Genomic DNA, 60,948 nt, shown 5'->3' on the forward strand with positions numbered 1-60,948 from the left:
AATGAGACACTTAAAGTAGTAAAGGAGTTTTGCTATTTAGGGAGTAAAATAACTGATGATGGTCGAAGTAGAGAGGATATAAAATGTAGACTGGCAATGGCAAGGAAAGCGTTACTGAAGAAGAGAAATTTGTTAACATCGAGTATAGATTTAAGTGTCAGGAAGTCGTTTCTGAAAGTATTTGTATGGAGTGTAGCCATGTATGGAAGTGAAACATGGACGACAAATAGTTTGGACAAGAAGAGAATAGAAGCTTTCGAAATGTGGTGCTACAGACGAATGCTGAAGATTAGATGGGTAGATCACATAATTAATGAGGAGGTATTGAATAGAATTGGGAGAAGAGGGGTTTGTGGCACAACTTGACTAGAAGAAGGGATCGGATGGTAGGACATGTTCTGAGGCATTAAGGGATCACCAATTTAGTACCGGAGGGCAGCGTGGAGGGTAAAAATCGTAGAGGGAGACCAAGAGAGGAATACACCAAGCAGATTCAGAAAGATGTAGGTTGCAGTACGTACTGGGAGATGAAGATTCTTGCACAGGATAGAGTAGCATGAAGAGCTGCATCAAACCAGTCTCAGGACTGAAGACCACAACAACAATTCTCGGTTCTCCAAAAGTACAGTTAATGTCCGTACATACAAAACAGTTTTGCCTTCACCATTTACATTTCTTCAGATCGTCACCTGGTCTTGCAGGTTTGGGTTCTTGAATCTATTTACTCCAGTTCTGGGATGGTTCCTTCGAAAAGGACGCATACAAATTTCCTGCCTTAACCATTCCTATTCTAGTTTGCGGTCCATCTCTTTGATGTAATACACTAAGAAAAAAATGATGCATCATGAAAGAACTATCCGAATGTGACGGAAATTGTAGATATGATGTACGTGTACAGACAAACCGTGATTACAGTTTCAGAAAAATCGTGGATGATTTATTTAAGAAAAAGAGCTACACAAATTGAGCAAGTCAGTAACGCGTTGGTCCACCTCTGGCGCTCATGCAAGCGGTTACTGCGGTTAGCATTAATTCACAGAGTTGTTGGATGCCCTCCTGACAGATATCGTGCCAAATTCTGTTTAGTTGGTGCGTTCGTCAAAGTCCCGATAGCAGGACCACTTTGGTTGCCATCCCCGGTCAGACTGGTATCCCACCGCTGTCCAGGGCGTCTCTAGACACATCTTCGGCCTAGAATCTCATTGGCTGGAGTAAAACTGTCTTCAGTGATGGGTTCTGCTTCATACTGAGCCCTGGTGACTAGCGAAGAAGTTTTTGGAGACGCCGCCTACAGCAGTGGGACACCAACGTGATTGTCGCCCGCCATATGGCCCGACAGTCAGGAGTAATGTGGTCTGGTGTGTCATTTATTTTCATGGCAGGACCCCTTTGGTTGTCATCCCCAGCTCTTACGGTACAACGGTACGTCGACGATATTCTGTGACCTGTTTTGTTACCCATCATGACGAGCCATACTGGGCTTACATTTCAGCAAGATAATGCGCATCCGCGCACGGGAGAGTTTCCACTGCTTGTAGTTGTGCTTGCTTAGCCCTAACTTAGCCATCAAGGTTGCTGCGTCTCGCCCCAGTTGGAGCATTATGGGCAGGGCCCTCCACCATCTCTGGATTTTGACGATCTTTCTCGCCAATTGGACAGGATTCGGCACGACGTCCTTCAGGAGGACTTCCAGCAATTCTATGAATCAGTGCCAAGCCCAATAATTGCTTGCATGACGCCAGAAGTGACCCAAAGTTTACTGACTTGTTCGATTTATGAAACTATTTCTGTAGAATAAATCATCCATTTTTCTGACTTTTTTGGTTTTAGAGTGTATATTTATGCAGCTTGTTGTATATCTTTTTTACGCTTGGAGTTACTGTGTATTTTATCCGTCGCATTTCCTATTGGTTTCGTTTTTGACTAGTCTGTACTGATGCGTTCTGTAGTTACACGGAGTTTTCTTATGTTTCTTCAGCTTTGTGTATGTTTGATTATCTTATAGTTTATAGTTAGCTTTCTTTTCATCATGACTACCCTCTATGTGTTTGCTTAAGACAGGTATCACAGCCGCGTAATTCTTTAATTGTCTGTCGAAATTCAATTTGGGTATCATCTAATTCTCTTTTATGCATTCCTCCGTAGATGTTTACGGTACAAAGCTTAAGTGGGACAGAGTATAAGTTGCTGTTTGCTATAGACGTTTTCCTGTGAACATTAACGTATTACAGTTTTCAGAAATGTCATTACGTGTCTCACATTTTATTAAGTTTCCCGGTACTAGCGATTTGTCTTTGGGGAAACGTTATACGCCACTCGACCGTCCTAGAGCAACACGCTTCTTTTCAAATACGTGCGTTATCTCGACAGGTGGTCCGATAGAGAGCCACGTCGTTAGTTTACTGTGTAAGTGGTTCCCCTCTTCCCGTAACGGTGGAAACCAAAATATCAGTGGTGGGGACAAGAAGAGCATCAAAGGAATGGCAGGCAGTTGCTAGGCAGACACTGTTCGGGACCACCCTTAACACCAGACATGAAGGTCGCAGCAGCACTAGCTACCACTCTCCTGCTCGTCTCGACAGCAACGAGGGCGCTAGCGGATGGAGGTAAGTCTTGTAGTTTTCCTTCTCTAAGAAACTTGCAATCACTATATTTTACGGTTTTCTGCCTAGTAGCTGTTCTTCTATACGCTGTTTCGATTGCTCCATACGTATCTTGCGGGGACGCATATTAGTTTATTGTTGAATAGCACAGTAATTTTGAGGTTTCATGACAAGTGGTTGTGAGTAAACTTCCTACATGGGTACTACCACTATCTGTCACATGCTACGCCCTTCTTCAAAACGATACTGTCGCTATTGACGTGGGTAATCTTCACTAGACGCTTTTTCCCCACCCAGCACAAGTAACGCTGTAAATTCCGACAGACTTTGAGGTTTTTTCCCACTAAAACGTGTATTATCAAACAGAGCCATTTTCCAAAGCTTACTGATTCACATCCAGTGAGGATTAGTGAGGATGTTCTCCCCACCACCATAGTAGGTGGGCTTCGTATGTGCTCTTGACGCTCCCTTTTACACCTGTGGGGCAAATGTTTGTATAGGCTGTACTTAGCTGATATATCCAGTGACTACTTACAATGTTTTCAACAAACTAAAATCAGGAGAAAATCATTTATGCTGATAATTTAAATCAAAAGATCTGCAATTTTTAAAATATCATCTTCTGTTTTTCTGAATGGTAACGATAGAGATTTTTCATTACTAAAATGAGAAATGTACAAGACATTTACCAAGCTGCTACAACAGAAATTACAGTGGATAAGTAGAGTTCTGTACTTATGTCAGTGTACACACAGTTCGTTTCACTATGTACTGTATACCACATTTTACCGAAAATGGTGCCAAGATACTTTACCTAGACACTCACGAGTGTTGGATCTCAGATTGATTGCTGGAAGCGGGTAGTAAAGTATAATATTCTTCCTTCCACGATCAAGAATTCAAGATCTTGTTTCACAGGTCATCGGTCTGAATCCCAGCACTTTGCAACCGTTTTCAGCAAGTGAGGAGTGTCTTAGGACGGCTGCTTGAAAGTGTGCTCTAGCCCGCATCAAGCTAATACTCATTTACGATACGTAAATTTGAAGACCTTCTCTCTCTTTCCACTATTTGATGGACACTCGGTGGTTGACAATGTTCCTCCTTAACTTGTGCTGCCACCCTCTGGCTATCGATGGATGTGTGTCGCAACTAGCTGAGAAAGGACTCGAGTCTGTGAAGTGTTCCTAGAAATCCCCTCGATGGTCACAAGATACAAGATGAGATTTTAAACATGGCTGAAACAGCAACTGTTGAAATTCTTCACGGTAAATGATAACAGTCAAACAGTTGCAGGATTAAAATCCTTGACCACGGTTTCGGTATTTCTAAATATACCTTCATCAGAAGTAAAATACACTAAAATCACGTCCTGCAGTGGAGATACATAAAACAATTGTGCTGTGTTCGCATCAGCCCTCTGTCCATAATTACGTTGTATAAATGGAGATGACGACGCCCTTGGCACAATTGTTTTATGTATCTCCACTGCAGGATGTGATTTTAGTGTATTTTACTTCTGATGAAGGCCGTGCGGTTCTAGGCGCTGCAGTCCGGAACCGCGGGACTGCTACGGTCGCAGGTTCGAATCCTGCCTTGGGCATGGATGTGTGTGATGTCCTTAGGTTAGTTAGGTTTAAGTAGTTCTAAGTTCTAGATATAGTTGGCCTTTGGCTGTGCTGCGGTGAGGACGCGCTGTTTGTGTTCCTGCCGCGGAGCGAGCGCTTGTGTTGTTTACATCGTACTCGGCCGTTTCGGGCGTGCCGTACTCAGCATATAGATCACCATGGCGCACCAATACAGAAAATCGACGCTCAAATTTACATTCCGCAACGAATTTGCACGGCCCAAAGCACTCGAAGTCGAACGATTTCTACGAGAAGAAGTTAAAATCCCGGCGACCGACATTCTCGGCATTCACTTGTCCATTGTGAGTAGTATCGTATATGTCAAGATCATCAACGACGCAACATGTGAACGGATCCTTCGGGACACGAAACAGGGCCTCCGTTTCTGCCATGCTGATGGCAATGTGGGGACTGTACACGTCGATTATTCTGGCATGGGACTTCGCACGATCAGAATTTTCGAACTTCCTTTCGAATTACCGGCGGAGGACGTCGTGACAGCGCTGCGCCCCTACGGCACGGTCCATGATCATATTGCGGAAAAATGGACGCAATTCCAGACATATCCTGTGCTGAATGGAGTCCGCCAGGTCCGAATAGAACTTAAAAGACATGTACCTTCATATCTGACTATCGGTGGCTGCCGTGCCATCGTCATCCACGATGGGCAACCAAAGACCTGCTCTGGTTGTGGGAAGGAGGGACACCTTAGATCTGAATGTCTCCAACGTCGAATCACGCAACTGCCACCGGCTGACGCAGACCCGCCATCGCAGCCGACGCTGCTTCCCGTTACTTATGCAGCAGCCCTCACGACAGCTACCACTTCACCACGACAGTCGACATCCACTGTTGGGTCGCGGCTCCATCCTCCAATACAGGACGATGACGACACACCCGTTCCACAAGCTACGGATTCAATTCCGATGCCGCCGCCCCCGTCGACGGATAACAACATACATGACGATAGCATGGCCGTAGACTCGCTTATTGTGCCTACAGCTGCCTTTGTGCCGGAACGTCGGGAATCTTTGCCGTCGTCTGACACAGAAGGACACTCCAGGAAGCAACGCTCCCCGAAGCGACGGAAGCGGAGGCGTAGAGCAACTTCCGAACGGGATGCGACGCAGCCTCCAGAGGACGAAGACTCCACCTTCAATGACGACGCTACCACAGAGGCAGCCGCCATTTGCTGCAGTGTGGCACCACCGAACGGAACTGAGGACAAACCACATATACCTACAGTGGCAACATCGGATGCCGATATGCAGGACAGATGCTGCACACCACCTTCTGGAGTGCAAGCACCCATGCCGAGTCCTGAGGACGCTAGGGAAGCAGATCTTGCATTGAGTTCCCCGACGTGGGCGGATGACCGCGACGACGACGGAACCATGCAAGTTACGCCAACAGGGCCCACGCCATTGGCGCCGGCTCTCTAGAAAGGACGGCAGGTTAGGTTTGTGGGGATGCGGAGGTGTCAATAGAGTCAGAAGCGCCATAGGCAATTCCAGTCTTAATGGATAACTTAACACCTGCGGTTCGGCAACAAGCATATCGTATCGCCACGCTTAACCTCAACACGATACGAACGGCAGTGAAGATCCAGTTGCTGCGTGAGATGCTTCGTTCTTCGGATGTTGATATTGCCCTGTTGCAAGAAGTGTATATAGCGGCCCTCCCCGTTTTCTACGGTTACGTGACACATATGTCACCGGCGGACCGGAATGGCAGCGGTACGGCAATACTAGTGCGCGACGGAATTGCCATCGAAGAAGTGACTTACCTTCCGTCAGGAAGGGGGCTGGCGATCACAGCACTGGGCACACGCATCATTAACATCTACGCTCCATCAGGAACTGACCAACGCCGCGAACGATCGCTGTTCTACTCGGAGGATATCGCCCCTCTCTTCATCAGCCGCTACGATCAATATATCTTCGGCGGCGACTTTAACTGTGTGCTCCACCCCAAAGACCAAGTCCCACACTTCTCGACTTGTCAAGAACTTCGGCTCCTGGTTCGTGATCTGCTTCTCACTGACACGTGGGAGACAGTGCACGGTGACCGTCCCGGGCCGACATACCTTACTAGTCACTCGGCCAGTCGCCTAGACCGCATTTATGTCTCACGAGCTCTAGCGCCGGGAGTATTGGACGCCGAACGTTGGCCGCTTGCCTTCTCCGATCATAGCGCTTTTATATGCATACTCACTCTACAACAGCAGCGAATATGGCGCAGCCGAGGACCCTGGAAGCTGAATGTGGCACATCTTCAAGACCCGGAATGCCGTCGAATTATCGCCAACACATGGCTGGATTGCGAACGTCGTCTTCCCCGATATCCTTCGACTCTAGCATGATGGGTGGACTGTGCAAAACCAGCGTTTCGGCGTGTGCTAACTCAATTCGGTAAATATATCGCAGCTTGGCATCGTCACACATTGGACTTTTATTACACGATGCTTCGCGAACTCGACGGCCAACCACCATCTCCAAACCGACAAATGGAAAGCCGCCGAATTAAAGGTCAAATATTGTCTCTTACGAGGAAACGTTTGGAGGGGGTCGTCGTGCGATCGCGACGTCACGACCGAGCGGAAGGTGAAAACCCGTCTATGCATCACATCGTGCTCGACAGCCGCCGACGCCGACAGCAGCTGATCACGGACCTCGTATTGCCAGGTGGTAGGGTCGTACTGACTCAGGCCGCGGTTACAGAAGCCTTTGCAGATCACTATCGCCAGTTTTACGACGAGGTGAATACAGCGGAAGAGGAAGCGGACGATCACGACATACTGCAGCACGTGTCGCACACCCTCGACAATGCAGCAGCGGCGACGCTGTTAGGTGGAATTACACGGGACGACATCGAGGATGCGCTTAACAAGGGAGCACTCAACAAATCTCCCGGGCCAGACGGACTGCCGCTCAAGTTTTATCGGACTTTCCGCTATCTAATGATGCCCCGATGGATCAGCATGTACCAAGAACTGATGACCCCCGGTTCCCACGTGCCACCTGCATTCGTGGAAGGTCTCCTTATACCGATACACAAGCCTTCCAGAGGTCGGACGGTCGAGGACTACAGGCCCATTACAATGCTCAACTCGGACTATAAAATCTTCGCCCGACTACTCGCCAGCCGCATAAAGCAGGTTCTGCCCCTACTCCTCTCAATGGAGCAAACGACACAGGGCGGAGTGACCAACATGCAAACGGCAACCAGCGAATGCAGGGATTTAATAGCCATCGCCACATGCTGTCGCCTTCGAGCTGCTCTGATCTCCATTGATTTCGACCACGCCTTCGACAGAGTTCATCACAAGTTCCTTCTGTCCGTTATGGCCCGCATGGGCTTCCCGCCTGACTTTCTCGACATCTTTCAGCGCCTTTTCCGTGGAGCAGCATCCCGTGTACTGGTGAATGGACGGATTGCGGGTCCCTTTCCGATCCGACGGTCAGTTCGCCAAGGATGCCCACTCTCCATGATCCTTTACGCGATCGCATTCGAACCACTTGTCGGAGGGTTGAAAAACAGGCTCTCGGTAATGTCATTGAGGGATCACACCTTTCACTGCAGGATATATGCCGATGACCTTCTATTACTTGTCCGATCTGGTGACGAGGTACGATCGGTGATTCAATGGATCAATCGCTATGGATTGGCAGCGGGCAGCCTCATGAATGTGGCCAAGTCGGCAGAGATGCCGATTGGGAGAGGTCTACAGGAGGACGCGTTAGCCCCACTACCACTAGTTAACAAGATCCGGTTCTTGGGCATAACATTTACACAGGATGTGCGCCGCACGGCTGCAATGAACTATGCTCGATTACTACAGGCCATACGCACGTAAGTTCGCCGGAACTTACTTCGGCGGATGGACCTCCTACAGCGTGTGGAATACCTCAACCTTCACGTGGCGACTAAGATGATCCACATGGCCCAGGTCCTACCGATATCGACAGCGATGGCACACAGATTGCAAGCAGCGTTTGGATATTACCTTATCGCCGGACACCTATTCAAAGTCCGCTACGAAACACTCACCCTCCCTCCGCGTGATGGCGGACTGGGACTTATAAATGTACGAGCAAGATCTACAGCGTTATACTTGTGCACAATGATGAAATTGTGGACCCACAAAGATGCTTCCCTTACGGGACGTCTGTTAGAGGAATTGCTGCCGGCGTCTCTTCTGCCACCTGTCACGGTTGCGCACATTACACCTTCACTCTCGCACCTCTCGGCATTTATTCTTGAATATAGTTACGTGCACCCAGACCTTCCCAACACTCGCACTCCCAAGGCGAGAGACGTTTACAGACTGCTGCTAAGGTCCATACCTCGGAATGTGATTGAGAGGAAGAGCCCTACGACCCTATGGCCAGCAGTGTGGAGAGCGGTCCAGAAGCCGTTCCTCCCCACGCGGGTACGAGCCGCGTGGTACCAGGTAGTGAACGGGAAGGTTGTAACACGACAACGGCTGCACGCTATTGGGATGACGGATTCCCCCCTTTGCCCACGTTGCCACCTCGTGGATACTGACGAACACCGTTTAACATGTGGATCGGCGTTAGAGGTATGGCTGCTAGTGCAGAAGATCCTCGTCTGCTACCTACGTATCGCGCCTCGCACAATTGCGCCACGGCTCCTCCTTTGTCCAGAGGATACTTATTTCCCACCTGCGAAGACACACGCTCTCACATGGTTTAAAGACATGTCCATATACTACCTCTTTCGCGATGATGAGAAGATGGTGCTTGATTACTGGCAATTTCTCCAGGACAGTCATAGCACACTTGAGTGTACACCCCGATACCGACAGCTATTTGCGAACTATTTGCGCAGTGTCTTCGACAACCCCCCTCACAGTTGGGGAGTACCGGGCAGAGGATGACCGCCGACATGGGGCTCCACACGCCGCGAAATGTTGTAACAATTTGGAACATGGAATCTGTACGCCGATGGGCCATGCACATGCGTGCGGGATTTGGTTACCTTTTTCTTTCGTTATTATCTATCATCACACTATTAGTTTCAATTTCTTTTCATAGTTTAGAAGGAACTCTTGTTCTGTTGTTGCAACGGCTGTAATTTTCTAATTTTGTTTGTTGTACCTGAAAGACGCCTTTTATATATATATATATATATATATATATATATATATATATATATATATATATATATATATATATATATATAAAGGTTGGCAGCGGAAAAAAAACAAGTTGGTAGAGCACTTACAAAAAAAAATAAAAAATAAAAAAAAGGTGTTTAGGGCTCGGATTCTTACACCAGAGGTCTCGTGTTCGATTCCTCCTCTAGCACTTTTTTTTCTTCTGTTTCATTTTCTTTGGTTATTCCACCAATTATTCAGAAAGTTAAAAAAAAACAAAAAAAAACAAAAAAATAAAAAAAAATGGTCAGCGTGACAGAATGTCAATCCTAAGGGCCCGTGTTCGATTCCCGGCTGGGTCAGAGATAAAAAAAAGGGGTAGCGTCTTTGATTCATAATCAAAACGTCTTCGGTCCCGGGTTCGATCCCCGCCACTGCCTAAATTTTGATAAATAATCAGCATTGGCGGCCGATGACTTCCGGCATAAGAAGTCAGCCTCATTCTCCCAACGGCTTTGTCAAAGAGGGCGGAGGAGCGGATAGAGGTTCAGGGCCCTCTCTTGTCCTAGGGGTGGGAAATTGCCCCTAAAGGCGGAAGAATCAGCAATGATCAACGACATGAGGATGCAGAAGGCAATGGAAACCACTGCATTAAAGACACGTAACGTGTATCCACAGGACATGTGGCCTGTAATTGAAGAAGTGTCATGATGATCTCTCCATTGGCAAAAGATTCCGGAATAGTCCCCCATTAGGATCTCCGGGAGGGGACTGCCAAGGGGGACGTTACCATGAGAAAAAGATTGAATAATCAACGAAAGGATAACGTTCTACGAGTCCGGGTGTGGAATGTCAGAAGCTTGAACGTGGGAGGGAAACTAGAAAATCTGAAAAGGGAAATGCAAAGGCTCAATCTAGATATAATAGGGGTCAGTGAAGTGAAGTGGAAGGAAGACAAGGATTTCTGGTCAGATGAGTATCAGGTAATATCAATAGCAGCAGAAAATGGTATAACAGGTGTAGGATTCGTTATGAATAGGAAGGTAGGGCAGAGGGTGTGTTACTGTGAACAGTTCAGTGACCGGGTTGTTCTAATCAGAATCGACAGCAGACCAACACCGACAACGATAGTTCAGGTATACATGCCGACGTCGCAAGCTGAAGATGAACGGATAGAGAAAGTGTGTGAGGATATTGAAAGGGTAATGCAGTATGTAAAGGGGGACGAAAATCTAATAGTCATGGGCGACTGGAATGCAGTTGTAGGGGAAGGAGTAGAAGAAAAGGTTACAGGAGAATATGGGCTTCGGACTAGGAATGAAAGAGGAGAAAGACTAATTGAGTTCTGTAACAAGTTTCAGCTAGTAATAGCGAATACCCTGTTCAAGAATCACAAGAGGAGGAGGTATACTTGGAAAAGGCCGGGAGATACGGGAAGATTCCAACTAGATTACATCATGGTCAGATAGAGATTCCGAAATCAGATACTGGATTGTAAGGTGTACCCAGGAGCAGATATAGACTCAGATCACAATATAGTAGTGATGAAGAGTAGGCTGAAGTTCAAGACATTAGTCAGTAAGAATCAATACGCAAAGAAGTGGGATACGGAAGTACTAAGGAATGACGAGATACGTTTGAAGTTCTCTAACGCTATAGATACAGCAATTAGGAATAGCGCAGCAGGCAGTACAGTTGAAGAGGAATGGACATCTCTAAAAAGGGCCATCACAGAAGTTGGGAAGGAAAACATAGGTACAAAGAAGGTAGCTGCGAAGAAACCATGGGTAACAGAAGAAATACTTCAGTTGATTGATGAAAGGAGGAAGTACAAACATGTTCCGGGAAAATCAGGAATACAGATATACAAGTCGCTGAGGAATGAAATAAATAGGAAGTGCAGGGAAGCTAAGACGAAATGGCTGCAGAAAAAATGTGAAGACATCGAAAAAGATATGATTGTCGGAAGGACAGACTCAGCATACAGGAAAGTCAAAACAACCTTTGGTGACATTAAAAGCAACGGTGGTAACATTAAGAGTGCAACGGGAATTCCACTGTTAAATGCAGAGGAGAGAGCAGATAGGTGGAAAGAATACATTGAAAGCCTCTATGAAGGTGAAGATTTGTCTGATGTGATAGAAGAAGAAACAGGAGTCGATTTAGAAGAGATAGGGGATCCAGTATTAGAATCGGAATTTAAAAGAGCTTTGGAGGACTTACGGTCAAATAAGGCAGACGGGATAGATAACATTCCATCAGAATTTCTAAAATCATTGGGGGAAGTGGCAACAAAACGACTATTCACGTTGGTGTGTAGAATATATGAGTCTGGCGATATACCATCTGACTTTCGGAAAAGCATCATCCACACAATTCGAAAGACGGCAAGAGCTGACAAGTGCGAGAATTATCGCACAATCAGCTTAACAGTTCATGCATCGAAGCTGCTTACAGGAATAATATACAGAAGAATGGAAAAGAAAATTGAGAATGCGCTAGGTGACGATCAGTTTGGCTTTAGGAAAAGAAAAGGGACGAGAGAGGCAATTCTGACGTTACGGCTAATAATGGAAGCAAGGCTAAAGAAAAATCAAGACACTTTCATAGGATTTGTCTACCTGGAAAAAGCGTTCGACAATATAAAATGGTGCAAGCTGTTCGAGATTCTGAAAAAAGTAGGGGTAAGCTATAGGGAGAGACGGGTCATATACAATATGTACAACAACCAAGAGGGAATAATAAGAGTGGACGATCAAGAACGAAGTGCTCGTATTAAGAAGGGTGTAAGACAAGGCTGTAGCCTTTCGCCCTACTCTTCAATCTGTACATCGGGGAAGCAATGATGGAAATTAAAGAAAGGTTCAGGAGTGTAATTAAAATACAAGGTGAAAGGATATCAATGATACGATTCGCTGATGACATTGCTATCCTGAGTGAAAGTGAAGAAGAATTAAATGATCTGCTGAACGGAATGAACAGCCTAATGAGTACACAGTATGGTTTGAGAGTAAATCGGAGGAAGACGAAGGTAATGAGAAGTAGTAGAAATGAGAACAGCGAGAAACTTAACATCAGGATTGATGGTCACGAAGTCAATGAAGTTAACGAATTCTGCTACCTAGGCAGTAAAATAACCAATGACGGACGGAGCAAGGAGGACATCAAAAGCAGACTCGCCATGGCAAAAAAGGCATTTCTGGCCAAGAGAAGTCTACTAATATCAAATACCGGCCTTAATTTGAGGAAGAAATTTCTGAGGATGTACGTCTGGAGTACAGCATTGTATGGTAGTGAAACATGGACTGTGGGAAAACCGGAACAGAAGAGAATCGAAGGATTTGAGATGTGGTGCTATAGACGAATGTTGAAAATCAGGTGGACTGATAAGGTAAGGAATGAGGAGGTTCTACGCAGAATCGGAGAGGAAAGGAATATGTGGAAAACACTGATAAGGAGAAGGGACAGGATGATAGGACATCTGCTAAGATATGAGGGAATGACTTCCATGGTACTAGAGGGAGCTGTAGAGGGCAAAAACTGTAGAGGAAGACAGAGATTGGAATACGTCAAGCAAATAATTGAGGACGTAGGTTGCAAGTGCTACTCTGAGATGAAGAGGTTAGCACAGGAAAGGAATTCGTGGCGGGCCGCATCAAACCAGTCAGTAGACTGATGACCAAAAAAAAAAGTTCTAGGGGACGTCTGATGAAGGTATATTTAGATATACCGAAACCGTGGTCACGAATTTTAATAAATCTATGTCCTGCAACTGTTTGGTTGTTATCATTTACCATGAACACAAGATGAGATTCCAGAATAGACCCCCATGGGGATTTCCGAAAGGCGACTGTCAGGAAGTGACAATGAGAAAAAAACTGAATAACAAACGAAAAGATAATCTTCTACGAGTCGATGCGTAGAATGTCAGAAGCTTGAACGTAGTAGGGAAGGGGTCAGTGAAGTGAAATTGAAAGAAGATAAGCATTTCTGGTCAGATGAGTATAGGTAATATCAACAGCAGCCGAAAATTATAAAACAGGAGTGGTATTCGTTATGAATAGCAATGTAGGGCAGAAAGTGTGTTACTGTGAACTCTTCAGTAACAGGGTTGACCTTATCAGAATCGACAGCAGATCAACAGCGATAACTATTGTTCAGGTATACATGCCGACGTCGCAAGCTGAAGATGAAGAGACAGAGAAAGCATATGACGATATGTAACGGGTAGTACAGTACGTAAAAGGAGATGAAAAATCTAGTAGTCATGGGGAACTGGAATTTAGTTATACGGGAAGGAGTAGAAGAAACGGTTACAGGGGAATAGGGGCTTGGGACAAGGAATTAAAGAGGAAAAAGGCTAATTGAGTTGTAATAAATTTCAGCTAGTAATAGCGAATACTCTATTGAACAATACCTGGAAAATGCCGGGTGATACAGAAATATTTCAGATAGATTACATCATGGTCCGACAGAGATTCCGGAATCATATACTGGATTGTAAGGCGTGCTCAGTAGCAGATAAGGGCTCTGACGCAACGCAGTAGTAATGAACGGTAGGTTGAAGTTTAAAAGCTTAGTCAGGAAGAATCAATACGAAAAGAAGTGGGATACGGAAATATTAAGGAACGAATAGATGCGCTTGAAGTTCTCGAAGGCCATAGGTACAGCAGTAAGGAGTAGCAACAGGCAGGCATCTATAAAAAAAAAGGGTGCAAGACAAGGATGTAGTCTTTCGCTTCTACTGTTCAATCTGTACATCGAAGAAGTCATGATGGAAATAAAAGAAAGGTTAAGGAGTGGGATTAAAATCAAGGACAAAGGATATCAATGATACGATTCGATGATGCCATTGCTATCCTCAGTGAAAGTGAAGAAGAATTACACTATATGCTGAATGGAATGTACAATTTAATGAGTACCGAATATGGATTGAGAATAAATCGAAGAAAGACGAAAGTAATGAGAAGCAGCAAAAATTAGAACAGCGAGAAATTTAACATCACGATTGAGGGTCAGGAAGTAGACGAAGTTAAAGAATTCTGATACCTGGGCAGCAAAATAATCAGTGACGGACGGAGCAAGGAGGACATCAAAAGTAGACTAGCACTGGCAAGAACGCCATTCCTGGACGAGAGAAATCTACTAGTACCAAACATAGGCCTTAAAATGAGGATTAAACTTCGGAGAACGTAAGTTTGGAGCACAGCAAAGTGTGGTAGTGAAACATGAACTGTGGGAAAACAGGTACAGAAGAGAATCGAAGCATTTGAGATGTGCTGGTACAGACGAATGTGTGAAATTGGGTGGATTGGTAAGGTAAAGAATGAGAAGGTTCTGCGCAGAATCGGAGAGGAAAGGAATAAGTAGAAAACACTGACAAGGAGAAGGGACAAGACGATAGGACATCACGTAAGACGTCAGGGAATAATTTCCATGGTACCAGGGGTGCTGAGAAGGTCAAAAATTGTAGAGGAAGTCAGAGACTGGAGTACATCCAGCAAATAATAGCAAGTGCTACTCTGAGATGAAGAGGTTGCCACAGGAAAGGAATGCTTGGAGGGCCGCATCAAACCAGTCAGAAGACAGATGATTAAAAACAGTAGTAACACAGAATATTTTAATAAACAAATAATGGCGATTAACAAAGAATTTCTTCAATATAATTCAGCAGAGGAAAACACCCAACTCTTGGTTGCAAGGAATAAAGAAAGACCTCGGTGAACTTGGACTTACAGAAATGGACGCAATGAATAGGGACAAGTACAGAAAGGCAATAACTGAATTCGAGGTTTTTCGGGAGGCTCCAAGACGAACAGGAAACTAACAAATGAACACCTGGCAAAAATGGCAGCAAGCAGAAGAGCAGCCCGAGAGACGAGAAAGAAAAAAGTGAACATGAAACAGAATTTGTAACGCGGTCCTTAGCTGGCCAATTCGTACAAATAAATAAATAATATTAATAAATGGCCGGCCGAAGTGGCCGTGCGGTTAAAGGCGCTGCAGTCTGGAACCGCAAGACCGCTACGGTCGCAGGTTCGAATCGTGCCTCGGGCATGGATGTTTGTGATGTCCTTAGGTTAGTTAGGTTTAACTAGTTCTAAGTTCTAGGGGACTAATAACCTCAGCAGTTGAGTCCCATATTGCTCAGAGCCATTTTTTGTTAATAAACGCAATGTCCCAGCCCACTTTACCGTGTCCACTGTAAATACTAACAACACTTTTTCGTGTTTCAGAGTGTAATCCAGGCGACAGGAAGAAGGATGACTGCAACTCGTGCATCTGTGCGAAGGGCGGCGTCTGGGCGTGCACAGAGATGGCCTGCCCCAAAGTACAGGAGGGTGAGTAACGTCACTGGACTCGTAGTGTCATAGTTCAATACCACTTCCTGCCACTTGCGCTCTCAGTCATAATCTTGTATCTCACACTTTTAAATAGCGACATCACAGCACCAACGCACTACGTCAATTTATACCAGTTATGTAGTTCCATGGGAGTTGTCATAGGTAGATGATACGGTGTCTGCGTGTGTGTGGTTCTGCCACTTTTACGCGGTATCGGGAGGCATAGCACCACATACGCAGACAACATACTCAATGCTGAGATAACTTGCGCGAAAATAACCCGCTAACATATTCGACGACCGTCGGTGTTTCGGCAGATGAGTATCTACCTCCTACATGTCTTCCATTGTAAACTAAAAAAAAAAAAAAAAAAAAAAAAAGCGAGGGACGCTATACATGGTAATGGTCAGACAAGGGAAACCAGTGACCAGTGACGATGTTTGTGGGTTTCGGGAAAATAACACACACAGTACACAATTAAAAATGGATTTATCAATAGGTAATCAAGCAGCGCAAACTGCTCCGTCTGAAAGTTTGACCAGAGAAAGAGCGAGAGTTCAGGCAGAATTTGAGCAATAGCCTCTCTATCCACACGTATTACGCTGAAGAGACAAAGAAACTGGTACACCTGCCTAATATCGTGCATGCAGAAGTGCCGCAAAACCACGTGGAATGGACTCGACTAATGTCTGAAGTAGTGCTGGAGGGAATTGACACCATGAACCCTGCAGGGCTGTCCATAAATCCGGAAGAGTACGAGGGGGTGGAGATGTCTTTTGAACAGCACGTTGCAAGGCGTCCCACATACACTCAATAATGTTCATGTCTAGGAGTGTGGTGGGCAGCGGAAGTGTTTAAACTCAGAGGAGTTTTCCTGGAGCAACTGTGTAGCAATTCTGGATGTGTAGGGTGTGTCATTGTCTTGCTGGAATTGCCCAAGTCCGTCGGAATGCGCAATGGACATGAATCGATGCAGGTGATCAGACAGGATGCTTACGTACGCATCACTTGTTACAATCGTATGTAGACGTATCAGGAGTCCCATATCATTCCAATTGCACACGGCTGACACTACCACAGAGCCTCCACCAGCTTGAACAATCCCATCCTGACATGCATGTTTCATGAATTCATGGAGTTGTCTTCATACCCTTAGGGTCTACACGTCCATCCGCTAGATACAATTTGAAACGAAACTCGTCCAACGAGGCAATATGGTTGCAGCCATCAACAATCCAATTTCGGTGTTGACGGGCCCAGACGAGGCGTAAAGCTTTGTGTCGTGCAAAGGCACATCAAGAGTACAGGAGTGCGCCTTGGCTCCGAAAGCCAATAACGATTATGTTTCGGTGAATGGTTCGCACGCTGATACTTGTTGATTGCCCAGCACTGAAATCTGCAGCAATTTGAGGAAGGGTTGCACCTCCGCCAGGTTGAACGATTGTCTTCAGTAGTCGTTGGTCCCGTTCTTGCAGGATCTTTTTCCAGCCATAGCGATGTAGGAGATTTGATGTTTTACAGATTCCTCATATTCTCGGTACACTCGTGAAATGGTCATTTGGTAAATCCCCACTTCATCTCTACCTCGGAGATGTTGTGTCCCATCGCAAATGTGCCAACTATAACACAACGTTCAAACTCACTTAAATCTTATTAACCTACCACTGTAGTAGCAGTAACCGATCTAACATCTGCGCTAGACACTTGTTGTCTTATATAGGCGTTGCCGACCGCTGCGCCGTATTTTTCCTGTTTACATCTCTCTGTATTTGAATTCTCATTCCTCTACCAATTTCTTTGTGTATAAAAGGGTATGTGTGTAGGACTTTCCCACATCTCCTCCTAAACCACTAGACCGATTTCAGCTTAACTTGGTACACATGACACTTATTGTTTGGAAAGAACCACCAGAGAGAAGGTAAGATATCAGTCTGAATTTAAGCTATAGCCTCTGCATCCACACGTACGATAAGAGTGGACTTATGTCTATTCCACATCTCCACATATACCATTGGATAGATTTCAACCGAACTTGGTACACATGCCACTCACTATCTGGAAAGAATCATTGTGGAATTAAGAACCACCTACATACCAAAGATGTGGGAATAAACGTGAAAAACAAACGTAACTCATGACGCGCAAATAACCTGACTACAGTCATCCAGTAGCACTTGGTGACTCACAACAAGCTGTACACAACTTCAGGCCTGTTGTTGTTGTGGTCTTCAGTCCAGAGACTGGTTTGTTGCGGCTTTCCATGCTACTCTATCCTGTGCAAGTCTCTTCATCTCCCAGTACCTAATGCTACCTACATCGTTCTGAACCTGCTTAGTGTATTCCTCTCTTGGTCTCCCTCTACGATTTTTACCCCCTACGCTGCCCTCCAGTACTAAATTGGTGATCCCTTGATGACTCAAGTTGCGCACAAATTTCTCTTCTCCCCAATTCTATTCAATACCTCCTCATTAGTTATGTGATCGACCCATCTTATCTTCAGCATTCCTCTGTAGCACCACAATTCAAAAACTTTTATTCTTTTCTTGTCTAAACTATTTATCGTTCTCGTTTAACTTCCATACATGGAAACACTCCATACAAATACTATCAGAAACGACTACCTAACACTTAAATCTATACTCGATGTTAACAAATTTCTCTTCCACAGAAACGCTTTCCTTGCCATTGCCACTCTACATTTTATATCCTCTCTACTTCGACCATCATCAGTTATTTTGCTCCCCAAATAGCAAAACTCCTTTACCGCTTTAAGTGTCTCAATTCTTAATCCAATACCCTCAGCATCAACCGACTTAATTCGACTACATTCCATTATCCTCGTTTTGCTTTTGTTGATGTTCATCTTATATCCTCCTTTCAAGACACTATCCATTCCGTTCAACTGCTCTTCCAAGTCCTTTACTGTATCTGACAGAATTACAATGTCATCGGCGAACCTCAAAGATTTTATTTCTTCTCCATGGATTTTAACACCTACTCCGAATTTTTCTTTTGTTTCCTTCACTGCTTGCTCAATATACAGATTGAATAATATCGGGGAGAGGCTATAACCCTGTCTCACTCCCTAAATAGCAAAACTCGTTTACTACTTTAAGTGTCTCATTTCCTAATCTAAATCCCTCAGCATCACCCGATTTAATTCGACTACATTCCGTTGTCCTCGTTTTTCTTTTGTTGATGTTCATGTTATACCCTCCTTTCAAGACACTGTCCATTCCGTTCAAATGCTTTTCCAGGTCCTTTGCTGTCTCTGACAGAATTACAGTATCATCGGCGAACCTCAAACATTTTATTTCTTCTCCATGGATTTTAATTCCTACTCCGAATTTTTCTTTTGTTTCCTTTACTGCTTGCTCAATATACAGATTGAATAACATCGGAGATAGGCTACAACCTTGTCTCACTCCCTTCCCAACCACTGCTTCCCTTTCATGCCCCTCGACTCTTGAAACGGCCACCTGGTTTCTGTACAAATTATAAACATCCTTTCGCTCCTTGTATTTTACCCCTGCCACCTTCAGAATTTGAAAGAGAGTATTAGAGCCAACATTGTCAAAAGCTTTCTCTAAGTCTAAAAATGTTTGAAACGTAGGTTTGCCGTTCCTTAATTTGTCTTCTAAGATAAGTCTTAGGGTCAGTATTGCCTCACGTGTTCCCGGATTTCTACGGAATACAAACGGATCCTCCCCGAGGTCGGCTTCTACCAGTTTCTCCATTCGTCTGTAAAGAATCCGTGTTGGTATTTTGTAGCCGTGACTTATTAAACTGATAGTTCGGTAATTTTCACATCTGTCACACCTGCTTTCTTTGGGATTGGAATTATTATATTCTTCTTGAAGTCTGAGGGTATTTCACCTGTCTCATACATCTTGCTCACCAGATGGTAGAGTTTTGTCTGGGCTGGCTCTCCCAAGGCTATTAGTAGTTCTAATGGAGTGTTGTCTACTCCCAGGGCCTTATTTCGACTTAAGTCTTTCAGTGCCGTGTCAAATTCTTCACGCAGTATCATATCTCCCATTTCATGTTCATCTAAGTCCTGTTGTATTTCCATTATATTGTCCTCAAGTACATCGACCTTGTATAGACCCTCTCTATACTCCTTCCACCTTTCTGCTTTCCCTTCTTTGCTTAGAAAAGGGTTACCATCTGAGCTCTTGATATTGATACAAGTGGTTATGTTTTCTCCAATGGACCCTTTAATTTTCCTGTAGGCAGTATCTATCTTTCTCCTAGTTATACATGCCTTGTATTTGTCTTCTAGACATTTCTTCTCAGCTGTTTTGTACTTCATGTCAATCTTATTCTATAGATGTCTATCTTTCACTTACTGCATTTGCTACTTTCTCCTCATTCTCCTTTTGTCAATTCAGATAAATGTCTTTCTGTTATCCAACGATTTCTACTGGGCCTTCTCTTGTTACCGATGTGATCCACTGCGCTGTCTGTATTTCACCTGTCAGAGCTACCTATTTGTCTTCTGTTGCATTCATTTCCTCTGCTTCAGTCCATCGTTGCCCAATGCTGGCTTTGAAACTCTCAACAACCTCTCGATCCTTCAGTCTATCCAGATTACACCTCCTTAAGTTCCTCACTTTTGCAACTTCTTCAGTTCTAATCTGCATTTCATAACCCATAAATTATGGTCGGAGTGCATATCTACCAGTGAAAAACTCTTACAGTTTAAAATGCGGTCTCGAAATCTCTGCCTTAAGTTACGTAATCAGGTCTGAAAGCTTCCAGCTTGCCTCATTTTCTTCCATGTATACAAGCTCCTTTCATGATGCTTAAACCAAATGTTAATGATGGTTAAATTATGCACTGAGCAGAATTCTATCAGGCGGCTTTGTCTTTCCGTACTTTCCCGATGTACGTTTCTCCTACTACACTCCTGGAAATGGAAAAAAGAACACATTGACACCCGTGTGTCAGACCAACCATACTTGCTCCGGACACTGCGAGAGGGCTGTACAAGCAATGATCACACGCACGGCACAGCGGACACACCAGGAACCGCGGTGTTGGCCGTCGAATGGCGCTAGCTGCGCAGCATTTGTGCACCGCCGCCGTCAGTATCAGCCAGTTTGCCGTGGCATACGGAGCTCCATCGCAGTCTTTAACACTGGTAGCATGCCGCGACAGCGTGGACGTGAACCGTATGTGCAGTTGACGGACTTTGAGCGAGGGCGTATAGTGGGCATGCGGGAGGCCGGGTGGACGTACCGCCGAATTGCTCAACACGTGGGGCGTGAGGTCTCCACAGTACATCGATGTTGTCGCCAGTGGTCGGCGGAAGGTGCACGTGCCCGTCGACCTGGGACCGGACCGCAGCGACGCACGGATGCACGCCAAGACCGTAGGATCCTACGCAGTGCCGTAGGGGACCGTACCGCCACTTCCCAGCAAATTAGGGACACTGTTGCTCCTGGGGTATCGGCGAGGACCATTCGCAACCGTGTCCATGAAGCTGGGCTACGGTCCCGCACACCGTTAGGCCGTCTTCCGCTCACGCCCAAACATCGTGCAGCCCGCCTCCAGTGGTGTCGCGACAGGCGTGAATGGAGGGACGAATGGAGACGTGTCGTCTTCAGCGATGAGAGTCGCTTCTGCCTTGGTGCCTATGATGGTCGTATGCGTGTTTGGCGCCGTGCAGGTGAGCGCCACAACCAGGACTGCATACGACCGAGGCACACAGGGCCAACACCCGGCATCATGGTGTGGGGAGCGATCTCCTACACTGGCCGTACACCACTGGTGATCGTCGAGGGGACACTGAATAGTGCACGGTACATCCAAACCGTCATCGAACCCATCGTTCTACCATTCCTAGACCGGCAAGGGAACTTGCTGTTCCAACAGGACAATGCACGTCCGCATGTATCCCGTGCCACCCAACGTGCTCTAGAAGGTGTAAGTCAACTAGCCTGGCCAGCAAGATCTCCGGATCTGTCCCGCATTGAGCATGTTTGGGACTGGATGAAGCGTCGTCTCACGCGGTCTGCACGTCCAGCACGAACGCTGGTCCAACTGAGGCGCCAGGTGGAAATGGCATGGCAAGCCGTTCCACAGGACTACATCCAGCATCTCTACGATCGTCTCCATGGGAGAATAGCAGCCTGCATTGCTGCGAAAGGTGGATATACACTGTACTAGTGCCGACATTGTGCATGCTCTGTTGCCTGTGTCTATGTGCCTGTGGTTCTGTCAGTGTGCTCATGTGATGTATCTGACCCCAGGAATGTGTCAATAAAGTTTCCCCTTCCTGGGACAATGAATTCACGGTGTTCTTATTTCAATTTCCAGGAGTGTATTTTTCTTTATCATCTGTTTCCTAGTATCGAATTCCAGTCACCAATTACAAATTTCGTCTGAATAACGTATGAATAACTTATTTGTCTAATAATAAAGTCTTTCTATTTCTTCAATACCTGCGGAGCTAGTTGGCGTACAAACTTGTACTACTGTGGTGTTGTTGGCTTCGGTTCTATCTTGGCTACGACAATGTGTGCACTACGGTGTTATTAGTAGCTTATATACATTCCTATTTTCTTATTCATTAATAGACCTTCTCCTGCATTGCCCTATTTGATTTTGTAGATAATTCTGTACTGTCCTAAACAGAAGTCACGCTCCTCCCGCCTTCGCACTTAACTAATTCCCGCTATATGTAACTCGAACTTAGTCAGTTCAGTTTTTAAATTCTCACTCTAAAAGGGTCTAATCTTATGTGGCGATCGAAAAACACACCTCAACGCATTTTCTCAGAATTCGACCAACCTTTTGGAAATGCTACCTCCTCAAAGCAAAACGCCACCCCATGACTCAATCGATTCACAGCTGGTCGATAGCGCGATGCACGTCTGATCTGTCTCCCACTATATTCGTTTTGGTGAAACGCAACTTGAAGGTCGCCTACTCAGGTGACAAAGTGTCGGTAGACGTGGTCCTTCGAACAAAGGTAGGAAGTGCCCCTACACCCTGAGTCGCATGCTGACAACTGAACTACTGAAGATACAAAACACTTAATTTTTCTTCTTAAAAACGGCATGTCACAATGTATTATCATCCTTCGTCTTGACCACCATCTCAAGGAAGAGAAGACAGCCATCTTTTCTTCCAAAGTAATGAAGCGAACATTCAGGTGGCTTAAATTGAGACGTTCTAATAATTTTGTTGCAAAAGGATCCACAACCACGATAAACTTTTTGAAATAAATAAGTTTCCTACATCGGCTGTTTCCAATTCACAAATCTTTATTTTTATTTTGTGTACCACAACGTTTCTGCTGTGTAGCTATTCCGAAGAAACTGAATACATATCGACCAAAGACGTAAGTACAAATCAACCATAGTTTGCAGTGACCAGAATGAAGAGTAAAACAGAATAAAAAGAGCACATATAGATGTTCTACAATTTTATGCGTATTCACACTGTCATTTTACCAAAATAACAAAAGTATCGTCAACATTGAAAGTATCGTCAACGTTTCTAAAAAGCAAGCTGGTTTCAGTGTCTGCAAGCTCCTAGAAATCTTCCATAATGAATTGGCAGCAACAGGTGAGAAAGTACTCTCCTTGGCAATTTCATCGGTCTGCTCACAAAACTGGACGTGGAACGGAAAACACCTGGAAATCAATACACCTCGAAACAAGTTATTTCACTTAACGACTAACCTAACTTTAGCTACAACAAATCCGACAGAATAACGCGATTGAAGAGAGGACACGTCAAAACTTACTAAAATATGTCACCCTCCTCAAATACAATTTCTCAAATCTACGTATGAAATCTGCAGAACGTACGTGCTGACCAACTTGTGGAGGCAGTAGGGAAGCAAGATGTTTTACTGAACGGTAGGATGGAGCACCTGTGTTACCAATCTCACTGTCGTATATCAGAACTACACTAGCCCATAATCACTGTATTACTTCGACACATATAACCTGATTTTTGTAAGGCATCGCTCTTCCACCCAAAATTCTGTATTCTCTTGTATTGTGCAAACCTCCCGTTGATTTAGTATTACGTTACCTAATTATTTAGGAAAGGCATCGCTCGCGCTAACAAACGGGGTAGGGCACAGCCTACAGTTACTTATTCCAGGAACGTACCTGTAGTAAACTCCAACAAAATTTGTGATATATTGTTTTAGTTAGTGAGGATATTTCAGATACTAACATGAAGTTCAAGTGCACTGCATTGTTGGTTAAGATTACCGATACGCTCCTATGAACTTCCATTCATGTTCACGTAGTTAATAACAAATTTTACCACTCCTTCCTGAGTAACTTACTGCTTTAATTATTTCCTTTTAGTGAAATAAGAGAAACCCTTTTGTGGGTGACTGCCACATTTAACGAAGGTCAGACCTGATATGGCAGGATGCATTACGAAAATACGGAGAATCACTTCAATTTATTCCGACGCTAATAATCCTGCATATCTCGCATTCCTACACTGATACGCTGTTTTCATAAATAAATCATTTATACATGGCCCCACGACCAACTAAAGAATGTATAAATTACCACTGCAATACATACCCACAAGATCTTCTTCCACAGAAACTTCGGAGCACTTAAATTTCCCAGTAGAAGTTCACCTGACAACTTCATATTTGTCTTAAGGCACAGAACTCCCAGGAAAGCAATCCTGATTTCTTATGAAAAACATGATTATCGTTCTAAAATATTTATGATGATAGTTACTGTACATCTGAGAGTTAACAAGTCAGCTGATTTTGCGATGAGGAACTAGCGTAAGACGCGTGATTCTCTAAAATGAGCAATTCACGTGCAAATAACAGCAGTTTTGATGTACATCATTTACGTTCCAGGAGGTGGTGGACTAACTTTATGAATTAGGAGTGCCAAATGTATTTTGTTCCTTTTTCCGGTTTGTAGATGTCTGGCTTTTCTAGGGGAATTATTTCTTAACCGTACCTCGGATTTTTTCCGAAATAGTTCTAAGTGCACAAAATATTAAACATCTTGAGAATTCTGTTCAGTATGACCAAGTGACCAAAAATCTAGCAAATAACAGTTTGATGTAGAAATCACAGCCTACTTACAAATTTTTCCGAGTGCCTCATATTTCGGAATTAGAAGCATAAAGTGTCACTTACACTCTACAAAAAAGTAAAAAATTGGAGTATAAGTGAAAACAATGTTTCAGATAAAGAGAGACACAAAGAAAGTAACTATATAACGTTGCAAGAAATTGAAAGAGAAATTGTAGTTCCTAAATTTATATGTCTCGGGTAATCGATCAGACCGTTTATGACAGTTATACAACAACCCCAAACGTGTACAATATCCACACTTTCAAATGTTTCAGCATGTACTCCGGGCGAAAGGAAGAAGATTGACTGCAACTGGTGCACTTGTGTAAAAGGTGCAGGCTGGGCATGCACCAAGATAGCTTGTCCCACAGTCAAGGAAGGTGAGTAACAGCCGAAATCTCCTCTCTCTCACAAATGCCCTACCATATGTTTGTTTCACAGTGAAAAATCATAGTAGGGTTCCTCTTTTCAAACGTCACACGAATACAAAGATGCCAGATATTGACATAACTGATCGAGGAGTAGGAAATGTGAGGTGTCAGCTGAGTTACCTCTACGATGCTACAGATACTATACGTGATGACCTACGGGAATAGGAAGTTCCACATAGGATCACGTAAATTTAAGGGGACATTGTATGTCCTATGCTGCCAATGGTAAATTATCGAATTTTGTGACCCATTATCTTGGAAACATTTTAAGACACCAACTTACAATTTTCCGTAATTATTGAATGCACCTTTCTAGGTACACTGAACTAGAATTATTACTGAAATTGTATTGTGGGGCATGTTATACTTTTTCTTTTTCAAACACTAAATTTTTTGACAGAATTTTGTAAATAAACATAAAAACAAAACAACTCAGGATATTTTAATTATTCTAGGTTCATATGTGTTGAATCTCACACTTGGCACGCTGTGAAAATTTCTTGTCTCTACCATCAGTACTTTTTTAGAAAACGGATCATTTATTGCAAAAAATGTAGTTCAGGGAAATTGAAGTTAAGAACTTTTTTTAATCTTAAATCCTTATACAGACTTACATTTCTGCGTCTTTTATACACTAGAATTGCCCTGGCCCATAGTCTGTGTCTTCTTCAGTGTCCCAATAACCCAGTGCTTGCCCCTCCTTCTCTTTTTTGCTTCTTTTGTCATTTGCTGAGCAGCTAACTCTGCTTCACCTACACGAAGCTCATCCAGTTCCCGCAGTCCTTTAGCTGTGTTCTGTCCAAATCTTACCCCTAACTTCTCCAGAACCTTAAGCCTTGCATAGTTCCCACCATCAAATGTTATTACAGCATCGGACACTCCTAACTTAATATTTATGTGTAAATTGGTGCAGGGTGCCAGAAAATTCAACTTACCTATCTTTACACGAAGTCTTTGGAGGTGGAGACAAAGCATGACATGGCTTTTCATCGGTTGATATTCGATGAAAGAAAAACTCACATATCTGTTACCCGAAAATTTGCATTTCTTGAAGTTATTTTTACGCTTAGTCATTTTATTTACGTATAAAAAGCAATAGAAGTTAGCTTACTACAAAAACAGCCGATAATCACACTACTTCCAACGAAAATTAGTATCAGAAGCAAAGGACTGATTTGTTTATTCGTAATTTCAACTTCTGTGACGTAGCAGTAGGCTCAAAGTAAAGCAATTCACAGCCTTCTATACTGTGTAGTTCCCAAAATATGAGTGCTCAACTGTGGCAGTATATGCATAGCTGCGAAATTTGACAGTCACGCGTCAACGTTCAAAATATTATTTGAAGGTCTCACAATTGTCTGAATTTAATGTATTATATACCAAAATGTTCAGGAAAGTCCAAAGTACATTATGGAGTAGAAAATAGAAAATTTCAACGAATTTCACGTACAACGTTCCCTTAAAAGAAACAAGATCGAGCAATGGATAACGTCTCTTTAAGTAAAAATTACTAGGGATGGCCAATTAATCATGAAAGTAGGGATCCCACGGACATATTAATGAACGAAGTCACCACACTACAAGAAGATACTACTGGTCGCAAAAAAGATTTAGTTTATGGCCAAAAGACACCAAAAAGATGATGTATCTACTGATCATGGAAACATTTAACAAATGGAGATAGGATTGCAAACATGAACTATAGCCTTCCACAGGTTGGCGGTTACATAAAATGACCGTATAAAACTACATCGTGAATTTGGTCAGTGATTGTGGAAAAAGATTAATGATTTAAAGAAAGATCATCGGATGTGTTAGATGACGATCAGTTTGGCTTTATGAAAGTTAAAGACACAAGGGAAGCGGTTATGATGTTGTGGTTGACAATGAAAGCAAGACTAAAGAAAAACCAGGACACGTTCATACGATCTGTCAACCTGGAAAAAGCGTTCGACAATGTCAAATGGTGCAAGATGTTCACAATTCTGAGAAAAATAGGGGTAAGCTATAGGGAAAGAGGGGTAATATACAATATGTACAAGAGCTTAGAGGGAACAATAAGAATGGAAGACCAAGATCGAGGTACCAGGACTAAAAAGGATGTAATTCTGGGATGTAGTCTTTCACCGCTATAGTTCAGTCTGTACATCAAAAAACCAACGACAGAAATACAAGTTCAAGAGTGGAATTAAAAGTCAAGTTGAAAAGATATCAGTGGTAATATTGGTACCGTCAGTGAAAGCATGGAATGAACAGTCCAGCGAATATAGAATACGGACTGAGACGAAAGTAATGAAAAGTAGCTGAAATGAGAACAGCAAGAAACTTAACAATAGGACTGGTGATCACGAAGTAGAAGAAGTTAAGGAATTCTACTACTCAGGCAGCAAATTAACACATGACGGCCGGAGCAAGGGGGAAATAAGAAGCAGACTAGCACTGGCAAAAAGGGCATTCCTGGCCAAGAGAAGTCTACTATTATCAAATATGGGTCCTAATCTAACGAAGAAATATCTGAGAATGTACGTTTGGAGCATAGTATTGCGTGATAGTGAAACATGGAAGTGGGAAAACCGGAGCAGAAGAGAAACGAAACTTTGAAGTGTGGTGCTACAAAAGATTGTTGAAAATTAAGTCCATTGGTAAGATATACAACGAGGAAGTTCTGCGCAGAATCGGCGAGTAAAGGAAGACATGGGAAACATCGACAAGAAGAAGGGACAGCATAATGGTACATCTGTTAGGACATCATTAAATAAGTTCAGTGATACTAGAGGGAAGTGCAGAGGGTAAAAATTGTAGAGGAAGATAGAGATTGGAATACATCCAGCAAGTAACTGAGGATGTACGTTGCAAGTTCTACTCTGAGATGGAAAGAAGGATTCAGGAGAGGATTTTGTGGCAGGCTGGATCAAATCAATCAGAAAACTGAAAAAAACCTAGAAAAGCATGAAAGAACATCACTATTCTGGCCTAAGCGCATGATGGATACAACTAGCTTGTTGTTAACATTAATGCAGTAAAACGAAACTGCGATGCAAATTAACTGACTCCACGCATGTCTCACCTCGGTAGTTGCAACGACGGCTCATGCTTATTCAACTGTGCGAGTGTCGAAGACGTCTGCGGTAGTGGCTGAAAACTCTACGTCCGGTTCGGCCTCTGTAGTCTTCTCTAAGTTGGAGACATGTCCCTCTGCAGCTCTCTGCAACGACGAAGTATCTTCCACAGCTGCCTCGAAACAATTGTGTTCTATACGCCATTCCTGAAGAAAGCGTGTTCTAACTTTAGCTGGTGCTGCCAGCATCCAAATGTCGCCGACCAGCTGCGACATACGTGGGCTGGTTTGCATAAATATTGCTGTCCAGAGCCTGCACACAAACATGAACTGATCGATTCTCAAGCCACACAGTGACTGTCATTGTAAAGTGCACAAGTCCCTGCTGGACTGCTGACCAGTCATTTAATAGTTTCAGTGAGAACAGGAAATATTTATGCACGTGAGTCATTAACAATTTTATAGTGAGTAGAGCAGGATCGTAATGTTCATTCTCACAGACATGTTCGTTCTTACACAGAAAAACTACTAACTGGCAGTAAACAATTATATTACGAACTTATTATGTCTCCTTCGACTCTTGAAAGTGATAAACTGAATATCTTGGCTGCTTGGCCTTTAAACTGCTGATTATTAATGACATAACGTTAAGGTATTACAAATGTATCTGGGCTCCATGCGGATGTGCGGATGTCCGGCAGGCTCAAACTCTTGCGAGAATAGGCGAAATGCCGCGACTAAAGTGGATAATCGGCAAGGGGCGCTACATTCGTAATGTATGGATAAGTTGAGAATTTGGATCTGACGGGAAGCGTAATAGGGTAGACCGTGTAGTCGCGCTGCCTGCTATGCCCGGATGGCACAATGGTCAGCGCATCTGCCTAGTAAACAGGAGACGCAGGTCCGAAATGCAGTCTGGCACAGGCTTTCAACTTTGCCCATTGATTTAAATTAATGCCCGCTGGCGGCCAATGTCTGTAGTCCCTTTTTGTGCAGTTACAATTGTTTAATAGTGGCATGGAATCAAAAGCGGAAGAAGTATCTGTCGGATTCTTCAGAGTATTACGCGAAAGAACGCCCTCTCCTTTTAGCAGTAGTTTATGTAGGTCGCTTGAACAATGAAGGATACCCAGCGACGAAAAAGAAAAGAAAAGAAAAACGCAGGACATTCTCGTTTTCAGTGAGGAATGTAGGACAGATGCACCTAAGTATGGCATACATGGCTACTGTCAACGTATTTCAGAATTGTTGAACATACTTTACGCTTACCTGGAATTCGTAAACAGAGGTCTTGCGAAACTGAGCGCCCTCTGTTCGTTGACAGCAGAAGGAGCTGCTGAGGACTGATGACACGTGCGGAGACTGGCAGTTCATCCTGAAAATTATATAAATTATTCGTCTGGCCCCGGGGGAGTCGTAAACAGTCTAGTTGCGTGGAACCTTCTTGGTTTAAATGGCTCTGAGCACTATGGGAGTTAGCATCTGAGGTCATCAGTCCCCTAGAACTTAGAACTACGTAAACCTAACTAACCTAAGGATAGCACACACATCCATGCCAGAGGCAGGATTCGAACCTGCGACCGTAGCGGCCGCGCCTAGAACCGCACGACCACACAGGCCGGCGAACCTTCTTGAGAAGAAGCTAGGAGACATTGTTGACCACGAGACGAAATTGGGAGACATTGTTGGCCAAGAAAGGAAGCAGGGAAATATTGTTGATCATGCGAGAAACTACTCGAGAACCGCGAAGGGCGGCATGTGCATAGCTGCGACCTACGAAGCATAGCACGTGCGATGGATTCTCTCTTGTCGTTTGATGTTAACAGTGAACATCTGCATATCAGGTTTCCCAGCTAATTAAATATACACGCAGCAGGCCCATGCTTGTGTTCATCAGATTTGTTACTTCCTTCCCTGTATGAATCTGTGACGGGATCTTATATTGTTTCTTCTTTTTCCTGGCATTTATCCTGTACCTTCACGCAGTCATCATGTTAATTTCCAGATGCAGAAATATTAGTTCGTCAGGTGCCCTTGGTGTAGCTACCCCTTTCCACACAGGGACAGTTCCCCAACTGTCTACGCCTAGTTTTATTCCATGTGAAAATGAGGAAACCTTATCTAAAGGTTTGATTATCGTGTAACTGAGGTGAGACGTGGATACCAGCCCAGTATTCACCTAGTCGTTTGTGGAAGACCGCTTAAAAATCACATCCAGGTTGGCTGTCACATTGGCACTTGTCGTTAACCTGCCGAGCTGGTTCGAGTTGGGGCCGGCGGTGCTCCCCGCATCTCGGAAGCGGCGTGCTAATGCGCGCGACTTTCAGGGCGGCTCTGATTTAATCGTATATTAATCAACGAATTTGTTACCTATTGTAAGGACTGAAGGACACTAGCACTGAGGCCTCTCCACGTGTGTGTGAACAATCAAGGAAAATGTTCAGGTTTACGAGTTGTGACGATTCTAAGTTGTCGCTATAAGAAGTAAGCTGTTTATCGCAGTAATGAACTAAATAATACGAAATGGTGATCAGTTTTGGCTTATCTCGAAGTACTGGGACTATCGCTCCCTCTTATCTAGCGTTTTCATAAAAAATATCCTTACACAGCTATAAAATGCGGACTAGATGTCACGAAAGGCGGACCCACCAGTATAAAAATAGGCGGGGACTGTTCAGTTGTCAGTAGAGAAGCAGTAAGAGCAGAGTGGATCGGCCAGCATAGCTCAATGACTCCGAACGTGGAGTAGTCAGTGGATGTCACCTGAGTAACAACTCCATTAGTGAAAATTCGACCGTTCTAAAGATGGTGGATGTGAATGTGAAGTGGAAACGCGAAGTAACAACTGCAGCCGATCCAGGACCAGAGAGACCTAATGTACTAGCGGGCAGGGACGGTCGTCATGGTGGAGGATCGTGAAACCGAAGTGCTACCAGCAGTCTGGCTAGCGCCCCGACTGAGTTTAGGGAGTTAAACAGCAGGCGATCAGCTAGTCGTAAGCCGTGCCATTTCCGTAGTCACTGTTAAGCGACACTTCAGGTGGTGCAAAGAGCGACGCCACACAACGTAGGAAGGCTGGAAACGAATCTTGGGGAATGACGATTCACACCTTATCCCGTGGCAGTCGGATAGAAGTGTTTGGGGTACGCAAATGCTTGGAGAAGCTTACCTGCCATCGTGTGTAGTGGCAACAATGAATTACAGAGAAAACAGTGTTACGGGATGCGTTTGAATTTCTTGGCTAGGGTGTGGTGCCCTGACCGTGCTTCAGAAAACGATGAAAGGAGTCTGAAGGGGCACACTTGTGTGTGGCACCCGAATATGATAATAAGATTCATGTAAACTAAAATAAAATATTACACGAGGTGCTACAATAAAGTAATGAGACTGATGTGAAAAAAAGATGTTGCTTACCGTCTTAGTCAAGTTTAGTGTCGTCTCTTTCAAAGTAGTTTCCTTCTGATGGCACACACTTTTTCCAGGGTTCTGCCATTGATGGTAACATTTCTCGAACTCATCTTCTATAATACCCTCCAAGACCCTCTTCACAGCTTTTTGGACATCTTGTGTTGCTTGAAAATGGTGTCCCATAACCGCCGTCTTGACTTGTGGAAACAGAAAAAAGTCGCACGGTGCGATACCTGGTGAATAAGGTGGCTGTGGTAGTACTGAAATTTGTTTTGAGGTTAAAAATTGCTGTACTGACAGAGCAGTATGGGATGGCGCATTATCGTGATGCAGAATCCACACAAAGAACTCTTTTACGAAGTCTTTCTAAAATTTCTTTGTAGTAATATTGGTTAACTGCTTGTCCAGAAGGCATCCACTCTTTATGAACAATTCCCTTGGAATCAAAGACGCAGACAAGCAAGCATTTCACTTTTGACTTTGACATGCGAGCTTTTATTGGTCTGGGTGATCCCTTTGAGCACCATTGCAAACTTTGGCGTTTTGTCTCTAGATCGTACTGAAAAAACCAACTTTCATCACCAGTGATAACACAGCTCAACAATTCTGGATTGATTTCCGTTCGCTCTAACAGATCGACTGCCACATTTTTCCATGTATCTCGTTGTTGGGGCGTGAGATTTTTGGGGACAATTTTTGCACAAATATTTCTCATACCAAGATCTTCAGTTATTATTAGACGAACCGTTTCTCGAATGATGTTCAGTTCTTCTGCAATCATTTTCATCGATAATCGTCGATTAGATCGTATGAGTTCACGCACCCTGGGCAAGTTGACGTCTGTCTGTGGGGTTCACGGTCATCCACTGCAGTCTTCAACATTCGTTCTGCCTTCACTAAACATTTTATGCCAAAGAAAAACTTGAGCTCTTGACATAACCTCCTCTCCAAAAGCCTTCTGAAGCTTGCTGTAAGTTGTCATCACTTTTTCACCCAATTTAACGCAAAAAGAAATGGCATACCGTTGCGCAATATTATGCGGTTCCATTTCCGTGACGAGAGACACAAACACATGTTAACTTATTACAGCACAACTCACGACTGAGCAGTTGCATCGATGTTCCACTTGGACTAGAAGCAGCTTATAGACCAAGGTCAAAGATATTGTGCCTACGCAAGCCTGCAGGTTTGCCACGTCTTGCAAAGAAAATCACTCTCATTACTTTATTGTTGCACCTCGTATTATAAACGATGTATGTTTCTGATAGGTTTTATAAAGCGGATCTCTGACTGTGCTCGACCACAGACCCAAAGATACTGCTTCTGGTCTAAGATTGTAGTGTTGGAGTAAGAGAGCGCTTGGCGCACAGTGATAGGTAGCTGTCTGTGAGCGAAAGTGGAATAGACACTTTTTGTGGTGTGCTCTGTGAAGCCACCAAATATTGGATTAATACAGGAATTACGAGAACATGGAAGCAGAAGTCTTCACGCAAACAAGATAAAGATGTTAAATAATTATTACTTTCGTTTTGCCAGTGCGTTAGTATAGAAGAGTTGGCTGATAATTTGTAATTGTTGAGTAACCCCAGAATGGGCGTATACTGATTTGATGAAAAGGTTATCACTTTTGTAATGTTTCTAAGATTTGTTAACACAGGTATATGTAATCAAATCATTTGTATTTATCCTTGTTTAGTAAGGTTAGATAATACTTGCTGTGTAAATCTCATTGTTTGTGGATCAATTGATAAATATCATGTAATTTTCTGAGCAATGTTATTTCAATTTTCAGATGTTTTGACAGGCCTAACTTAAGTTGGAATTAAAAAAAAAAGAAGTATCAGTGTTAGTAATTCATCACAACCAGTGACACATCCATGTCCAGGTCGTACGTATTACAAAGACCTTGGATTTTTCTTAAATGTTTTCATTTATCAGCCAAAAGAATTTCATGTACATTCCAAAGTATTATGGTCAGCATTGCACACCGCTGAGCCTGTATCTATATATCTTTTTCCACCGTTGTTGCTTTAGAGGTAAGACAATTTAATTTATTTGTAATGTGCACAGGAACCAAAGTTATCAGTTTTGAACAGGGCCAGAGGATTCAGTGCCTAGGGGGCTGAATGTATTTTGCAGTGACTGTATTTCGTTATTGGTACTGGGAGTTGCATTGCCCAACCAGTTCGTATAAAGTTTCTGCTTACAATAACACCGAATAAGTAGACCATAAGTTTACAACATGCTACACGATACCTCCAGTTTGTATCCATTCCTCAGTCACGAATTCATTCAATTTACTACAAAAAAGAAGATTTTTTAAAGAATGTTAGAGTTTCATTCAATGTACCACAAAGCAGACCAAGTAAGACAACTTAATTTATTTGTTATTTCCACTTATGTATATTGAAGAAAGATATTTAAGGAAGGTTACAACAATAGAAGCGGAAGGACAGAAACACATTTAACTGCATTGTGTACTGCGTACAGTAGAGGTATGGTTCGGATACGAGGGTTGTATCAGCGTGACAATGAACACTGTTTTAAAGCGGCACCTGTGACGCAATAATGTGAGGACAGTAGCGTTCCTGAAACAGACTGACCTCCGCAGCGTCCTGACCTGAAATCAATGGAACACCTTTGAAACGGGTTACAACGTCATCTTCGATCCATACCACATCATCCAAAATCGCTACTGTTCTCTGGTTTCGGTTCTTGACAAAGAATCTGTTGCCGTCCCACCACAGACATTCTGACACCTCACTGAAAGTGTCCCCAACAAAGTAGCGAGAGTGAACAAACTCCTTATTTATGTCCACTAATAGCTGTTCGGACACTTTTGATTAGATAGTTCATTAACTAAGAGGTCAGCGTGTACATGTGTAGGTGCATGCGAGTTTCGGATAGGGAGATGGAAGGTTTGTGAATGTGTGTAAGCTTCTGTGTATCTGACAGTATGTAACTTCAAATACTTCCAGCAACCTTATTTCTTCCTCTGTGATCTTCCCTGACAAGATACCAAGGAAAAACCGAGTTCGTCACTGAACCATTCCTAACAAGATCAAATTTTCGTTATGCTTTTGTTCTGCAAAAATTTAAGTGAAGCGAATAGAAAACTTAGTCCAAAAAGTATTTTTTTAATTGTTTTAAATGTTCACAGTCCAAATGAAATGCGAGCCTGGCACTACTTTCAAAGAAGACTGCAACATCTGCGTCTGTGGTTCGGACGGCATCACAGCAGCCTGCACACTTAAAGAGTGTTCCGGTCGCAGGCGTCGGGGTAAGTGCCAGTCTGAGCGTACAGCTGCATTATCACAAGCGACATCACAAATTTCAAACCTGTTCAGCCAAGAGTCCTGTTATGAGATCAGAGTTGCTCCCGACGACATTCCAAACTGCGTATACAACACTGTCAGTTTACTGGCCCCGTGTCGTAATAATGACATACACAGATCAATCACTAAGCACAGGAATCTAAGCTTTGTAATGGGAGTTTATCTTACACTGCACGCGACGTTTAAGAAGGTGTTTTTCGAAATTCCACCCTAAAGGGAGTGAAATATGGGGTAAAAGAGTTTTCGAAAATATGTCGCTATTAAGAGAATTTTGAAGCTAGACCTCCGAAAATTAATATTTGGTTTCTCAATCAAAAACAAAAAAGTGTTTCAACATTTTTGAAATTCAATCGCTGAGGGATAACATATAAACGAATACTTTTGTGAAAATAATTGTAAACTGGTATTTGACTTCTCCGTTCGAAATAAAAAAATATGTGTCCCCTTTTTTGGCACTTTAACCCCTAAGATATTTAAATAGGGGATGAAAATAATAAGATGTTTCGTTTTATTAAAATTTTTTGAAACTAAATCTATGTAAACTCGTATTTCACTTCTCGGTTAGATCTAAAGAAATATATGTTAGGGGATGAAAATTACTGTCGAATATCACCATGAGAACGCAAAAGATATGATAAGAAAAAATTTGGGGTCACGCTACCACAGTCGCTTTTTGGTCAGACATACATTCTTGAAAAGACCATGCTTCTGTGACCTTCATTAGCGTGAAAAGCGTAGAAGTCGTTGTAGTTTGTGAATATCATAAAAATTAAATTAGAGGCAACAAAAAAAATCAGTGCAGAACATAAAAGGAAAATAACGAGAGGCCCCGTGAACTGTGCACACAAAACCACGTTTTATATGCGTAAATAAACAGATGAATCACAGAAAAGACAAAGTGTAATTAAGAAAAGCCGTAAACAACCACACGATTGTTTTAAACATATTGTCATGCTGGAAGTAGCTCGCCCTTGCCTAGTTCTGACATTGGAACTGACCTAATCTGGCTCTCACAGGGGAATTGCAGTTTAACATGTTCTCCAACCAACGTTGCAGACTGACTGTTCCTCCTACTGACAATTGTTACCAGAGGTGAAAGAAGCGACAAGCGACATAAAAAATAGTATGACCGACCAATGATAAAACCCTGGATCTTTGGATCCATAGTCTTGCATTTAGCCACACGCTGACGATATAAAAGCGAAAATTCTAAGAGCAACCGGTGGATGAGGTGTTGATGTATTGTACTCATTATACAACAGAGTATCATCGACATCTCGAGAGAGTCTTAATGACTTGGCAACTATTACAGTATTCATGCCCCCCCCCTCCCTGACTAGAGAGACCAGGAGCTACAAATTGCTCAGACAAACACACCACTGACTACTATGAAATGTTAGACGAATCCTAGCACACATTTAGGGAAATTGTACACACTGTTTTCGGTCTCGCAGAAAGAAACGGAGATCCTGAAGGGAAAGAACTAGAGGGACTGTCCTGAATACCAAACTAATTATACAAAAACATACCTGCTAAATACTTCCTGTTGTGTTATTTTCAGACTGTTGTTTCCTGATGAGAATCCCCCAAAATTGCACGAGGTAACACAACTGCATATTCTTACTAGTTTTTTAACTATGCAACCTTTGTTTGTGTTCATCTTATAACCTCTTTTCAAGACACTAACCATTCCATTCAGGTGTTGTTCTGAGTCCTGTTACTGAATTACAATGTCATGGGCAAGCCTAAAAGTTTTAAGTTGTTCTTACTAAACTTTAATTCCCGTTCTAAACTGTCTTTCGTTTCCTTTACTGCTTGCTCAATGTACATATTGGATAACATGGGGTATAGGCTGCAACCTAGCTTCACTCCCTTCTCAATTACGGAACGATTTGAAGTGGAATGATCATATAAAATTAATTGTTGGTAAGGCGGGTACCAGGTTGGGATTCATTGGGAGAGTCCTTAGAAAATGTAGTCCATCAACAAAGGAGGTGGCTTACAAAACACTCGTTCGACCTATACTTGAGTATTGCTCATCAGTGCGGGATCCGTACCAGATCGGGTTGACGGAAGAGATAGAGAAGATCCAAAGAAGAGCGGCGCGTTTCGTCACAGGGTTATTTGGTAACCGTGATAGCGTTACGGAGATGTTTAGCAAACTCAAGTGGCAGACTCTGCAAGAGAGGCGCTCTGCGTCGCGGTGTAGCTTGCTGTCCAGGTTTCGAGAGGTATCGAATATATTGCTTCCCCCTACTTATACCATTCGGGAGGACGACGGTTCAATCCCGTCTCCGGCCATCCTGATTTAGGTTTTCCGTGATTTCCCTAAATCGCTTCAGGCAAATGCAGGGATGGTTCCTTTGAAAGGGCACGGCCGATTCCCTTCCCCATCCTTCCCTCACCCGAGCTTGCGCTCCGTCTCTGATGACCTCGTTGTCGCCGGGACGTTAAACACTAATCTCCTCCTCCTCCCTACTTATACCTCCCGAGGAGATCACGAATGTAAAATCAGAGAGATTCGAGCGCGTACGGAGGCTTTCCGACAGTCGTTCTTCCCGCAAACCATACGCGACTGGAACAGAAAAGGGAGGTCATGACAGTGGCACGTAAAGTGCCCTCCGCCACACACCGTTGGGTGGCTTGCGGAGTATGAATGTAGATGTAGATGTAGATGTACTGTAGTGGATAACCTTTCGCTCCTTGTATTTTATCCGTCTTTCCTTAAGAACTTGAAAGTGTGTATTCTAGTAAACACTATCAAGAGATTCTCGTAAATATACATCCGCACAGGGTAGCCGCTCGGTGTGAGGCGCCTAGCCACGGTTCGCACGGCTCCACCCATCGGAGGATCGAGTCCTCCATCGGGCATGGGTGTGTGTGTTGTCCTCAGAGTAAGTTAGTTTAAGTTAGACTAAGTAGTGTGTAAGCCTACTGACTGATGACCTCGGAAGCTTGGTCCCACAGGAACTTACCACAAATTTCCAATTTTTTTCCCTAAATATACAGCTGCTATAAACTTAGGCGTGTCTTTCTTAATTCTTTCTATTAAGGAAAGTCGGAAGCCGTTGTTACCCCGCATGTTCCTACATTCCTCCGGAATCTAAAGTGACTGCTTCAGGCTTCTAATAGTTCAAATGGCTCTGAGCACTATGGGACTTAACTTCCAAGGTAATCAGTCCCCTAGAACTTAGAACTACCAAACCATGCCCGAGGCAGGATTCGAACCTGCGACCGTAGCGGTCGCGCGGTTCCAGACTATAGCGCCTAGAACCGCTCGGCCACCCCGGCCGGCGCTTCTAATAGTTCTTCCACTTTTTCGTGATCAGTTCGTGACAATTATGGCTTGGCAGTACTCATACCTATCAGCGACAGCCTTCTTATAAAACAGATACGGCCCGGGAAGGAATTAACCAAGTGGGACGGAAATCGGTTGATGTGTCGTACATGTACAGACAAACAAATGACCTCTGAGCCATATGAAAGCAGTTATTCGGCTTGGCACTGATTGATGGAGTTGTTGGATATCTTCCTTCAAGGATATGGTGCCAAATTCTGTTCAAATGGCGCGTGAGATCGCCAAAATACTGAGCTGGTTGGAGGGCTCTGCCCACAATGCTCCAAATGTTCTCAACTGGGGAGACACAGTTCAGTTTTTGGTCAGCACGAAGATAAGCTGTATAAGCTCTCGAGGGGGTGTAGAATATCGTATTTGACTGTCATCAGCGTTCAGTTCGAAGCTGAATCATTACTGAAGACAGTTCTACAAAACTCAAAGAGATTCAGGGCGAAGACGTGTCTGGAGACCGGCTAATCAGCGGTAAGGTACCGATCTGTCTGTCGCCCGACATACGGCCCGACAACCAGGGGTGGTGGTCCGGCGTGTCACTTATTGGCACAGCTCGACACCTTTGGTTGTCATCCGCGCCCTCCTTACAGCACAGTGGTACACCGATGATATTCTATGCCTCGTTCTCTTGCCCTTCATTGTAAGCCATCCTGGGCTTACATGTCAGCAAGACATTGGCCGGCCACACACAGCGAGCGTTTCTACTGCTTTTCGTGCTTGCCAAATTCTACCTTGGTCACAAGGGCGTTGACCTCTCCCCAGTTGACAGCGCTTGGAGTGTTATGGGCAGAGACCTCCAACCAACTCGGGATTTAGACAATCTAGCGCTCCAATTGAACAGAATTTCTCACTACATCCATCAGGGGGACATCCAGCAATCCTATCAGTCAATGCTAAGCCGAATAACTGGTTGCATAAGGGCAGAGGTGGACAAAAGCGTTATTGACTTGCTCAATTTGTGAAGCTCTTTCTCTTCAATAAATCGTCAATTTTTTCGAATTTATAATCATTTGTTTATCTGTACACGTTCATCATATCTACCGATATCCGTCCCATTTTGATAATTCCTTCGTGGTTCGTCGTTTACCTTAGAGTGTATGTACAGGTAGTTATTACTGCCTGACTCGTGTATCTTGAATTTAGCTTTTGTGCTTTTCAGTCCAAAGACTGATTTGATGCGCCTGTGCACTCTAGCCTATCATGTGCGAGCCCCTTCTACTCACAACCCATTGAACATGCCCACTGTATTAACCCCTTGGACTCCCACTATAATTTGTACCTCCCAAACTGAACTCCATTACCATACTGACGACTCCAGGCTGTGTCCAATCATCTGCTCCCTTCTTTTACTCAACTTGTGCCATATATTTATTTTTTCTCCAATTCTCTTAGTTTTTTATTGGATCTGCCTAGTTAATCTCCAGCACTCTTCTACAGCAACATGTTTTAAAAGATTCTGTCCTCTTCTTGTCTTCTTGTCTTCTTGACTGAAGTGCTTTTTGTCCACATTGCACTTCCATACCAGACTACACTACAGACGAATATCTTCAAATAAGAGTTCCTAACACTTAAATTAATATTGGATGTTGACATATTCATCTTTTGCAGGTGTGCCACTCGGCGTTTTGCATCCTCTCTACTTGTCCCATTATCATTTATTTTGCTATTTTCTCAAAAACTGACATATTGTGCCCGTGGCTGTGTACAAAATATAGGTTGACTCTTACACAGAAGATTACAGCAACCAGCCACTTTTTATAACGCTATTTATATACTTAAATAGCACCGTTACCAGTTTAGAACTGATAGGTTCATCTTAAGACTGCTAGTTCACGTTTTACACTACCTTTTGAGTTTTGTTTCCCTATCTGACGATACTTCTTTGGGGTGGTGATGCCATTGGCGCGGATTCTTCAATGGCATCACCACCCCAAGGAAGTTTCGTCAGATGGGTAAACAAAACTCAAAATGTAACGTAAAACGTGGCCTATGCGTCTGAAGAGGAAACTATCGGTTCGAAACATGTAACGGCGCTATTTAAATAAACAAATAGCATTATAAAAAGTGGCGGGTTGCTGTGATCTTCTGTGTAAGAGTCAACGTGTAGGTTATTTTGCTACCCAAATAGCAAAACTCATCTACTGCTTTTAGTATCCCATTTGCTAATCTAATTCCCTCAGCATCGACTGATTCAATTTGACGACGTTCCATTACCCTTGTTTTACTTGATAATCATCTTATAATCTCTTTTCAAGGCCCTATCCATTCCGTTCAACCGCTCTTCAAAATACTTTGGAGTCTCTGAAAGGTTTACGACGTCATCGGAAAATTTCAAAGCTTTCATTTCTTCTCCCTGGACTTTAACTACTTTTCCTAATTTCACTTCAATTTTCTTTAGAGTTTGCACAGTGTAAAGATCGCCTATCACCAGGGATAGGCTGCAACCCTATTTGTCACTTCTTAAATATAGATTAGCTTTCATGTTCTTCGACATGTTCTGGTTTCTGTACAAGCTATGAACAACTGTTCGCTCCCTGTACCTTATCCCTGGTATCTTCAGAATATAATAGTGTATTCTGTTCAATATTATGAAAGGCTTCTCTTTCAAGTCCTTCCACTCTTGTAGCTGCAGTCTGGTTTCTAAACAAGTTGTAGATAAGTACGAATGAATGCCCTCGCCCCGATATCCATTAATAAGATGTTCTCGGGTTTCAAGCTGCGCCAGGTAGTTAACTGCACACGAGGTTTCGGCAGATATGTCGTCTATCATTGTGAAGTGGTTGACTGTCATGTGGGTGCCGCTGCCGTGCTTATACAGGGTGATTCAACAAGAATACCACAACTTTAAAAATGTGTACTTAATGAAAGAAACATAATATAACCTTCTGTTATACATCATTACAAAGAGTATTTAAAAAGGTTTTTTTTCACTCAAAAACAAGTTCAGAGATGTTCAATATGGCCCCCTCCAGACACACGAGCAATATCAACCCGATACTCCAACTCGTTCCACACTCTCGGGTAGCATATCAGGCGTAACAGTTTGGATAGCTGCTGTTATTTCTAGTTTCAAATCATCAATGGTGGCTGGGAGAGGTGGCCGGAACACCATATCCTTAACATACCCCCATAAGAAAAAATCGCAGGGGGTAAGATCAGGGCTTCTTGGAGGCCAGTGATGAAGTGCTCTGTAACGGGCTGCCTGGCGGCCGATCCATCGCCTCGGGTAGTTGACGTTCAGGTAGTTACAGACAGATAAGTGCCAATGTGGTGGCGCTCCATCCTGCTGAAATATGAATTGTTGTGCTTCTTGTTGGAGCTGAGGGAACAGCCAATTCTCTAACATCTCCAGATACTGTAGTCCAGTTACAGTAGCACCTTCGAAGAAAAAGGGACCAAAAACTTTATTGGCTGAAACGGCACAGAAAACGTTCACCTTAGGCGAGTCACGTTCATACTGAGTTGTTTCCCGCGGATTCTCAGTGCCCCATATACAGACAATGTGACGGTTGACTTTCGCGTTAGTGTGGAAAGTTGCTTCATCACTAAACACAATCTTTGAAACGAAAGATTCATCTGTTTCCATTTGAGCAAGGATAAAATCACAGAAATCGATTCTTTTAATCTTATCAGCTGCAGACAGTGCTTGAACCAATTTCAGACGATAAGGTTTCATAACTAACCTTTTTCGTAGGACTCTCCATACAGTTGATTGTGGAATTTGCAGCTCTCTGCTAGCTCTGCGAGTCGATTTTCCTGGGCTGCGAACAAATGCTTGCTGGATGCGTGCTACATTTTCATCACTCGTTCTCGGCCGTCCAGAACTTTTCCCTTTGCACAAACACCCATTCTCTGTAAACTGTTTATACCAACGTTTAATACACCACCTATCAGGAGGTTTAACACCATACTTCGTTCGAAATGCACGCTGAACAACTGTCGTCGATTCACTTCTGCTGTACTCAATAACACAAAAAGCTTTCTGTTGAGCGGTCGCCATCTTAGCATCAACTGACGCTGACGCCTAGTCAACAGCGCCTCAAGCGAACAAATGTACAACTAAATGAAACTTTATAGCTCCCTTAATTCGCCGACAGATAGTGCTTAGCTCTGCCTTTTGTCGTTGCAGAGTTTTAAATTCCTAAAGTTGTGGTATTCTTTTTGAATCACCCTGTATATTTGAAATAGGCGAGCGGCGTCGCTGTGGGGAGTCCATTAGTATCAGTTGCAGGCAATCTCTTTATGGAGAATTTCGAGCACATCACCTTGGACACGGCTCCTGCAAAGCCTTGTTGTTTCTATCGCTACGTCGACGATACCTTCGTCCTACGACCTCATGGACATGAAATGCTGGAACAGTTCCGGGTACACGTCATCAGCATCCACGACCACATAACGATGTCGACCGTAGTCCGCCGTAAACCGAACAGGTGTCTCGACCACAATGTTTACTGCAATCGCACCCACACGGAGCGGTATGTGCAAGCCACTGACTACCACCATCCAGCACGGAAACGGTGCGTTCTGAGGACCTTGGTACGTCGAGCTGAAACCGTGTCAGAGACCGAAAACCTGTCGAAAGAACTGTGCCACGTGCGTAAATTTTTCAGGGGAAACGGTTACAACAGACTAATTTCGGAAGCAGTTTCATCTAAGCCACGAAATCAGAAGGCCTCAGAAAAAGACAAAAAGAAGATGGTGTTTTTACCGTTTTGTGGCGCAATAACAGGGAAGATTAGCCGGCTCCTTAAGAGTCATCAAATCTACAGTCTTCAGGCACCCAGCATAGACACGACAACTGATGTAGCCTATGAAAGACGATGTAGGCCCCAGAACACCTGGAATGTACTAAAATACCGTGTGTATGTAGGCAGTTTTATGTTTGTCAGATTGTCCTCACTGTCGAACAGCGCCACATGATACGCGAAAGGTGTTTCCGCTTACGCTACCCCGAAAAATCAGCTTTAGCGGAACATACATTGGAAAACGGACACCGAATTGCATTCGACGAGACTTCTATTGTTAAACGGACCAACGGCTTCTGAGAGAGCGGAACAGACAAAGCGGTAGAGACTATAATATTGGACAATCACCTCAAAAAATACGTTGGACTGCTGCTGAGTGCGGCCTGGCATGCTGTGATTGAGGTGAAACGGGCGTGGTTGTCTCGCCACCAAAACGTTACCATGTGCAGGAATGAACACCAGTGACGTCACTGGTGGAAGCGTGGCTATGTAAGCACGGCAGCGTCACCCACACGACAATCAACCACTTGACAGTGGCAGAGGAGATCTCTGCCGAAAACTCGAGATCAGTTAACAACTTGACGCGACTGAAACCTTAGAATATTTTATTTAATTGTAGATAGACTTTCACTCCATATCTCTTATTGCTGTTACCCTAAAAATTGTCAAAAGTTTTGGTAAATCTGCATATCCTATAAATATCTCTTACAAAGTAAGTGATTGGTTTAGTGTTTCCTAGCGCGCACCTATCTTCTTCCGGGAGCCAAAATTATCTTTCCCGAGCTCGGCTTCTACCGATTTTTCTATTCTCTCTAAATAGCCCGCACCAGTATTTGGTAACCACTACTTATTAAGTCATAACTCTGAGGGAATACCGTCTACTCTAGGGGCCTTATTTCAATTTAGGTCCTTCAGAGCAGTATCGAATTATTCTCTCAGAGTCGTATCTCTCATCTTCATTGATTTCCTCTTCCCTTTCTCTGATATTGCCTTAAAGTTCGTTTCCCTTACAGAGCCCTTCTAGATATTTCTTCACTTTTCAGCCTTCCCTCGTTTACTTAGTGATGGTTTGCCATCTTAGCTCTTGATATTTATCCAGCTGCTTCCCTCTTCTCCAAAGTACCCTTCAATTTTCCTATAGGCTGACAATAGTAAAGCCTGCTTTTACATTCTTGTATTCTTTGTTTTACCATTCCTGCTTTTCCTCCTTGCACTTCCTGTCAGGCTAATTTTTAGACTCTGCATTGCCTTTTCCCTGCATCATTTGATGCATTTTTTATATTTTCTACTTTCTTCAGTTAGATTCAGTATCTTGTGCATTATCCAGCGATTCCTACTGGGCTTTGTGTTATTGTTATTTGATCCTCTGCGTCCTTCATTATCTCGTTTTCCAGGGCTATCTATTCGTCTTTATATTGTGCTCCTCACCCCTGTTTCATTCCCAATTGTTCTCTTTGAAACGCTCAATACCCTTTGGTCCTTTCAGTTTATCCAGATATAATCTCCGGAATGTTCTAGCTTTCTGCAAGTTCTGTAATTTTGACTGACAGTTGATAGCCAATAAACTATGGTCAGAGTCGACAATCTTCCACTGGATATATTTTTCTATTTAAAACGTGATTTTGGAATCTATCTGAAATCTTCCTGTGCCTCCAGATCTCTTTCACGTTTACTACATTCTTTCATGATTTTAAGTACTAGCGACGGTTAAATTATGCTATGTGCCCAATTCTACCAAGCGGCTTCCTCTTCCATTTCTTTTCCCCCCGTCCACGTTATCCTACAATTTTTTGTTCTCTTCATTTTCCTGCTACCAAATTCCAATTCCCAATCATAATCAAATTTTCATGCCCACAACGATCTCGGAACTACTTCCTTCATTCTACTAATCATCTGCGGAACTATGTATAAACTTGAAACAATGTGGTGGGTGTGGGCTTTATGTCTGTCTTGGCAAAAATAAGCGGTCACAATGCTGTTCATAGAAAATCACTCGCAGTGCTTTTCGTTTCTGCTGTTGGCAGTCTTACCCTGTTTTAGTGAAATAGGTAAAAATTTCATATAAACACTGGTAAAATAAATTAGTGATGAAAGTTATGATGTACACATCACATAGAAGAGTAACTATCATTTGCCTATTTCATCCGTCATTGCGTTATGATGTCATCTTCATCATCAAGAGCAGCAGCTGTTTGGTACTCATAGATACGTAAAAGACCTGTCTAGAATTTTCTGTGCATTGGTGTCTTCAATAAGACGACTCCTTCATGTGTTTGTGTAATTTTCCCACCGTCCGTGAGGCCACAGTCTCGATTGTCCTTGTATTTCGGGATCCAATGTAGAGTTTCCGTTGTCTGTCTCCCATCCATTCACCCGCCTATGTGCATGTTATTCGGATTATGGTCATAATTACTTGTTGCATTCCACTCTGTTTCTTTATGCCTCTATGTGTTTTCTGCCTCTCATAGTAATTCCCAACATACTCGTATATTGCTCGACGAACCACTCTTAGTTTTTGAATGGTTTTCGTACGTGTATGCCAATTTGTTTCTTCGCTCATAGGTAGGACATCGCGCCTAGTACACGTCCACCGCGGCTCTCTGGGGCCACAGCACAGTTGCGACACCTGAGGATGGGCTTATGAGAGCCCGAAACCGGTCGTAATAATAAAATAAATTTACAATTGAAGCGGTATTTTCAACCTCTGGCTTAAGAAATTAGTTACAATACTGAATTAACTACTGTTGTAACTCTCTGTAAATGCTAGTTGAATATGTTGATTAAACTGAAGGATATTGCGACAATTTAAAATGTGTGTGTGTGTGTCTTTACGTGCGTGCGTGTGTGCATGTATGTATACGTACCATTATTAAATGTACGTTTTGTGTGCATTTTCAGTATTCTCATGTTCTCATCGTGGTGTTCGTTTGCAAATGAAATGACGTCGATGTTTTCTGTTGAGTAACGCAGACGCGATACCACATGAGCTGTTTCTTTCTTTAAAGCTGCAACATAGCGTCAGACGCTGACGAATGGCAATCTTTGTTTTGCGTGGGTTCACACTTGTCAAAATCTGCCGACAACTGTAGACCAGCGCTGGTGTAGCAGCTACCAACGTTTTGTTACAGAGGTGTCCTGCAAGCCGAATTCAACGTTCAAGGACGACTGCAACATTTGTAAATGCAGCCCAGATGGCAAGAATGCTGCGTGCACGTTCATGTTGTGTCCGAAGCCATAGGTGAGTAATATACTGTAGTCATCTGTTCACATTTCTACAGCGGCATCTCAGAGTGTGCCGACGAGGTTCCAGCTAAATATGGCAATCCTAGCACAAGGCTAGTTATTTCTGTTGGGAGACTGTTGGAGACTTTGGTAACCGACCATCATAGCTGGGCACAAGAAAGTTAATCCATTAACCGCTAATTAACGAAGTTAAATTTTCAAGTAACCGGTTAATTTTTAAGTTAATCGTAAAGACCTCAATAAAGGACTCTTTAACTTCCGTTGACTTACTTTCACTCCGTTAAATGTTGATTAAGTATCTACTATTTACGACGTAAATGACGCCGTGGGCCCACGAAAATCATGTTCTGACAAGTTCGGGTTGTGTAGATGTGTGGCTACGCCGGCGTGCACGCGATTCGCGATTCGTGTAAACAATCAAGTGAGTAGGATATTCAACTACACTTGGAAAACAAAGGTCACAAGTCCACAAAATCTTAACGGTCCCCTGATCGATAGGACAGTAATGAAATAAGCAAGGGAAAACCGCTCAAGGATTAGAAATATAAAACCTTTCGTCAGTAACAACTGTGTCCTGAACACTCTTACCATGTATTAGGTATGTAACGACGCACAATTAATTAGTGTTACTCACTTACACGCGACCTTTGACTTTGAAAAATCTTTCTATTGCAAGATTTACCATGCTACACATCAAAATGTTAAAGATTTTATACGAAAGCGAGACTCGTGAGCCGTGGCGCTAGTTAACTGGCGCGCCAGTCTCTTGGATGTCCATTATCGATCGTTCGATTTTCTTATCTTTGCTTGCCTTGTTGTTTTCTGCATTCGCGGAGCGAGTGGCAGTTGACGTTTTCTCGGGCTACCTGCTAAGACGCCGCGAGGTACGAGGTGGAAGCAACCACGAAATGTGAAGTTGGTTGTACGCGGTCTGCCGGTTCAGAATGGAGGATATGTGTTGGCTGCCTGCCTATGTGCTCTCCTGATTTTGCTCGCCGTGCCTTGCGAGCCATACCGGACGTCCAGCAGAAGTTAAGCAGCCTTGTGTTTCTTTAAAGAAAAGGAGAAAATGTATAAGACCTTTTGTAACCAATTTTGGTGGCCTCTTAAGTGTGGCCTTCGCGTTTACACTGCCTTTGGGGAGAGCTAATTCTTTTAAATTTAAATAGTTGGGGTTCCCGGTCCTTTATATTCTTTTGGGGCATTTGTCTTTTCAATTAAGTGTTGTCATCCCTTAGTGCGACCTGGTGTCACTCCTCGTTAATTAATGCTGGTTTATGCGTACTTAATTTTGAATTGGCCATTTGAATTAATATTTTGGAGCGCAGTAGAGCACTAAGGCAACCTCATTGTATTCCACTTTGTGCCTCGGTCTAGTACCTTAATTTTCAGTGGCACGAGTTAGCTCCACTACCGGTTTTACTGATGTGCTCCCTTCAAAATCTTGTCTTGTATAAGTTTGCCCCATGTGTGTCTGGGAACACAGAGATGAGCTTTAGTGTGACTTCAGTGCTAGTCAGTTAATGGAATCTTCATTTTGGCTTGGCTTCCACTGAAGAGTTTGAGTGGAGCGTAGTGTGTTTGATTTGTTATTCATTTAATTACTGTAAGTTTGTTTATTTAATGGGGAGCAAGACATTTAAAGACTGATATTAACTCAACTAGTTGCAGGGTTTTGCTAATTCGTTCCAAATGGTCTACTACTTATTCAGTGGCAAGGCTGTTGATTAGTTGGTTACTGTGAGTACAAATTCACGCTATTTACTTGTTTCCAAAATTGTTGAAGTGTCTGTGTCGTGATTCAATCACTAGCTACGTGTTTGAGCTAAATTGATGTAAACATTACATTGCCTCCTTAAAATATGTTGCCAGCAGGAACCCTTAAGACAACTAAGTTTTGTCACTGCTTATGTTAACCTTTACTGGGAGCAATATTTCATGTAGTTAAATTTCGTCTTAAAATGTGTATTTCTCTGATGTAATAAACGACTGATAAAAGAAAAAAAGCAAAGGGGCCTGGTCCTTCCCATTGTGTCCGGTTTGTAACACGTATCAACTCGTTTACGAGACTAAATGTTTTTGCTCACGGAAAATCCGACTCCATGCTTTAGTTTCCACACCCAACGCAATAACAAAAGTACTTAACGTGAACAGAGTAAACAAACAACAATAAATAGCCTACATTAAGTTCCCGTCGCTCGCTTTTGATTGTTTACACGAATCGCGAATCGCACGCACCTCGGCGTAGCCATACATCTACACGACCCGGACTTGTCAGAGCATGAGTTCGTTGGGCGCCGCGGAGTCATTTCTGTCATAAATAGCAGATACCTAGTTAACTGTTAACCGACTGAAAGACATTCAACCGATGTTAAAGAGTCTGTTATTACAGTCTTTTTAAATTAACTTAAAAATTAATCTGTTACTTAAAAATTTAGCTTCGTTAATTAACGATTAACGGTCTTGTGCACAGCTATGATGGTCCGTTACCTAAGTCTCTAACAGTCTCCCAACCGAAGTAACTAGCTTTATGCTAGGGTTGCCTTACCTAGCTGCGACATCGTCGGGACACTCAGAGACGGGGCTGTAGAAATGAAGTAAAAATATATGGAACTCGTTGCGACAGAAGTAGTTGGAACACCATGATTTGCGGAGGATTTCACTTTTTTCACCAAGTTTTTTTTCCCTTTTACGTGTTTGTACAACTCCATGCAAATCAGCCTGTAGTTAAACTGGCACTGTAAGACTGATTTTACAGTCCCTGCCAGCAGTCGATTTCCTTCATCAGTTCACTGTACCGACATCAGCGAAAATGCTCGTTCCACAATGGCGTTGCGTATGACAATAGAAAACAAATACTCGCATAATTTTAGCAGTTGGTATTTGCTTGCAGGATTACCGGTTTTCTTAAGAAAGTAAACCTACTAGTAAACCCACCTCTTTCCCATGGCTAGTTTAGACTTCCATTCTTCCGAGTCATGCTTAGATTCTAAAAAAATCTTCAGATACATAAATTCCTGAAAACAGTTGTTACCTGAAATCCTTTCACTGTTTTTAGAGAGTTATGTAATAGTCATTACCAAATCCGGGGTTTCAGATAGCGTCATCCAATCAAATACTTGATATTTATTAAAAGAAATAGTCAATTTCTCTTAGGAAGCAAATTCTGTGGGGTAGAAATCCATTGTCTCTTCCTCAGATTTGCAAATCAAATTAATTATATCTTGTCTAGGGTTCACCTTCTTTCATTTTTTCAACTCCATCTTGGTTTACATGCCAATAAAATTGATTCAGACTTCTTTGACTGTCGATTAAGATATTTCTTATTTCAATTATCGAGACTTCATTCTTCTCCACGCCTTTCATACATATTTTTTAAAAAATAGAGCGAAGTTTGACTGCAGAAAAATGAAAATATCTGTTATTATTCTAGGTGGGCTGTCTTTGGAGTTAAAAAATTGTTTCAATGAAATCAAAAGCTTAAGAATGCTGTCAACTGCGGGCATTAACGACAGCCATCTTTTTTCCGACTGAGATAAAAGAGTCTGATCATTGACATCAACGTATATGCAGAACTCTTTCAGCTTCTGAGTTCTAACTTTGTGTATTGAAAAACAAATAATAGCAATGTCGATTAGGTCTCCAGCAGGGCTTGATATAGTATTGTCGAGAATATGAGCAGGGCATTCAATTCCTTCAACATTTTTCCTAGTTCTTTAATTTGGTGAAACACATTCTGCTAGCCACGTCGGTGAAGACTTTCGAAGTTGGTATTGGTATTGTCTCCAAAAAAAGCGATTAATTTATGTAATAGAATTTGCAGTTGTCTTAAAGCGTCTAGACAAAACTTTGCAGTTGTCTCCTATGTCTCGTTATTCAGCGAATCAAACTTCAACACCTTATTCCGTCACTTTCAGTTGAAACGTCCCCTTAGAACAATTATACATGACTGTGTTTAAACTGACACACAATATGTTTAGCGCAACGCAATCTGACTTTCAATAATCCCTACAAAAGAATGGCCCTGACTAACATTAACCTATACATTTCACAAATCACTTACCTCACAAAAATCTTGGTTACTCGAACTACTGCAATACATCAAGCGCCACTACTGCCAGCTAAGTAAAATATTCTAACTACTGAAGGCACTAACTACTGATAGGCATAGTTAGCAAATGAAAGATTTTGATAGAGAACAAACAATGTATTTACCTTAATAGTCATAATATATATATAGCACTTCATGATATCCAGTATTACAAATTTCAAAACTCCGCCATCTCTCTCCCCACATCCACCACTTCTGGCGGCTCACCTCCAACTGCCTAATGCTAAGCGCTGTTCACATCCAGCTGCCCAACACTACAATGGCAGACAATAATGCAAACTAGCCACAGACTGCACACAGCACAGCCAGTGATTTTCATACAGAGCGCTACGTAACGTTGCCAATAAGAAAACATAAACAGCCTACTTACATAGCCCCCATGCTCCCCACAAAAAAATTTACAAATTGTTTTGGGCAGTAGCCAATAATGATTTGATAAAATTTTTCATAATTACAATAACAAAGATATCAAATGCACCCACTTATTGATACAATGTTTGTCAAAAGCTAAAATTTTCTTACAGTCCATAAAGACAGTCCTGATCATTCATCACAGTAACATTGCAGTGTTTTTCTCAAAGTCTGAGCAGTAAAAGAAAATGCACACGGAAATAGTGGATTCCCATGCAATCTTGAAGAAGTAGTGTTGTCCTTCCAACGGAAAGACAGTGCTGACATGCAGACAGGTATTGGTCCACAACAGAGCAAACCCACAGCAGAGTCAGTCGAAATTTTGAAGAGTATTGGTAGGTAGGTCATCACAGAGCAGACCCACTGTATTCCTGGTAGAGATTATGGTATTGGTGGGCCACCAGAGGCGCAGACCCACTGCAGTCCTTATAGAAATAATGGTACTGGTGAGTCAGCAAAGATGCAGACCCACTGTAGTCCTTGTAGAAATAATGGTATTGGTGCGTCATCAAAGGTGTAGACCCACTGTAGTCCTTGTAGAGATGGCCAGCAGCCATCTGCTGCGACTGTGCAGGTGCACAATCACCATCGAAGAGCCTTGCGGACAATATAGCAAGTCCATAAACCTCCACTTGTGCACTCACAGTTTAGGGAATTGTCCTTAGAACCAGCAATGCTGTTATCCAGTCCCTTGCTGAATTATTAACACATGTGCAAACACTATCAGTCCCTACTTCTCACATATTGTCCATATACTATGACCAACAGGAATGTGTGCAGTGAAATGTAGCTTACAAGTTACTTAATTTGATGAACTGGTGTCAAGTACAATTTTAGAACATAAGAACACAATAACAAAGGTACAAAACACATCATTAAAAACATAATAATACAGATAACATTTGTAGTAATAGGGGCTTTACAAAAGAATAGAAATAAACATATACATCAGTGTTACAGGAATTATGACATAAGTAAATACATGAAAGATCAGAATAACTTTTGAAACATCAACTTCACACATGAGCATTAAAACAAAACAGAATAAATGTCTAAGCATCTTTACAAGGTAAATAACATAGTATTTGAAAAATTCTACAACATAAATCTTATTAGCTAAACACTTAAAGACAGGAAAAAGACACATAGCAAAATAACACAAAAGGAAAGGGCAGGGTTTGTTTTCAGTGTAACATTTGGTATTGCAGTCCAACCTAAAAACTTCATTCCATATATCGTCCCTCTTATTTCAACATTTGCTCCAGCCAAAAAAAAAAAAAAATCCTATCCAAGCATGCTTTCTGTATTCTGTTCACATCCTCTTTCAAAAATAGTTTTTCTCCACTGTTCACTACTTTTTGGGCCAAACCATTTTCTTATAGCTTCTCAATGCATTTCTTCCGATTCGTCATACTTAGTTTCTTATATAGTCTACCCCCTCTTAAGCTAACTTAAATCTACTGAGCTCAGATATATATACCAAGGGACGAGGCAATGCAGCAGCACATAACAAATTAACACAAACAGCAAGGACAAAAAAAAATACAAATTGGCAAAGTAAGCAACAATATTACAACTAATATAAGGCAATGAGCAGCAAACAAGAAAAATAAATCAGTAGTAAACTGGCTTAGCAGAGTAACACAAAGTCAAATTCAGTAACACTATGCCTGGCAAACAGCAGCAGCAAATGAAATAACTTATATCTAAACATGACATAGCTCAAGCAGAAAAAAATATTACATTAAAGACAACAATGCAGACAAGGGAAATGTATATTCACATCTTAAAGTCTATGTAATTAAAGTGGTGCACCACAAGAAGTTATTCTACCAAAAACATTACCAAGTAGTTGAAAAGAAAATTCCGTATGCAATTCCTGTGAAGGGAAATGTCTTTTTTATGCTCCTTCGTTTTTTTTTGAATAGATCATAAAATTATTTACTGGATCTGTAGGCATAAAATATTTATATTAGTACATCTATTAAATTTTAATTTAACCAATGCTGCAGTGCACCTAGAAACTAGATATTAAACAAAATGAGTAAATAAATACATAAAGCAAGCCATATGGCATTTCTCTCAACTAGCAAGACAATAGCCATGAAATGTTTCTCATCGTTTCATTATGCATTTTAGTAAATATCATAAATTAAGAGCTCCACAGTATAATCATATGTTTTCAAGTTTGAGCGTGTCGTATTTGCGATGCTTTCTACAAAGGAATGTCAATAGCGAGGATAATGGCCTCCCGTTTTTTTTTTGTTTTTTTCTACCTGTGCCTCTGAAAAGGCACACACAAATGGCTTTTTCTCCAGGCGTCTGACACAGCTGGCCGCTCAACACGCATTATGTCAAGGTCACTTGGCTTTCTTACCGAAATATTTACGACACCAGTTTGCACTACAGTGGCAGTCTCATATACAAAATTTCACAGGTCTAGAATTTGCGTTACAAATCTGTAGAAACAAAATCCTATTCATATAACAGTGTCCAAAAATTTTCGTCGGCATTGTAATACATTCACGCATTTACATACATTTCACAACTCTTAAAGTACAATTCTTGGTTTCCAACAAACTTTTTCACAAACCAGAGTGCCTAACCACTACTCATTATTCATTACCTTATTCGTCGACACTTCTTCAATATTTCATCATAACAGATACGTAGCATACTCAAATAACTCATATAGCATCAGCTTATTGATCATAAACATACCGAAACAGCATAATACACATAGTCATCGTAATAATAACATCATAACAGCTCAGTCAACTCTCAAAATCGTCATAGCTTCCTCCAATAATTTAAAAACCTAAAAAAAAAAATCTCTGCTCATTTCAATAGTGTCATCTACCTCAAACGTACTTTAAAATCATGCTCCCTTACCAAATACATCATTCAAAGCTCTCATAGTATCACAATGGTTCCGAAAAAGTATGAACAGTTCATAAAGTACAGACCAAATACAATTTTGTAAGTGTGAAGTTATCCAACGGTGTAATTACGTAAACATCTGTCCCTGCCGTAGTAAAAAAGTTTGTCTCTCTCAGTTAAATGATCAGATAGCTGTGTAATTCTGTGTTAGAGAAATATGGTACCGATGTGTAAAGTTATATAAGCAAATACCATATTAGCTAGGGCACCTTGTGCTTCCCAAGCACATGGTACACAAAGTAAGCGTGTACCCCCCTGAGGATTAATGTAATTATACCCTCAGGTGTTACAGATTACAGCAGTGGAATGAAATGTATCACGGAAAACCTTTGTATCATTGTACTTCAAATATCTTTAAAAATAAATGATTTAAATGCAAAATTAATCACTCAAATACGTGTCCTGTAGCACTAAATGTGCGTCTTGTTGCAACATAATCTCTGGGGACGTGTCGTAGTTATCTTCCTCCGAAAGCTAAGTTCTGCAGAAGTCAATGTACTTACCTCATGATAAACAAAAGTGAAATGCTTTGCGTATAGATATCTTAGTTATTACGCTTATTGCCGTGATGAAGAAAGTACTGTGCTGTAACGTATTGTTGTGCTTCGGAAAAGGCTGTCTCATTGTATCTATACCACAAAAGTTACTACTAAAACATGTTTTACTTTCCAGAATAATTCAGAAATACTGTGTAGATACAAAACAGAAACACTGCAAAAGCAACATTGTAAATTGTCACTCATTAGTAGCGTCGTGATAAAATCGTGTAGCTGTCACATAAACTAACCACTGTGTCATCTGGTATTTCACAGAAAGTACTTTAAATCCAGGATGTATTTTCAAGTAAACCAAAATGTTGCATTAAAATCTCATTAGCAGTACTGGTCAATGTTCTAAGTGTGTGAGCCTTATAGTCGTTACGTAATCGTGCAACTAACAAGCAAGAATGTACACACACAATAACACTGTGTCGTCTGTTCACAATAACAATGCATTCGTAATTTCTGTTTAAATAAGTTCTCTTGGCTCTTGACTGGATATTTAACTTCAAACATTGTTGCATATTAACAGATTCTAAGTCTGACAAAGCATACTAGCAATGTAAAGTGAAAAGTTATATGGCAAAGACAAAGTTAAAAAGCAGATTATCTTTCAATAAACGGTTTTACATGTGAGATGTGGTGGAAACCTTTACTCTTCCTAGTACACAAAGTTTCAGCTTCAACGCAATTATCGTGCGGTATACGTCGGTAAAGAATACTGGAATTTTTCTCAAGGTTAGCGTCTATGTTATTTTTCTCTGAGCCAGCCTGCGCACTCGGCTGCCTGTGGTGCGAGTCATTGTCTGTTTCTTTGTTGGCGCGCGCCGTTATTGGGATTAGGAGACCGAACTTCTACAAATTCACCTTGACGAGAAGGCCCTGCCCTGTTTGAAGCTCGCCAGTTCTGATGGAATTCAGGTCTGTCGTTTTGTCGGTAGTTTACATAGTTTCTTGTTTGTCGGTCATGTGGTGGAGAATTTCTCCCGGAATCGTAACTGCGTGGTGGACTGTTGCGTCTGAAGTTATTCTGTCTGCCTTGATAATAATTATTTTGGTTCCCATATTGTCTGATTCTATTGTTGTCTCTGTGATAGTTACTACTGCAGAGAGATGATCTTTCCCTGTAATTGTTACTACTCTGCCAACGGTTGTCATATGGGTGGTGTCTGTTTTGGTCACAATTTGTGTTGTGAGAATAGCCTTGTCATGTATTATTTCTGTCATCGCGGAATTGTGACAGATGTGATCTGTAATTGTTGTGCTCCTGTTTTCGCGTTCCGCGATTGTCAGTGTAAATTTCCAGTTCTTGTAACAGTCCCTGAAAAGCTTCAATGTCATCTTTGCAACGTCCTGCTAAAATAATATGTCGTAAATGTTCAGGTAATTTGATTAAGCAAATGCGGATGAGTTCTGAGGGGCTGTATGGGTTTGACAGGTACTGATTCTTTCGCAACATGTCTTCAAAATATTTCACAAGACTGGAGAATTCAGATTGTTCGAAATGTTTCATCATTATGATGCTATGTTTTACTCGGTCTTGTGTAGCTCGAGACCAATATGCTGAGAGGAAGCCATGGTAAAATTCTCCTTCACTGTGACAATCGTGAATGACCGATCGCATTCTTACAGCTGGTTCATTCTCTAAGTAGCCACACATAAATTCTAATCTGTGCTGCAATGACCAGTTGGGAGGAAAACAATGAGAGAATTGGTGAAGCCATGCTCGTGGATGAATGTCGTTGCCAGAATTCTTGAATGTTTTGAATTTACGTGTAGTAATGAACAGCTTATAGTCAAAATCATCGTGTTGGCGAGTCGCACATCGCTTATTGTTACTTCGTTTCGGCGGTTCTATCTCAAAATTCAATGCGCCTTGCCAATTTCTTTCATAATTTCCGAAATGTCCTATGTTATTATTTTGTGGTTGCTCCGTTTTTCTATATCCCTCCTCCCGTACTGGAGCGCGAGTGTCCTCTGAAATATGTAATTCTTGTATTACTTGTGCCAACTGATCTTGTACTTCCCGGATTTCTCTTTTGTACTGTGTATTGATTTGATTTTGATTTTGTTTGAATTTTCTAATTTGTTCATACTCTTCAGTGTCAGTGAAAGCTACAGGTCTTGTGTCATTCAGATTATCATCTACCTTTGTAGATAAGTTAGTGAACTGATCTGAAAGTTCGGCTACTTTATCCGATAGTGAAATTATTTCCTCTGTGTGTTTTTCTGAACCAAGTTTCAGAGTGTCCATTTGTGTTTAAATCGTATCTACTGTGTCCTTTAAATTTTCCTGAGTTTTTGCAAGTTGCGTAACCTTATCGGTAGATGCAACTGAGTCAATTTTAGCTTGCAAGGTGTCGTGATTTTCATGAACAATAGTTTGCAGTTCTTTTATGGCTGCTTCGTGATTCTGTAATGCATTTTCATGACGCGAAAAAATAGGTTGGAAATGCTCACAAATTTGTGTTTTTACGTCATTACAGACTTTTTGACATTTCGATTCGATGTTATGTAACTCAGTAGTTAAATCTTCACGTGTTTGTTCAAGCGTGGTGTCTAACTTTTGAAGATTTTGTTCCATTGTGTCTAACTGTTGCTGTGTTTGTCTCTGGTGTTGTTCCATTGTGTCTAACTTTTGAAGCCTTTGTTCAATTTGTTGCATTAACTGTAATAACTGTGCACTGGTGTCTGAAACATGTTCCTCAGTGCTTTTCGGCAGTAAATTTGCACCGGCAACATTCACATTTTGACAAGCAGAAAATGTGTCTTGACTTATTTGAGAAAACGATGAGGACCCAAAACCTGAATCTACAGTATTTGCGAAATTGTGTCCTGTCATTTCGGATTCCTGAGGCGAGCTGTTGCTGACCGATCGATCGATAATGCTTCCCTGTTCACTAATTGTTTCACTGCCTACACCATTATTTGCAGCCCGCTCCATTTCCCTATGCACAATTACGAAATTACTACTTTGAATGTCTGTTAATTCATTGCACAGTGGTGCTGATAAGCTACGCTCATCGTCACTATTATTTGTCAGTTTACTTTGGAGCCTAGTGTTGCGTTTTTCACACGCCATTATTGTCACAATATTTCACACGACAACACAGAAAAGCACAATTTGAAGAGCAAAATAAGAAAACACATTAACGTAGCACTGAAAATGATATCTAGTTAATTACAAGCGCAGCTGCAAAATACTTGGTGCAAATCTAAATGCATGCCACACCTGTTTTACTGTACAACAATGAAAGACTGCAACTACAAAGGAGATTCTCTCTACAATTACGCGCTAGCAATAAACAATATCTACACTAATTACACAAACTACAAGAAAAAATCAGAAGATTCCAGTGAGGTATCCTCGGCTAAGGGTCGACATATGAAACGTCCCCTTAGAACAATTATACATGACTGTATTTAAACTGACACACAATATTTTTAGCGCAACGCAATCTGACTTTCAATAATCCCTACAAAAGGATGGCCCTGACTAACATTAACCTATACGTTTCACAAATCACTTACCTCACAAAAATCTTGGTTACTCGAACTACTGCAATACAGCGAGCGCCACTACTGCCAGCTAAATAAAATATTCTAACTACTGAAGGCACTAACTACTGATAGGCATAGTTAGCAAATGAAAGATTTTGATAGAAAACAAACAATGTATTTACCTTAATAGTCATAATGTATATAGCACTTCATGTTATCCAGTATTACAAATTTCAAAACTCCGCCATCTCTCTCCCCACATCCACCACTGCTGGCGGCTCACCTCCAACTGCGCAACGCTGCGCGCTGTTCACATTCAGCTGCCCAACACTCCAATGGCAGACAACAATGCCAACCCGCCACAGACTGCACACAGCACAGCCAGTGATTTTCATACAGAGCACTACGTAACGTTGCCAACATAAACAGCCTACTTACACAGTGAAGTATTGAACAACTGAAGGAAACATCTTTTCAGCCTTGTGATTCGATGCGTCTGTACCTAATGCCGTAAAATGAAATAAAATGAAACGTCTTGGAATTGTTTTATACATTCTGAGACGGAGTGTGGTGAGAGAATATTTTTAACAATCGCTGTAGATTTGTTCCTGGCTTTAGACTGCTTTTCGGCAACTTTGGAGTCAGGATGCATTGCGGCATTCGGTTTTACGGTACAATCAAGACGACTGAAGGAACGGTGATGCTTGACAACTTTATAAGTTGTTGTTAGTTCTGTAGCGGCAACGAACAGTTGTTCCTGGGCATCTTCTTTAATCACGATTGTAGAAATAGGTTTTGATGCCGATTCTACTGAGAATCTATTAGTGTGATTCTTCGTAGAAATGTGATGCCTCACATTTGCCTTACTTTCGTGAGTTACTCCAATGAAACAGCTACAAATCTCACACAATGCCTCCTGATCCATACGTCCTTCCTTGAAAAAAGACCACTCCTTTGTGTAATCAACCGAAAACGGATAATTTCTCTTTCCATCCTTAGGCAGTTCCTAAGCTATGATAACTTTAATAGTTGGTAAAAAGTCGACCATAACACTTCAGCCATCGAAATACACGTCACTATACACTTCACGCCCTATATATCAGCGGTAAACACTTCAAACTTGCGCACGTTGTTCGTATTACGATTGGAAAGAATCGTCTTATCAGATCGCTATTCAGGTGGGAAATGCCCGATTCTTTGGTATGGAGCTACTTAAATAGTTTCAGCCCGGTACTACTGGAGAAGTTTGGTAAGTTTTCGAATGATAGCGCTGGATATAGAAGGTGCTTGCATCATCGATACACGATACACAACATGCGACGCCATATGTGAGACGAACCTGTCAAAATAAACTTATTGACATAAATAAAACCGAGGCTGCTTTTACAAATTGCGCTAACAGATGGCGTTTCTTCAGTACTTGAGCTAAGCTCGCAGCAGTGTTTTGCAACATCGGGACAAAATTGGGTCACGTCGGGATAAGAACGTGCATAATGATGGCGGTCCCGATATATCGGGACGGATGGCAGCCCTGACTTGTGCTCATGGCGTCCTGCTTCATGTGAAAGAACCTATTTACAGGCCCACAATTTTTTCTGAAAATTAATAATTTCAAGTCATATAAAAATTATCATCCAAGGATACTTCTGTACCTATTGAAAATGTACTAATTCCCATATCTCAAACGTCTCGGAACAGATAAAAAAATCCTGAAGTATATTTTTACTTTGTTTAATTAGAAGCCGCTCGGGATAGCCGCGTGGTTTGAGACGCCTTGCCACCGTTCGCGCGGCTCACCCCGTCGGAGGTTCGAGTCCTCCCTCGGGCGTGGGTATGTGTGTTGTCCTTAGTGTAAGTAGGTTTAAGTTAGATTAAGAAGTGTGTAAGCCCAGTGGCAGATGACCTCAGCAGTTCGGTCCCATAGGAACTTAAAATTTTCCAAAATTTATTTAAAAACGTATTCACTAAACCAAATATTCTACGACTTTATGTCTTTTTCACTTTTAACCTTACCATTGTAGGTCTTTTAATATCTGTAGCGCACTGGAAAGCTACACTACACGGTTTTAATACGATCTTTCAGGATATTATCTCTTTTGCGCTGTAGTACGTATTTAATGGAGTAACCAGACTGTTATGTCATAACACGAGGGATAACTACCTTATTCTTTATAAGGATAAATGCATCGTCGACTCTGCAGCCAAACCTCACTGACGAGCACGGACAATGGTTGCTCTTTACTCACATTTTCAGTTTAGTAAGGTGGCAGCATTTATTTAAGTCGGTACACATTTTTAGCGATAATTCGTTAAGTTTTTTCAAGGTAGAAAGTTCTCTGAAGTTATCAGAGTTTTCGTAAGGCTTAATGCAAATATCCCTCTAAATTGCTTGTTCTATTTTAACTTTCTTTTGGTTACTGCTTTCAGGCTATTTACACTGATTTAGATCTGTTATTTTTGCTTTACAGTGATTCTACTTTGATTTTAACGACTCCACGAGGCAGTCTACAAGATTGTGAAGAGGACTTTGGCAGGAAGAAGAGTAACTATTATTCACCTGCCAACCACTGCAACGCATGCATGCTGCCTGCACAAAGTATATGAAAGGAATTGTACAATGTTTCACAGTTGAGATATCTTATTCTCGAATTTGTGAAAAATAAATATATGTTGCAACAATACTTCGTATTTCGTACACAGCTCATTTACCTTTCCATGTTCTTCGGTAACGACATGAGTCGATTCTGAAGAACTTGTAATGTTTTACTGTAACAAGACACTGACACAGAAAATTGTTTTTCCCCTTTCCTCATCCCCTTTCCTCATCACCATGTTCCAGGTTCAGCAAACTACCTGCATTTCCTAACTCAACACGATGTCTATCAAAAGCAGGTCTTCTTGTGGACAATTAAGTGAAATGATTGTTTTTTCACCAGACGGCTGAGATACGTTGCCCAATTAATTGCTTAAAGGATTTCGTCAAACATGGTTTTAGGACACCTTACAGTATAATTTAAAATCGAGGCACAATGTGCCTAAATATTTGACATCGTCACAGTTCATAATGATTTATACTAAGACAAATCAGAATATCTTGAGAAGGGTGT

The 60,948-nt window shown here is 42.3% G+C and overlaps 1 protein-coding gene across 1 annotated transcript; it reads left to right on the forward strand.

The window, feature by feature from the left end:
* The first annotated feature begins 2,387 nt into the window (after nucleotides 1-2,387).
* LOC126203775 (serine protease inhibitor I/II-like) lies at nucleotides 2,388-60,522 on the forward strand. The gene is made up of 6 exons (XM_049938143.1): nucleotides 2,388-2,606; nucleotides 15,584-15,688; nucleotides 25,046-25,150; nucleotides 34,828-34,947; nucleotides 46,225-46,334; nucleotides 60,310-60,522. Exons 1-5 carry the CDS (start codon nucleotides 2,534-2,536, stop codon nucleotides 46,332-46,334), a joined length of 513 nt encoding a protein of 170 aa, XP_049794100.1. The 5' UTR covers nucleotides 2,388-2,533; the 3' UTR covers nucleotides 60,310-60,522.
* The last annotated feature ends 426 nt before the right edge of the window (nucleotides 60,523-60,948 follow it).

The sequence above is a fragment of the Schistocerca nitens genome, chromosome 9 (assembly GCF_023898315.1).
Source record: "Schistocerca nitens isolate TAMUIC-IGC-003100 chromosome 9, iqSchNite1.1, whole genome shotgun sequence".
NCBI lineage: Eukaryota > Metazoa > Arthropoda > Insecta > Orthoptera > Acrididae > Schistocerca > Schistocerca nitens.

Bases quoted from the DNA above. Each gene is read 5' to 3' on its own strand.
- LOC126203775 (XM_049938143.1), top strand. From the start codon at position 2,534: ATGAAGGTCGCAGCAGCACTAGCTACCACTCTCCTGCTCGTCTCGACA. The intron at 2,607-15,583 runs GTAAGTCTTGTA...TTCGTGTTTCAG, and splicing joins GAGGGCGCTAGCGGATGGAG to AGTGTAATCCAGGCGACAGG. The intron at 15,689-25,045 runs GTGAGTAACGTC...CAAATGTTTCAG, and splicing joins CTGCCCCAAAGTACAGGAGG to CATGTACTCCGGGCGAAAGG.